At 32.4% G+C, this 70,116-nt stretch overlaps 4 protein-coding genes and 1 pseudogene across 5 annotated transcripts; 4 read left to right on the plus strand and 1 right to left on the minus strand.

The window, feature by feature from the left end:
- The first annotated feature begins 10,784 nt into the window (after nt 1-10,784).
- On the plus strand, nt 10,785-30,141 carry LOC132717574 (uncharacterized; annotated as a pseudogene).
- A 1,003-nt stretch (nt 30,142-31,144) lies between these two features.
- On the plus strand, nt 31,145-39,122 carry LOC132717575 (acetylcholine receptor subunit delta-like). Of its 2 annotated transcripts, none has more exons than XM_060701068.1 (4): nt 31,145-32,240; nt 33,321-33,491; nt 33,785-33,892; nt 36,415-39,122. In XM_060701068.1, exon 4 carries the CDS (start codon nt 37,343-37,345, stop codon nt 38,624-38,626), a length of 1,284 nt encoding a protein of 427 aa, XP_060557051.1. In that variant the 5' UTR covers nt 31,145-32,240; nt 33,321-33,491; nt 33,785-33,892; nt 36,415-37,342; the 3' UTR covers nt 38,627-39,122. The 2 variants fall into 2 exon arrangements, with proteins under 2 accessions (XP_060557051.1, XP_060557050.1); XM_060701067.1 differs by having other exon boundaries at nt 31,157-32,240; nt 33,325-33,491.
- LOC132717573 (fatty acid-binding protein, adipocyte-like) lies at nt 32,156-34,472 on the plus strand. The gene is made up of 4 exons (XM_060701065.1): nt 32,156-32,240; nt 33,325-33,491; nt 33,785-33,892; nt 34,449-34,472. The coding sequence occupies exons 1-4, from the start codon at nt 32,156-32,158 to the stop codon at nt 34,470-34,472; spliced, it is 384 nt and encodes a 127-aa protein (XP_060557048.1).
- A 13,099-nt stretch (nt 39,123-52,221) lies between the features above and the next one.
- On the plus strand, nt 52,222-53,582 carry LOC132717571 (acetylcholine receptor subunit alpha-like). The gene has a single exon (XM_060701063.1). It carries the CDS (start codon nt 52,335-52,337, stop codon nt 53,580-53,582), a length of 1,248 nt encoding a protein of 415 aa, XP_060557046.1. The 5' UTR covers nt 52,222-52,334.
- A 7,865-nt stretch (nt 53,583-61,447) lies between these two features.
- On the minus strand, nt 61,448-63,727 carry LOC132717572 (acetylcholine receptor subunit alpha-1-A-like). The gene has a single exon (XM_060701064.1). It carries the CDS (start codon nt 63,535-63,537, stop codon nt 62,212-62,214), a length of 1,326 nt encoding a protein of 441 aa, XP_060557047.1. The 5' UTR covers nt 63,538-63,727; the 3' UTR covers nt 61,448-62,211.
- Nucleotides 63,728-70,116: the final 6,389 nt, after the last annotated feature.

Raw genomic sequence — 70,116 nt, forward strand, 5'->3', positions numbered from 1 at the left:
TTTAATATGTTTCATTGAATACATGTCATATTTGATCATGTAAATGAAAGTCATACCAATTTGAACAAAGTTTATATCAAGAAATGTGCATGTAGTTCCGTATCACCTCATGCAGATATTTCAAGAAGTAATCCCTTTCACCTTTTTATGCCACCGCAGCATCTGCAATGCGGTGGCATATAGCGATTCACCTGTGTGTGTGTGTTTTTTTACGTGTGTTCTATAGATTATATAGTGAACTTTAAAATTTTCTTGAGAAAAACCACTTGTCCAATTTCAACCAAACTTGGCAGGATTGATCCTTGGGTGAAGGGCTTCCCATGCCATGGCAACCAAAAGGAATTATAAGAATAAATTTAAAAAAACTTCTTGTAAAGACCCAAAAGGCCTAGAGCTTAGATATTTTGCATAAGACATGTCTGGTAGACCTCTACCAATATTGTTCAAATTATAGCCCTGGGGTCAAAATCGGCCTATGAGGTTAGATATTTTGCATGAAACATTGTGTAGTGAACCTCTAGTAAGATTGTACAAATTATAGCCCTGGGGTCAAAATTGGCCCCACCCTGGGGGTCATTAATTTTCACTATGTACATATAGTAATAAATTAAAAAATCTTCTTGTCTGAAGGTAAAAGGCTTAGTGCTTTGATATTTGTTATATGATATCATCTATGGTACCTCTACTAAAGTTGTTTTAATTATGCCTCTAGTGCTAAAATTGCCCTGCCCCAGAGGCGATAGTTAAAAATTTGAAAAAACTTCTTCTCTGAATTGACAAAGGCTAGAGGTTAAATATTTGGCATGAGACTTTGCGAAGTGAACCTCTGCCAAGATTGTTCAAATTATAGCCCTGGGGTCAAAATTGGCTCTGCCACGGTTGTCATTGATTTTCATTATGTACATATAGTAAAAAAAATCAAAAATCTTTTTGTCTGAAGGTCCAAGGCATAGAGCTTTGATGTTTGCTATATAATATCATTTATAGGTCCTCTACTAAAGTTGTTCAAATTTTTCCCCTGGTGTAAAAATTGGCCCTGCCCGGGGGCATTGATTCTCATTATGTACACATAGTAAAAACAAAAACTAAAACAAATGTCTGAATTGGAGAAAGCTACAGCTTAGATATTTGACATGAAATGTTGTTTGGTGGACCTGTATCAAGATTGTTTTGAATTAAACCCTTGGGTCAAAATTTTGCCTTGCCTATGGCGACAGTGACCTACTTTCTTGTCCTTTGATGTACAGCAATGACCATGTGCACAGTTTTAGTTGTAAAATTGAACTTTGATATCAGGTGACCTAGATTTTGATGGTGTGACCTTCTTTCTTGTCCTTTGATGTACAGCTATGAAATTTGAACCATGTGCACAGATTAAGATGTATTGTGAACTCTGATATCAGCTGACCTAGATTTTGACAAAGTGTCTTACTTACTGTGTTGTCCTTTGATGTAGTCATGAAATTTAGGCTGTGTGAAATATGACCTTCACCACCAAATTCACTAGACTCAACTGCATTGATATATTCCTATTGACTCTGATCTTTTATTTGAATAACAATACATTTAACCACTAAACTGATAATAAGAATTAGATAGGTCAGGGATCTATGCATTATGACAATAGAAACAAAAAAATCTGTTCCTACACTACTATTTAATGTTGTATTAATGCGATGGCATAGCATTTTTCACAAATACAGTCTTGTTTCTGAACTACTGAGTATTATTTCTTTTGGCACTGACAGTCTGTTTCATACAGATTCAGTTTAAAAAAAGTTAAGCATTTTTTCTCCATTTACAGCTTAACTTGAGAATTTATTCAAAACTTTTGCAGAAAAAACAACACATGTTTATTCATATTACATGTATTCAGAAACTGCAGATATAATTATGTTGTCATGAAATTAATGCTCAAGTTTCCTATCATTTTAATATCTCACTTCATCTAAGTTCAATGAAAAAAAAAACATCTGAAACATTTTGTATTATTGCAGGAGAAGGCAGACATCACTGTAGAAGTTCCTGTAGGGAAAGTTGAGCATTATTTCCTGGTTACTATGGGAACCATGGTAACAACATTGATAGGATGTGCACTTCTTGTGTACCATGCATTAAATATTGATGTGAAGGATAGATGATAACATGCAGAGAGATTGATACCTGAAAAGTAAAGTGTTAAAAAGGTTGCTTATACTGATTACTATAGGGAACTGATTGATGTAGAGGACTGTCAGATTGAGAGAATGACACTTTGATGTGGATACTTTTTTGGCAGTATGATGTGAAATATTTGATCACCTTTTTATCTTAAAGGCTACAAGCTAAGATACATATGGGCCATTTACATCATTGTGAAGCTGGGAATGCTCTAGAATGTACAGTGAATAAACAGTTCTACCTCCTGTTTTTGCAAGAAAGTGACAAGTTGAAATAAAATATAGGCTTCCAAGAAAGGTACAGTGTACAGAAGTAGTAGGTGCTTGTTATTGCAAGATATGACACAAAAATTATACTGGCCTTTAAATGAACTCCACTTCTGTTTTTTACATGACAGGAATAGAAATATTGTGAAATTTGTGTAGAATTTGATGTAAGTCTGGATCAGTAACTAGTATGCAAATTTTAAATCATTCTATGGCCTGTTACACAAAATCATCATTTTTATTGCGCAAAATGATTAAAATATGATCAACATATTTCACTCAAAAGAATCACACCAAAAAAAAAAGATTTTCAATTTAATTCTGAGCATATTATTTTCCTTAGTAGATTATTCCATTTTAAGTGCTTCACTGATGTAAGAATTTCAAATTTTATGTTTTAAGGCTTTTTGGTCTCAGTGGAGCTCCTTTAACCTTTTCCCTTATATAAGCGTGTTTCGACGGTTTCCCCCCCCCCCCCCCCCAATTTACCATTGAGCATGCTGTTACAGAGGCTATGGTGTAGTCAACATTTGTGCCAAGTTTCATTAGTATTGAAGCATTTTTCATAGTTTCATAGCAGTTTGAACTTGTTACAGGAGGCTTTTCAATGAAAACGGCCATTTTTCGCAATATGCTCATGGGGTAAAAGGTTAAGATATGGTTCAGTTACTGGTATTTCCTTTATCCACTGTAATACATTGAGCTTGTATCTTGAATAATTTATGCTCATTTTACATGCAGATGCTCTTTTTTTAATATGATTCATGAAACTAAACATGAGATGGAACAATTATGTTTTGCATGTGGATAAATTGAAATTACAACAGTCATAGAAATGTCATAATTACATTTTAATTTGTGTTGGATGTCTATGATTTTGAATACGAGGGGTGTTCAAATAGGATTGCAACTGGGTCAGTTTTCAGAAGTGCTTAACAAGCAGTGCCAAAATAATGATCTCAATCCTTCAAAATACTCACCACCATGTTTGATATAATTCCTTCCAGCCAGGTGTTCTTGGACATAGGAAAAAGTCACAAGGGGTAAGATCTGGCAAATAAGAAGGGTGAGGAAGCTCAACAACTTTATCCTGTTTCAGATATTCTTGTACAATGGCTGCTTTGTGTGACAAAGCATAATGTCATGCAGCTACCTGACACCACGGAGACCAGTTGCTGGTCGACAGTTTTTGAAATATTTCTTTAAATTATGAAAATAAATTGCCTTTGTAAAACTTGGCATTTACAGATTTACCAGTTGGTTCGACAATTTGAATAGCAGGACCTTGATTGGTAAAGGAAATTCTATACATGACCTTTTTGACGCTCATGATGCGTTTTCTCTATGCAAGGTCATTGACTTCCTTTGAATGCCCATATTTTGTTGTGTATCTTTCCCTTGGGCTTATAAAAGTTAACCCATGTACGTCTCATCGCCAGTGATGATATTTGCGAAAAATCAATTGTTTTATTTAGAGAACTGTTTTAACAATTGCTTGGAGATTCTTATCAGAGCAAGGTTTTGCTCTTTTATAAGGACATGGGGTATCCATCTGGCATCTAACATTCTCATTTTTAAACCACGTCTGAGAATTGTATGAGCGGCTCCTACAGAGACACCAACTCATTTAGCTATATACCTAGTTGAAAATCTTTCATCAGTAGCAATCAAATCCTTTATTTTTTCAACTTTTTTTGGCAAAGTTGCAGTTTTCGGACGGTGTGAATTAGCTGCATCTTTTACTGAATCCACACCACTTTTAAATTTCTTACAGCACCATATGACAAATGAAAAAGAAAGTTCATTGTTCCCATAAACACAACATATTTCATTTAATATGTCTTTTGCCTGTATAGTAAGAATACAGCAGTTCTTGATATAGGACCGTATTTGATCAATGAAAGGAGACCATTTTCTCAACCATTTTAGCTTTAGTAAACACGAGTAGATAGTGTTAATCAAGCTGTTGTCAAAGCTAGACTGAACTGATTTACACTTGTATTGTATCAAATGAGAGCAAACAACCATCTATGCAATACATGTACATAGTTCGTGCAAAACATTGTTGTAGATATTGGCCTTTTTCATATTCATATTTGAACACCCCTCCTAATAATCTGATCTGTCATTTTGTTTATGAAATTATTGATTTACATATTTTGTGATTATGAATATAAATAATCAAAGTGATCTGGCATTGGACTTTGTTTCAGTATTTATTTGTTGAACTTACACATTGTACATTATATTTTTATACACATTACAATGATTACATACAATGTATATTTATTAGAGACTGGTTCCCTAGCAGCCATGATTTTTTGATAATATAAAATTATTTAAGCATTTTGTGTAGATTTTTAAAAATTTGATCAAAGTCCAAACTACAGGTTTTTGACAAGGAGATGTTTTCCAACAACTTAATTTTTTTAGGGGTAATTTGAAAGGGAACAAAACCAGAATCATTTCAAAGTTATGATCATGGCATTTACAAAGATAGTCTCCGTGGTCGAGGGGTTAGAGTCGATGACTTCTAATCCAGTTACCTCTCTGGCTTGGGTTCGATCCCCGGGAGATGCTTTGGTAGTTTAGCGCGGAGGAAGGTAGTCTAGTACTGGTGTAACTCTCCAGGAACGATGGTTAGGAAACTACCCGCCTATATGACTGAAACACTGTTGGGAAAAGGCGTAAAATGAAACAAACAAACAAAGATAGTCTATGTTTGGCTGTATTGTTTAGTTCCAGGAAGCAGACTGGATTATGATTAAAATAAGCTCCTGGAGCACATCTACAAGTACAGGATTACTTATTTCTTCGTTATAGAGCTTAAATAAAGTTTTTTACTCTTAATAAAAGTAAAAGCATTTGAGTTATATGTGAGAAAACACATTTAAGTTTAATTTTCTTTGGTTGTGTTTTCGACACACTTACACAACACAAGTCATATGTGGACTTTCCAGCTTTACTGGTGGAGAAAAATGTTGGATGCCACTTCTTGCATTTTTTCAGGCACATGAGTAGAACCATGAATGTCCATTAGCTAGCTGGATTATAGTGAGCTTCCTAACATTAAAGAATCTGAAGTCCCTGGCAGGATTTCAACTTACAATGGTAAGTGGCAAGTAGTTGGAACCCAACCTTAACCACTTGGCCAAGGATGCCCCCATACTTAAGTATTCTTGTGTGAAGAACTGAGGAGGTTTGCATGTAGCATTGCCTAGAGGACATCTACAAATATTTTTTAATAAAAAATGACACATCTAATATGACTTAATGACTTCTGCAATGGAGAATTTTGAATTTTTCTACTAATGTGTCTTAGGTGAGCCATCCCAGGTCATCATATTCCTCTTTTTTTACTGGCTTGAATTGTTTACTTTTAGCTCCTCTTTTTGTTAATGTCCATTTTCTCAGAAACTATAAAAGATATTCACCTCAAACTTGGTATACATGCTTATGAAAGGATGCCATTTCAAAGGGGCAGATAATCTTAAAATTATTTTCTGCAAAGTTGTGCCCCATTTGCAACTTTTTTTTTAGACCTGGTTAATCTTTTTCAGAAGGGTAGATAATCATTTAATTATTTTGCAAAATTATGCCCCTTTTTACATATTTTCTTTCTTCTCCAGAAACTTTAAACTTGGAATACTTTAGTTTGTTTTTCAATTGGAATGCATTTCTAAAGGGCAGGTAACTTTCTTTTTTTTATGCCCCTGGGCATATAGTGATTGAACCGTTCGTCCGTCTGTCTGTACGAGGTTAACCTAGAACGGCAAGTTGGATTTTTCTTAAGTTCTACCTGTACCAATGGCTTGTAAGTTTACACACTTACTAATCAATACAAAGTACATGATCTGGGCAAGTTTCATAACTCTGTCTTACATATTTACCAAGTTTTGCCCTTTTCAGCACTAAAATGGCAAGTTGGAAATATCTAAAGTTCTATCTATACTAATGGCTTTATAATTTCCACACTTACTTATCGATACAAAGTACATGATATTGCCAAGTTATATAACTGTGTCATCCATATTTCCCAGTTATTTCCCTTTTTCACTTTGAAAATAGGGCCTTGTCTGGTTAACTTAGATTTATCTTAAATTTCTCCTAATTGCTTAATTTCTTTAATGATATCTTTCATATTTAGTAGGTGGATACCTTTGATGGTCCTCTAATTTTTTGTGGAGTAAGCGGTCTCTAGGGTCAAGGTCACTGGTTTAAAAAATAAATATAAACATTTTTGCTCATACAGCCTTTATATTTTAGTTGATGTCTTAGTTTAATACAAACATGCCAAGGGAGGTCCTCCTTTGGGTGTAGTAAGGGGTCATTTGGGTCAAGGTCAATGTTACCAATGTCAAGGTCACCAATGTTAAAAATAGATTTTTACAGGTGTATTGACCTTATTCTAAAGACAGATGTTATTTATAATTGATAGAAACATAAACTTTGATGGAGTTAGTGGTCAGTTGGGTCAAGGTCACCAGTGCTAAAAATAGATTTTTACACTTTTGCTCATACAGCCTTTATTTATTGACAGATATATTTTATATTTGGTAGGAAGATAACTTGCATGGTATTCATCCTTTTGATTGGGGTAGGGATCAGTGGGTCAAGGTCACTTGTGCTAAAAATAGATTTTTACACTTTTGCCCATACAGCTTTTATTAATTGACAGATGTATTTCATATTTGGTAGGAAGATAACTTGCATGGTATTCTTCCTTTGGATGGAGTAAGGGGTCAGTTGGCTCAAGGTCATCAGTGCTAAAATAGATTTTTACACTTTTGCCCATACAGCCTTTATTTATTGAAAGATGTATTTCATATTTGGTAGGAAGATAACTTATATGGTATTCTTCTTTTGGATAGAGTTAGGGGTCAGTTTGGTTAAGGTCACCAGTGCTAAAAATAGATTTTTACACTTTTGCCCATACAGCCTTTATTTATTGACAGATGTGTTTCATATTTGGTAGGAAGATGACTTACATGGTATTCTTCTTTAGGATAGAGTCAGGGGTCAGTTTGGTTAAGGTCACCAGTGCTCAAAATAGATTTTTACACTTTTGCCCATACAGCCTTTATTTAATGACAGATGTATTTCATATTTGGTAGGAAGATAACTTGCATGAAGTTGAATATTTTTCAACTTCACAAGTCAGAGCAATGACTTGGCAACTTATATTTTACACAATTACAAAATGCCATGACTTTGTCAAGCTATATAACTTGTGTTTACAATTTTTTGGCAATTTTTCTGTCCGTAACTGAGTAAATGGGTAAACATTTTTTGAAATATTGCTACTGACAAGAATCTAAGAATCAATATCATTTGTGTTTAACAAACACGTTCTTGTTTTCCAAGTTAAGCACTCTTGACTGAATTTCTTGGATAACTCTTTTGTTTAACAGGGGGTCGAACATAAAGCAGTACAATACGTGAGCATATAGTCGCCGCTTTGTCCATCCGTCCATCCATCCGCTATTCTTGTCCGGGACATAACTTTGAAACAACAAGAGGTATCTCCATGAAACTTTGTAGGTAGATAGATCTCATTGAGAAGATGTGCAGTGCACAAGAACCGTAACTCTGCCTTGCCTAAATTTTGAATTATTCATATTGCCCTTTGTTTATTTTTACACTTTGAACTTTGTCCGGTAAATAACTCTAAAACTATGAGAGATATCAACATGAAACTTTGAAGGTAGATAGATCTCATTGACTAGATGTGCAGTGCTCAAAAACTGTAACCCTGCCTTGCCTTATTTTTGAATTATTGCCCTTTGTTTATTTTTACACTTTGAACTTTGTCCGGGACATAACTCTAAAACTATAAGAGATATAATAATCAACATGAAACTTTGTAGGTAGGTAGATCTCATTGAGTAGAAGTGCAGTGCTAAAGAACCATAACTCTGTCTTGCCTAATTTTGGAGTTATTGCCCTTTGTTCATTTTTACACTTTGAACTTTGTCCCGGACATTTCTCTAAATCTATAAGATGTATCAACATGAAACTTTGTAGGTAGATAGATCTCATTTTGTTGAAGTGCATTGATAAAGAACCATAATTCTGCCTTGCCTAATTTTGGAGTTTTTGCCCTTTGTCCATTTTTATACTTGAAATTTGTTAGGGACATAACTCTAAAACTATGAGAAATATCAACATAAAACTTTGTAGGTAGATAGATCTCATTGAGTAGATGTGCAGTGCTCGAAAACTGTAACTCTATCTTGCCTTATTTTTCAATTATTGCCCTTTGTTAATTTTTAAACATTGAACTTTGTCCAGGACATAAATCTAAATCTATAAGATGTATCAACATGAAACTTTGTAGGTAGATAGATCTCATTGTGTTGAAGTGCATTGATAAAGAACCATAACTCTGCCTTGCCTAATTTTGGAGTTTTTGCCTTTTGTCCATTTTTATACTTGAACTTTGTCCCGGACATTACTCTAAAACTATGAGCGATATCAACATGAAACTTTGTAGGTAGATAGATCTCATTGTGTAGAAGTGCAGTGCTAAAGAACCATAACTCTGTCTTGCCTTATTTTGGAGTTATTGCCCTTTGTTCATTTTTATACTTGAAATTTGATAGGGACATATCTCTAAAACTATGAGAGATATCAACATGAAACTTTGTAGGTAGATAGATCTCATTGACTAGATGTGCAGTGCTCGAAAACTGTAACTCTATCTTGCCTTATTTTTGAATTATTGCCCTTTGTTTATTTTTACACATTGAACTTTGTCCAGGACATAACTCTAAAACTATAAGAGATATCAACATGAAACTGTGTAGGTAGGTAGATCTCATTGAGTAGAAATGCAGTGCTAAAAAAACCATAACTCTGTCTTGCCTAATTTTGGAGTTATTGCCCTTTGTTCATTTTTACACTTTGAACTTTGTCCGGGACATTTCTCTAAATCTATAAGAGATATCAACATGAAACTTTGTAGGTAGATAGATCTCATTGTGTTAAAGTGCATTGTTAAAGAACCATAACTCTGCCTTGCCTTATTTTGGAGTTTTTGCCCTTTGTTCATTTTTATACTTGAACTTTGTCCGGGACATTACTCTAAAACTATAAGAGATATCAACATGAAACTTTGTAGGTATATAGATCTCATTGTGTAGAAGTGCAGTGCTAAAGAACCATAACTCTGTATTACCTTATTTTGGAGTTATTGCCCTTTGTTCATTTTTATACTTGAACTTTGTTAGGGACATAACTCTAAAACTATACGAGATATCAACATGGAACTTTGTAGGTAGATAGATCTCATTGGATAAAAGTGCAGTGCTAAAGACCCAAAACACAGCCTTGCCTAATTTTTGAGTTATTGCCCTTTGTTCATTTTTACACTTTGAACTTTACCCGGGACATAACTCTGAAACTATAAGAGATATCAACACAAAACTTTATAGGTAGATAGATCTCATTGAATAGAAAGTGCAGTGCAAAGAACCATAACTCTGTTTTGCCTAATTTTGGAGTTTTTGCCCTTTGTTCATTTTTTCATACTTTTCTGTGTCCAAAACCTACTCTGGGAGCATCACTAGATTTAACCAGTTCTTGTTGAGCAAGGTATTCACTTCTAACTTGAAATATTTGTTGACTTTCAAGGGCAGTTAAGTCTGATGGATAAGCACATTTGGAGAGTACTGCCCAATTTCTATGTTTTATTATACTATGCAACTCTGAGAGTGTGCAGCCAGCAGACAGGCCTTGTCCACAAATGTATTCATCATTGCCATTACATGTACCTGTCCATTATCATTGATGCTGATTATTGCAAATAAAAAAAAGTATAAAAATAGGTGATTATTTTTAAATCTACTTATCTATTATAAAACCTTGTGAATGTCAGTGCATGCAAATTTATACGAAATTTAAATAGTATTTGAAGATTATTTATATTACATTTAAAAGTTTCAGGTATAAATATTTTATTGTGATCTTGGTAACAGTATAGAGAATACTTGAGAAGCCTGAGTTTATTGTAACTCATAGCTTGGTATTCACAACTGTTCTGTCAATCAGTTGTATACTAGTATTGATATAATTGAACTTTCAATCACAACATATAGCCAGTTCGTTTATTTTTACCAGAGACAAATTTTTACTTTATAACATTTTAATGTCTCTGACTTTACATAGCTTGTTTTATAAAGAAACAATTTTTATCACTTTTAATATGGTTGATAAGGTAGTTAGGAAGAATTCTTTAGCCACACCGAGATTCTTATGCACTGTAAAAACAGATTGTGTGACATTTTATTTATAAATTATTAAGATATTTAGTGGTGTTCGTCGTCTGAGAAGATCAAATTGTTCGATTAACTAAATATTAATTTATACAGAATCAAGCAAGCTCAAGTATAAACAAACCCAAAATAAATAGTCAAGCATGAAAAAAGTTTCTTAACATTACATCAGTTGTATTCTGATTCATTTATGGAGACATGATATGGTATTGAAACATCAAATGTAAGACATCGTTCTAGTAAAAAACTGAGAGCTGTTAATTATCCGTTTTGTAATGGGGAAAGATTTAGTCTTGGAGAAATATGTAGAAAAGGTGAGTAAAAGTTGAGTTTATCTGTTTATTAGGCTACTTTATATCATTTGTCACAGATTAAAGAGACATTATGCTCATTTTGTCAATGTCAAGTTGCGTCAAAACAGGTACGTATATTAATATACGTACCTGGTCAAAATGACTATATATTTCAAAAGATTGGCTGTTATAATGGATATTAAAAACGTTTGATTAAAATATAAATCTGCCTAAAGTACTGCCCAGGCCATAATGAATCTTGTAAAAAAGGGATAATCTAGCATCTAGGCCTATATGTTTTGAGTTCCACTTTTTTGAAGATTAAGGGAGTGAAGCATGTCCATGACGCTACTGTACAGGTCTGACCATAATCTAGCTTGATCCAGAATGACAGACTATTCTCTAGCTCCCTTACCAAGTCCTCTCCCTGATGGTTCTCTCCCAAACCGTTTCCTCCCCTGACGGTTCTCTCCCAAATTTGAAATATGCAGACGGTTCTCTCCCAATTTTTATTTGTTAGTTATCATTTTAGTTTTGACTTAATCCAGGGTTTTTCAAATAGAATGGTTTGGAGACGGACCAATTTTACAAAAAAAGCTGTCTCGGGTTGAGTCACGTGATTGGGTTATCTACCGACCGTGATAAGATTATTAAAAGAATTTATCAGATATTAAGTAAAGTGCATTTTATGTTTATTTGATTCTGAAATGTGTTTGTGAATTTAACACCTTTTTCAGATATTTTAATCCTATTAACACCTTCATTGTGAGAGGTTAATATTATTGGACAGTGATTGATATACATACACCTGTAATTATGTGAAGGTCTAGTGATATTCAAGGTGGTAACAAGTATGTTATAGAAAATAAATAAGCAACAACTGGTGTGCAATCAAATTTCACATTTACTTTTATACAAAATTGATTAAAGAACATGTAGTCATTAACATGAAACAATATATATTACCAAATAACTAATAAAAATATTTGTTTATCAACACCTTTTAACAGTTATTTTAATCATTAGATTACACCTTGATTCTTGAATAATGAATTAATAAACACCTTAATTATCTCTGACAGCAAACTTATTGCACATGTGTATTGAACTCCTTTCTTCATTATACAGAAGTATGAAATTTAGCAATTAAAATTTATAAATCTTTTTTTTTCTTATGATTTTTTTCTTATTTTAATAAAAAAAAAAAAAAAAAAAAACTCACCCAATAATAAATATCGAATGATTATCCTAATCAAGTAAATTAAACACATTAAAAAGTAATTGTTAGATCTAATAAAAAAATCAGATTAATATACATAATTATATGCTAAAAATATTTTTTTTATCTAATTTATATCAATTTATCATAAACATACCCATGCATGTATTAAACATCTAAATACTTCAATAAAATATTTTTTTCTCGAATTTACATCAATTAATATTATAATTTATCTAAATTAATAATAAACTTATCCATTTATTAAACATCTAAATACTTCAATAATAATGTATTAATACAAAATAAGTATGGGGAGGAACTGCTTATTTGCAAATATGCAGACGGTTCTCTCCCAAAATAGGGAGAAAACCGTCAGGGAGGAAACGTCGGGAGAGGAACTGGTAAGGGAGAGAATAGTCTGACTACCCTTGATCCATTAGGCGGCTCTTCTTTGGACATTTGATCCAGTTGTATTTTGGTGTGAGAAGACAATACTTTGGAACATGATATTTAAGCTGGGTAGGCAACAAACTTAATGGATAATGGGATTTAACCTTTATGTTTCTGTGAAGGAATCTTAAGGTTTGGTTTGCCTTTTTAGCTCGACTATTCGATAAGAATAAGTAGAGCTATTGCAGTCACCCGAGCGTCGGCGTCGGCGTAACCACTTATGTTAAAGTTTTTGTAATAGTTCAAATATTTTCAAAGTCCATTGACATATGGCTTTGAAACTTTGCACACTTGTTCACCATCATGACCCCAACCTGTAGACAGGAGGAGGTAACTCTATCAAGCATTTTGACAGAATTATGCCCCTTTTTAGCTCGACTATTCGATAAGAATAAGTAGAGCTATTGCAGTCACCCGAGCGTCGGCGTCGGCGTCGGCGTAACCACTTATGTTAAAGTTTTTGTAATAGTTCAAATATTTTCAAAGTCCATTGACATATGGCTTTGAAACTTTGCACACTTGTTCACCATCATGACCCCAACCTGTAGACAGGAGGAGGTAACTCTATCAAGCATTTTGACAGAATTATGCCCCTTTTTCGACTTAGAATTTATGTTAAAGTTTTTGTAATAATTCAAATATTTTCAAAGTCCATTGACATATGGCTTTGAAACTTTGCACACTTGTTCACCATCATGACCCCAACCTGTAGACAGGAGGAGGTAACTCTATCAAGCATTTTGACAGAATTATGCCCCTTTTTTCGACTTAGAATTTACGTTAAAGTTTTTGTAATAGTTCAAATATTTTCAAAGTCCATTGACATATGGCTTTGAAACTTTGCACACTTGTTCACCATCATGACCCCAACCTGTAGACAGGAGGAGGTAACTCTATCAAGTATTTTGACAGAATTATGCCCCTTTTTCGACTTAGAATTTACGTTAAAGTTTTTGTAATAGTTCAAATATTTTCAAAGTCCATTGACATATGGCTTTGAAACTTTGCACACTTGTTCACCATCATGACCCCAACCTGTAGACAGGAGGAGGTAACTCTATCAAGCATTTTGACAGAATTTATGCCCCTTTTTCGACTTAGAATTTACGTTAAAGTTTTTGTAATAGTTCAAATATTTTCAAAGTCCATAGACATATGGCTTTGAAACTTTGCACACTTGTTCAACATCATGACCCCAACCTGTAGACAGGAGGAGGTAACTCTATCAAGCATTTTGACAGAATTATGCCCCTTTTTCGACTTAGAATTTACGTTAAAGTTTTTGTAATAGTTCAAATATTTTCAAAGTCCATTAGACATATGGCTTTGAAACTTTGCACACTTGTTCAACATCATGACCCCAACCTGTAGACAGCAGGAGGTAACTCTATTAAGCATTTTGACAGAATTATGCCCCTTTTTTCGACTTAGAATTTACGTTAAAGTTTTTGTAATAGTTCAAATATTTTCAAAGTCCATTGACATATGGCTTTGAAACTTTGCACGCTTGTTCAACATCATGACCCCAACCTGTAAACAGGAGGAGGTAACTCTATCAAGCATTTTGACAGAATTATGCCCCTTTTTCGACTTAGAATTTACGTTAAAGTTTTTGTAATAGTTCAAATATTTTCAAAGTCCATTGACATATGGCTTTGAAACTTTGCACACTTGTTCACCATCATGACCCCAACCTGTAAACAGGAGGAGGTAACTGTATCAGGCATTTTTTTTACTATCAAGCACTAAGAATAGTCGAGCATGCTGTCCTACCGACAGCTCTTGTTCGACTTAGAATTTACGTTAAAGTTTTTGTAATAGTTCAAATATTTTCAAAGTCCATTGACATATGGCTTTGAAACTTTGCACACTTGTTCACCATCATGACCCCAACCTGTAGACAGGAGGAGGTAACTCTATCAAAGCATTTTGACAGAATTATGCCCCTTTTTCGACTTAGAATTTACGTTAAAGTTTTTGTAATAGTTCAAATATTTACAAAGTCCATTGACATATGCTTTTGAAACTTTGCACACTTGTTCACCATCATTGCCCCAACCTGTAAACAGGAGGAGGTAACTGTATCAAGCATTTTTTTTACAATCAAGCACTTAGAATAGTCGAGCGTTGCTGTCCTACCGACAGCTCTTGTTGGATGTCCTGTTTATGTGGCCAACTCAAGTAAGGTTTTCTGATATATCCACATCTGTGCATTTAGCTGAGGTAACCGATTCTAATTGGACTTCATGAAGGTACATGTAGTATTATGTTGGAATAGGATGTTTGCTTTTTGTGACATGGATTACTTGACACTTGGAGGGGGTGGCCTTGGAGGGGTTTAATTCCATATCCCACTTCAAATAGCACTTTTCTAACAGATTTAGATCATTTTGGAGGGTGACTGATTGGTTTGCAGATGTCAGAGCAATGTATATTGCAGTATTGTCTACAAACAAGTGGACTGGGAATTTATGTTTAGTGGGAGGTCATTTCTATAATTGAGAAACAAGAGGGGTCCTAGAATTGAGCCTTGGGTGATGCCTAAGGATGCTGGGATCAGTTTTGAGCGGTTACACAACTTACCGAAATCGGCCAGATTACCGGAATCAACCGTAATCGGCGGTGAATTACCGGAATCAACCCGGTGAGTGGTGTAACCCAGTTTTGAGCTGCTGCCATTTAATAATGATTAAGCATTAACTGACTGCAGACTATTGCCTAAAAAATCTTTTTAACTATCTTAAAGCTTAAGCTTTGATTCCATAGTTATGTATTTTCAGCAGTAGTTTCTTGTGACTGACCTTGTCAAAGCCTGACTGAAATGCAAAAGAATCAGATGTACCTTAATTGCTTTTTCTCATAGTCATGACCATGTTATATATCAACATAAGTTGTGTAACATGACATATTTTCTCTGAAACCATGTTGGAGGTGGTAAAGATGGTAAACATCCTTAATATGGTTGTTAAAATGTTTGATAATGGAAGAGGAAACTATGTGTTCCATAACCTTACACAAAACACATGTTAAGGAAATTGGCCTATTATTGGCAGAGATTAACCTATCACCTTTCTTGATGATTGAGGCTAAAAAGGCAGATTTCCAGTGGTGTAGCCCAGGCCTACAAGTTTATAAAAATATTGACATTTTCAAAAGTCCCAAAAATACAATAAAAACAGGCGGGGGTGGGGTTGGTAGTGGGTTCAAGTCGTATGGTCAAATCAAGTGTGTTTTTGGTTTATGCATGATAACCAACCCCAGTAAAGTTTGCATCTAATCAAATTCATCGTTTAAAATTATTGTTTTGATAATTTCCTTGAAAATTCTTTGGAATGCGCATTTTGCTCTTTTGAATCTGAACTTGTTTTTGGCTTCAGAGGGGGCTAAGCCCCAAGTCCCCCTTTAATGGGCCTACAAGTTGAAAAAGCTGACTGGGCCCCTGATTTCGATTGTGATGGCAGTAACCCTTCATCAGTGGACTTTTGGGAAATAAACTCTGGGATTGGAGATAGTTTTTAGGTTTTTGGGAAGTGTGTTAAGAATTACTGGTTTTATGTTATCCAGACCACAGGCATTATGAGTGTTTAGGTTTATTGAGAAGTTTCTCAATCCCATTTGCTCCTATTCAAATTTTCGGCATAGAAGGGACAAGTTGACCATGCTTAAAGTTCATTTTACACAAGGATGTAGGGATAGGAAAAATTGACTGAAATTGCTTACTTAAAACAGTAGCCTTTGTTGAGACATCATCATGGTGAAATTTATTTTCTTACCTCAGTGGGTTGGGGGGGGGGGGGGGGGCAGATGTTTCTTATTTTGAATGTTTATTTTGAATGTTTAATTAAGAAGTACAGAGTTTTTAGTGGCAGGTTTGTATCATGAATTTTGAAAAAAATCTTCACCTTGTTAATTCCTTCTATAAGATTATAAATAATCAATTATAGATTTATTCCCTGCCATTTGTTACAGGTGTTTATAGAGGAGAGAGACAGAGATGATAAGTTCCTGACATCAGAGGATATTGAGAAGATTTTAGATAAAAGTAATGGCGCAGAGGGTGATTTTCGCAGAGGCATTGTGGGATATCCTAGTCATCCACTGTATAAGCAGATTGCAGTCATGTTACAGAGTTGGATGGAAACAGAGTGGGTTAACTTCTCTTTCAACTTTGCCAATTTTCATTAGAAATTTAAAATGTGCTCTTTGATTTTTGCACCATGTTATTTCCTTTTGGCCATATAGTATTTCACTGTTAATTTATCTTGCAAAGTTTACTAAGTTAACTATGGTGGCATAGGATATATTTTTACAAAAATTCTGTACAATTTTACAAATTTGTACATGTTGAACAAAGAATTAGTGAATACCGGTATTTAAGCTACTCTCCCACACAAAACAGGTCTAAAAACATAAACATATTTGTTTACAGTTATTAAATAAGCATATAAGTAAAATTTGCAGTTTTCACGAGATAACTGTGACCTAATGGTTATTATGTCTCAATTGACACAGATATTAACAATTTATTTGTTTATAATTTAAGTCAATTTTTAACAAAATAAAATGTGGCAACTGTTTAGAATTAAAGCATCATAAACATAAACAGCTTTTGATTATTATATCTTAATATATAATTGCTATTTTCAGTATAATTAACTAACTAATATTTATATGATTTATAGGTATCATAATTATTTTTTGTAGGCACTGTCCAATATTAGATCTGCCAAAATATGATCTTCTTGATGAGCAGAAATATGTGGAGTCAAGGTATGTGAACATTTTATAAATTTATATGTCTTCTTGAATTGAAATGATTGCACTAAATATAATAATGCCCCCATTGGAAGAAGTAGGGGCATATTGCTTTGCACATGTCTGTTGGTTTGTCTGTACATCAGGTAGTCAATACATGGACCAAATTGTTTTCTTTCATTAACTTAAGAAAGCCTGGGCCTAGGAACTTTGAACTTGGTATTGAGATTATTCATGACCAGTAGATGAATAACCCATAAGCCGGCAATCCAAAGCCCCTTTGCCCTCAAATGGCATTGGTCTTAGCAAGTAGATGATCCCTATTCATTTAGGGTCAAAGGTCACATTCACTCTATGTAAAAACGGTTTCCGATCAATAACTCAACAACCCATGGGCCTCTGGCGCTCAAACTTACAGGCCAGTAGATGACCTCTAGATTTTGGGAGCAGGGGATCAAAGGTCAAGGTCACATTGACCTTGTTTTGTATCATATTGTACTAGAAATGACTATGGTTGTGAGGATTGTTAATTGTCCTCCTTGGCATAATGAGGGAGCAAATTTCCTAGAACCACTTTCAAGAGATGTCGTAAACACATTTTTATCAAATTGATGATTTAACCCCTAACCTTTTATGGTTGGTAATTGAACATGCAACCTTTAAAATTAAAGCATTTTCTCTATACAATGTAATTATAAAATCCAAGCCAAAAAAGTTAAAAAAAGGGTTTTTAAAAAGCCCAAATGACTTTCAAAAACATTTTTGTTTAAATTTTTTAAATTTGAAAACCCCGAAAAAGAGACATTTTTTTAAAAAAGCAAATTTGGGTTCATTTTTCCCGAGCAGCCCGTGACTTTTTTTTTTAATTTTCCCCAATGTTTTCAGGGGAAAGAAGACCTTTTACTCTTTGTGGGTGGATGAAGAAATAGTGTTTCGAGTGAGGGAAGTGCTTGTTGTAAGTGACATTATATTTAATACTCATGTTGGTGTCTCATATTAAGTATATTGGTACTGCTGGGACTTACTCTGTTACAAACAAAAGTGCATTTGTTGTTGAATTATAAGTACAGTGATAATAACTATTTTGAAAATCCACTAGTGTATCAGAAAGTTGTTTAAGGTATTAAAATCACTTGTTAGTGTTTTGCCACCAATTATAATTTCAATCATATTTAGTTCAGGCAGAGTAAGGGTTAAGATTAACAATTAAGATATCAGTAATTGTGGTCTGATTCTTTATATGTTATCAGAGATTTAGAAAATATGTCCCATGCTGTTTTTTGTTTCACTTTTTCTGTACAAGATACACAACATATAAGTCTAAAGATGGACAACATTACTGTGTATTTACTACTTATCTGATGGTAACCTTCTTGTATCCTCTGGACAGACTACAGGAATTTATTTTTGTCTCCATATAATTATGCTTTTAAGAATGTAAATTGCTACTTAATGATATTGTTTAAATGTGTTATTATGTTAGTATCTACACATTCTAGATGGTATATACTATACATTTAATTAGATTCCAGTATTTGTCCTTTAATTAACAGTTTAAATCTTAGAATATGTTTCAGTGCTCATTCAGTAACATTAGATAGCTATTTTAAATTCATTTTTGGTATTAAGGTTGACATGTACATTATACAGAAGAAATACAGCACAAGAAACATGATTTAGTAATTTAATTAGATATAACAAACAATATCAACAACAGACAAATTAGTAATAGAATGATAAAGGTTTACAGGTCCTTGTTCTATATAGGATAATAATATATTATTACACTGTTTTACAGCTCCTTGGAAAGAGAGGTATCCTAGATTTGTTGGGTATCAGAAAAACGGTAGGAACAAAAGATTTAATACCACCAGCAAGGAGTAAACTTATTGCAAGTTTCTCAGAGCTTCATTCGTAAGTACTTGCAGAAAATATTTGATATTTCTTTAGTTGTGATCTTCAAAGAAATTCAATGTATTAGGAAATGCATAAGAAAGGCAGGGTTTTATGAGAGAAAATCTTTTGCTGACACTTTTGAAATTTTTTCATAAGGATTCTGATTCTCAAAAATGGTAATCAGATAGAAAAAAATCTTTAAAAAATACTTAAAACAGTAGTGCTAGAAAATCATTATATATTAAACGCTCATCATGCAACACTTCCTTACACTTTGATAAAAGGAAAGTAATGACTTATCAACTAAGTAAACATTTTTGATTTACCTCCCCTGATATTTTCTTCTGTATCATTTGTGATAAATACATGTATTAGATTGACATTCATGTGATAATAAACATAAATTTGATTATTTCAGACCTAAAGCAGAGTTATGTGTTGGTGCCCGAGCTCTTGCTAAACATTTCCATAGAGATCATTCTGATTCTTGGTGGGGAAACTGTACTGGAAGTTAGTATATAACTCTTCTACCTAGATATTAAAACTTCATGAGCTACCGGAATGGACACAGTTGCCCTCTAATGCATACATATTAATATCACACACTTTGCATTTTTCTACCAGTTAAAGTCGTAGGAAAGGTCACCTTTAGGTTATATATTACACCCTAAAATCAATCACTGGAAAATGTTTGTCTCTTAAAAGTCCATTCTCATTTCTTTTGGATTTCTCTTGTAGTTCAACACATGCAGCTTATATTTCCAACAGTTGTTATAATTCCATAAGGAAATTGTCATTTTATCCCAGTAGCATTGTCTTGTGCTCCTTTAGTTTCTGGTGAGTCTTGATTCTTATGACTTCTTTCTTTCTCTACATCATTATGTGTTTTAAGATAATGTTCATTCTGAACTGTATAGTTAGTAAAGTACCTGTTGACCTGTAGAGTGTCTATAGCCAGTTTGTTGATAGCATATTGTGTAGATGGTTTGTATGAGATAGGACTATCTATGTACATTGTTGTGAACACTATAACTTCCAGACTTACAGCTAGTATACTTAGTGTAAATATTAACAGTGAAGGAATTATCACTGACTTATGTTGTTTCCTTGTTGATATGTCCAGCATTGTAGAGAATTTGCTAACCCTATGTTGAATTCTTCATCTGTTCTTATTGACCTTTGGCCTGATATAAAAAAAAAAAATGAAATATATTATATAGTTGTTGTGTACAATGATGTAACATTGTAACAGATCTCATAAAAATAAAATATGATATGTAAATTCTCATATAAACTATTTTATCTATAATTAATTCAACTGTGATTTGAGAGATCTTTGATTTTATTTTGAAGCCTGGTTGGTGAAAGCGGAGGGAGGCTGGGATAGAGTGTTTCTTTTCTAATGCTTAACATATTTAGTTAGCCTAGGATAGGGAACAACTAGTTTAAGACAACTCAAAGGGATTTTAGATTGTTAAGCATTTTAAAATTTGAATACAGATTATGCCTGGTACATATATGTTTTATACTGCTTTTAATAGTTTTAGGTTTTACAATAGTAGAAGAGTATATGCCATTAATGATACAGTGTAGAAGTGCTTAATTGCACAGTGTATATAATATTGAAAACTTATGTCTGAATTCAATTGAGCAATTCTTACAATTTACGATAAATTTAAAGTTAAAAAAATACAGAAAAAAGCACTATCCACAAAATGTTTTACATTTGAAGACTTATTTGTGTACATGAATATACAAAGGTTATGAATTTTGAATACTTACTTGCTAATATTTTGAGTATGATATCCTGAAGGGTATCTTTAGTTTTAATAATCAGTTAACTGTAATTTACCTTTAAATTTATCCTCGGGGTTTAATTAATATGACATGAGTAATGTATAATCAAATATTAGCTGTCAATAACATTGGTCAGTTTAATCTTCCTCCTCTTGACAGTCCAGTGTAGTGGACATTATGCTGTCTTTATTATATAGGTAGTGAGAAAAATGGTGTCATATATTGGTCTGGTAGTGAAAATATTAATGTTGAATTTTATTAATATTGTATTGGGTATAATTTTATCATCTATTGGGCTGTTTTTGAATATGATATTTATTGTCTTCAATTGGACAGATAGTGGGAATAATATTATCATATACTGTGCTGTTACTGGACATGATTTTGCCTGCTATTGGACTGGTAGTGGGCAAAATGTTGTTTTCTATTATGCTGGTAGTTGACTTAATGTTGTTTACTAGTTGGACTGGTAGATTGGAAGTTGTGCTACAAATATTGATTTTGTTGTAAACTGGTATATACAGAAGATATTGTTTTTCACCCGACTGTCTTTTTATATGTCTGTAACATAACATAACATAACATAATCTTTATTTCTCTCAATACATGTATACATGCAAATATGAGGAATTTACAATAAATGATATAATCATACGAGGCTCATAAAAGGTGACAAACAAAATATGCAAATCAATAATTACAAAATTAGAACTAATAACACAAGTATTTTCAGTGAATAGTTAAGTTCTTATTTTTTTGAATAATACATTTAACAAATTTACACAATTTGAGAAATTCAGATTTGTTTTTAGTACACATAAGATTTTCTAGTTTAAAAATGTTTGGTCGTTGATAATATACTTTTTTCAAAAATTGTTTTCTTTCTTCGTTGAATTGACAACATTCAAGTAAATAATGAAATTCGTCGCCAATTTTATTTTGACAATTAGAACAAAATCTTTGGTTAATCGGAGTACTGGACCAATTTCCCGTTTCTATAGGAAATCGATGATTTCTTGTTCGAAATTTAATAAAAAAGTACAGTAATGAACTATCTAAATTTGCCAAGTACGATTCAAATCCAAAAGTTGTCTTAATTATTCTATAAAACAAACTGTTACCCGAATTTTCAATTTTAGAATACCACTCATTTAAAAAAAGATCTTTTAACTTTTGTTTAACAGAAAGTTTGAGCCACTCAGAGTTTGTAAATGTGTTGTCGAACCACACTTGTGATAGACCACATTTGATTAAAATAGTTTTGACATTAAAAAAACATGGAAATTTCTTTTTAAGCAAATTTTCACTTAAACCAGCTGTTGAGTGTAGTAAGTTATTATAGACAAGAATTGACAATTTATTATTAACGTTAACACCGTTTTTATTACATAATTTTGACCAGAATGATATTATCCTTTCTTCGATGTCATTAGCTAGAGGCATACAACCGGTTTCTCCATAAACAAAATAATTTGCTGTTGACTTTTTTAATTTAAGAATAATTTTTAAAAACCTTAGTTGAACTCGCTCAATAATGTCGAGATTACCATATCCCCAAATTTCTACACCGTACAGTAAAATCGGCTTAATTGTTTTATTAAATAATTCAATTTGTAAATCTATTGGAAGATTGAGACGATTAGAATTTTTTACTAAACTATACATGGCTCTTGTAGCTTGGCTTGCAATATGTTTTTTACATTTTAGAAAAGAACCTGTTTTACTAAAATAAATTCCAAGATATTTGTATTCATTTACTACCTCGATAGGTTCGTTTTTAAAAGTAAAATTATACATTTGTTGTCTACCTTTAGAAAAAACTACGATTTTTGTCTTTGACGTTTTAACGTTAAGTTTCCAATTATCACAGTACTGTTCATATATATTTAATGCTTTTTGTAAATCATCTGCTGTTTCTGATATTATTACCGTATCGTCAGCATAGAGTAATATAAATAATTTTAAAAGACAGAAAAGCTCATTTGTATTACTTCCATTTACCAATGTTACTCCATGTACGTTACTATCATTTAAAAAATACGATTCTAGATCGTTTAAAAATAATGAAAATAGCAATGGCGATAAATTTTCTCCTTGACGTACACCTATATTACAAGGAAAAAAATTAGAAAAACAAGAATTTACCTTAACACATGACTTAATGTTACTGTACAAATTTTTAATGACCTGAAAACATTTTCCATTAATATTTGAGTTTATCAGTTTTTCCCATAAACCATTTCTCCAAACTGTGTCAAATGCTTGTTTAAGATCAATAAAGGAGCAAAAAAGCTTTTTTCCATTGTTATTAAGATAATGAATAATATGTTGCAAAACAAATAAATGATCTGAAGTAGAAAATCCTTTCCTAAAACCTGCCTGTACATTGTTAATTATTTCATTAGATTCAACATAATCAGTTATTCTTTTATTTAAAATACATGTAAAAACTTTACCTAAACAACTTAACAAAGTTATAGGCCTATAATTTCCAGGGTCAGATTTGTCCCCTTTGTTTTTATATATTGGGTTGATTATACCAATAGTCCATAATTCAGGAATTATACCGGTATTTAATATTAGGTTAAAAAGTTTAACATATATTGTTTTCATTAATGGAAATGTATGAGTGTATTAAATTTGTCTGTGCTTCTGATGGACATAAAAAATCTGAAAACAAGTCCAGTATAGTATTAAATATTGGACAGAGTCATTGTTTTCTTATGTTAAAGTTTGATAGGTGTCTTCTTACATAATATTTTAAACACCAGTGTAGAGATAATTAGGTAAATAATCACCCATCATCTCATTTGCAAGTAATACTATTACCTTATTTATATACACAATTAATGTCCATTTATATATTTTTTTTAATTTTGCCAAGGTGTGACTTATTTATTTTTGCATTTTTCAGTTTTCAAAAAAAGAAAGAAAAAGAATATATGCAGACTCTAAAGCAAAATTTTTTGTTTGTTTATTTCAGCTGAGAAGCAAAAGAATGAACATGCCTTGAAGATTGTTAACAAAATTTTAGATGAGGCAACATGGATAAATATACACTGGTTACCTGTAAGTTCAACTTGTTCATATAGTATATTATTGGGGAGGCTATGCCGACCCAATGTTAATAACTGTTCGTCAAATCTTACTGCCGCGGTAATCAGGTCAAAAAATAGTACCTTGATCTTTTCTAAGCTGACTCATCACTCATCACAGACATTTACAATATGAAAATATTTTCATTCTTTAATTTCATATCTGCAATTTGTAAAGATAATAATTCTCTGAAAAATTCTTGATTTTTGTTTAAATCACTACTCCGTGACGTCATACTGCCGCGGTAATCAGGTCAAAAAATAGTACCTTGATCTTTTCTAAGCTGACTCATCACTCATCACAGACATTTACAATATGAAAATATTTTCATTCTTTAATTTCATATCTGCAATTTGTAAAGATAATAATTCTCTGAAAAATTCTTGATTTTTGTTTAAATCACTACTCCGTGACGTCATACTGCCGCGGTAATCAGGTTTAGGCATACGTACGTCTGTAATAAATAGTTCTGGTATGAAAACCCTTCAAAATAATAACTTTATCAATATTTTTTTAACAAAAAGCATAAATGAAAATTTATAAGTAAATGCTTTAATTCAGTGGCAAATATTCTTAATTATTTTTGATAACAATTTTCCAATTACTACGCAGCGACCAACTGTTTATGACGGGTCATTAACTAGAACGTTGCAACTACGTATTCTCAATATCATGCATGTTCTTTTGTTGTTATAAACTATTAATAGTCCTTAATATTTTTTAAAGACAAATAATTGTAAACTGTCGCTTACATCAGAGACATGGATCATGCTTGCGTGATAACTAAGGAAAACTAACTTATTTGTACACCCCAGGAGGCTGTACGCGGAAAACGCTCATAAACCGCTAAATCATATAGCTGTTTAGTAAATATTTTGCATACATTTAACTAAAAATTCACTGATGGTGATGAACATATAGTTTAAAAACATTATATTCTTTAACCATTATCGCCGAAAAAAACTATTTAACTACAAAACCCCTAAGGACCTCCGACAATATTCCAGCACAATATTACATTTTACATTAGCAAAATAAAAAAAGCAATACTTATATTTTCATCTTACATAATTCATTAATCAAACTTTTAACATAAAAGTATCTTTGGTAATTGACAGATCCCTACTCTGATCTTTTATTTGTATAGGAATAAATTTAAACATGTGCTCTTTTGTTTAGGAATATTTTGTAGTGAAAGTCTTACATATTCACTAATCTCATAATTAGAATTAGACAGGTCAGGAATTTATACAAACAGTTGTTTAGTTAACTATGCTCATTTTAATCCCAATAGAAACATTCAAATATTTGTGGTAAAAAACATGACCAAAGTACCTAGTAGTCGTTTACCCGGTGGTGATCCCATTAAACTGATTATAGATTCGAATTGATTAGAAAACACAAATAGAAACATGTGTTTCCGTACAACAAAATCGGAAGTAAAGTGAACAGTTAATTGACAGAAATATGTGGTCAAATATGTTTTAACAAGGAAATAATTATTTCAGAGAAAGACGCAAAGATCAGTATGACCCCGTATTGTGTAATTAGAAAGTTTATTCAGTTCTAGGGCATACATCATAATTTGATAGTCCATTTGTAATAAAATTCAAATTTTCAATACAGATTATGAGATACATAAAAATATTAAAGAATAAGAAGCTTTAATTAAAAAACAAAAACAAAAAAAAAAAACCAAAAAAAAAAACCGCATACATATACAAATTACTTACAGTCGAGCATCGGGAAGTCATTAACATATCTTACGAAACTTTAATTTGAAACCGATATTTGCTCGCGCTGAAGTGATAAATGTTTATTTTAAAAATTAAAAAAAAATACTTTTATGGTTGTGTTCTAAAAATAATGGGCGGCATAAGAGGAATTTCTTATTCATTTTGATACTTAATTTGTGTTGGTTTTTGATCCAATTATCCTATTATTCATTTTACAACACTTGAAAAATTACTACAGAAAATGTGTTGTTGTTTTGTTTTCAACAAAAGTGTGTGTGTTTTAAGTTTATTTATACTCGGCGCCGGAATAACCATATGTCCGAGATTATAGCATCTGGGACGTCTTTTTCAAGCAGATTCTTCCTGGAAGCCCATTCTTCGTTCTTTGGTGGTAAAGGAGACGACAATACCGTCAAGGCATCAACTTTCTGACTGACGACAACAAAAACGGCATCTATTAGCGCCAAACCTCCAGAGTAAGTCACGACAGGTCAACCAATCACCTCTGGTACTTATGATGACTTGACTATGACCTTCCGTGTGCCTTCTCCGCGACGTGCACGCCTCTGGAGGGATTTGGAGAAGTTTCAACAAAAACTTCCAAAACACGCCATTTATAACACCATTCATAGCACTGACGGCTTCGATGTTCTCATCTATTTGCGGGAAATGGTCGACAGGGAAAACCCTACGTAATAACCGCACACCCTGTTAACAACAGATTTTCCGCAGTATATATTTCAAGCTAGTGAGGTTTAAAAATACACGTAGAATCTATCGATTAACTACCATAAGTTGGTTGAGTGTTGAGTGTTGGCGGTAAAAAAAGAAGATATAACTTCCTGATCAATTTTCACTTAGGTTGATTCAGTTTTGAATAAGCTTTGCAGAGATGTATTTTTTCAAGAAATATTTAGCTTTAATATTATCCGACGCCGTCAGTAATGAAATGGGATTAATTTTTCTGAAACGTGATTTTATTCGAGATTTGCTTCTGAAGAAGACAACCTTCTGTCCGTAGAGCATGAATGTTAATACTCATCACAAGACAGTATCTTATTGATCTCAATTATGGTACATCTAAACGTGTATAAATTTTCATGTTTCAATAAAAATGTTGCATCACTTGCAGTTGTTATTATCATTCAATAATATTAAAATGACATAAAATATTTATGATGAACAGTCCTAGAATATTTTGATAAGGAACCGTCAGTTGTAAAATGTTATTGTTATCTGATAATGAACAGTCGTCATACTTGCTGGTATGTCATTTATTATTGACAGTTTAGGTTTTTCAAAATTTGCATGATTAACAGTCCGAATGTAGACCTTAATTAAATGTTCTGGAATATTAACAAAATGAATAGTCAACCTCATCAACCATATATATGAATGGTTGAACACAACAGTAAGGATAAATAGCGCAATGTGCATATCTTTTTATTTTGGTAGCATATTTTAAGCAAAAAGAAAAGAAACTATAAGTCTGAAACATTCTCTCATAGCCTCCCCTTCAGTACATTCAGTGCTTTGATTTTATATAATACAAACAAAATGAGATTCTATTTCATGCCTCTGAAGGAAAGCTTTTAGATTTTGAATTGTCTGTCTCTCTGTCTAAGGGGTGGTTAAGGGAGGCTTAGTTACCTTCCTTTAGTTGTCTTGTTTAGTTGATTCTATTGAAAGTGATGTAGATATTACATGAACAGTTTTCTCATATATGATACTTTGCCCTCAATTAAATATACATGATGTATCTGGCAATATAAACAAATGTATGAGCATAAAACAAAGGTCCTCTTTCTGTGACAATGATTGAAGAATTGTGACCATATCTAATAATGGATCTTAGGTGAGCAATCTATAGCCATCAGGCTCTCGTGTTTGACCTGAGGTTAACCTTTTCTGAGAGTTCATTTTTCAAAAACTATCTTAGGTGTTTACTTCAAACTTGAAATGATTAATAACAATGAAATTGGAATGTATTTTAGAAAAGCAGGTAGTCTTGATATTCAGTTTTGCCCCTTTTTAAAATGGAAAATCTTGATGTTTTATTTAAGGTACATTTCTTCAAAAATACCTTAGATTTTTACTTTAAACTTTGAATTCTTAATTACTTTCAGAATGCTTTTCTTATTTTCTTATAGGCAGATAACCCTTAAGTTGCTTTAGTGTTTTTGACTTTGAATATTATGTTTTTCTCAAAATCTGTCAAAGATATTAACTTCAAATTTGAAATTCTTGTTCACTATAGAGAGCATGTACTATAAATCTGCCAAGTACTTTTGCCAAATTATGCCTCATGTCTCCTTAACTTTAATTATGCTATACAATATGAAAGAAATAGGAGTGTGCTGTACAAAGATAGGTCTTGTTATGGACTTGTATTCATACACCACTTAATCACCTCGACTGTTGCCCTGTCCATTGCATTCCTACCCACATGAGCTTAATAATTGTACAAGTTAATGCTATCATACATTTCAGTAAAACATATTGGTATTTCTTACTGTACATGATTCATTTCTATGAATATAGCTGTTACATGATAGGAATAGATATTTTTGTGTTATACATGTATATTTTGTTTTTTTTAGCAAGATATATTTGTGATAGAGGCTAGAGCAGCTGAGGGTTATGGTGCAAGGTGGACAGCAGATGGAACACAGTTTCGAGGGTTTCTAGAACCACAGATGGTAGATGGTCATGAAGTTGGCTGGAGACATTAACATATTCTAGAAAATAAAGAAACAATACTCATACTATTCCACATTATTCTGTGGTATACTTTCCCTGGTGGAAGGTTGTATTTAAGCACAGTGTAAAGACTGAACACAAGGTTTTATTACAATATATGTTTACATACCACTTTTAATATATTTGGTCCAGCCAGAATCATCATAAAATCATATTATTGCAAGTTATAGATTTTATAGAAATTGAGGTCATATGAGCTCTTTGATAGCAAGACTGTAAATGTTTGATAGAGGATATTACTGTATTATGTGACTATGATTGCTCACTCATTATAAAAGACCTCTTTAACACAAATTATTTTATAACAAAATAGTCGAGAAACATTTAGTAGAAAAACATTTTTATAGGATATGAACTGCTAATGGTAATAACACTTGTTTACAATTTATAATTTACGAATAATTTATGTGTGACTAATTTATGAAATGATATATAAATGCCCTATACAAATGTACATGATATTCACTGTTTTTATAAGCATTGGTGTACATAATTTTTATGCCACAGCATCTGTGGTGCGTTGGCATATAGCCATTCACCTGTGTATGTGCGTTATATAGATAATAAAGTGAACTTAAAAAATCTCCTGTGAAAAACCACTAGTCCAAATTCAACAAAACTTGGCAGGATTGTTTCCAGGGTGAAGGGCTTCCAATATTTTTCAAAGAATTTGATTCCCTGCAGAAATCTAGTTGCCATGGCAAACAATAGATATTCTTCTAAATATCCACAAGGCCTAGAGCATAGAAATTTTGCATAAGGCATTGTTAAGGAGACCTTTACCAATATTGTTCAAGTTATAGCCCTTGGGTCAAAATTGGCCCCTCCCTGGAGGTCATAGGTTTTCCTTCTATGGTTATAGTAAAAAACCTTAAAAAATCTTCTCCTTTGAATTGACAAAGGCTAGAGTTAGGTATTTAGCATGAAACATTGTGTTGTGGACTTCTTCCAAGATTGTTCAAATTACAGCCCTAGGGTCAAAATTGGCCAGCCCGAGGTTCATGGGTTTTCCTTATATGTATATACATTGTATAGTAAAAACTTTAAAATCTTCTCTTCTGAATTGACAAAGACTAAAGCTTAGATATTTTGCATGAAACATTGTGTTGTGGACCTCTACCAAGATTGATAAAAAAAGCCTTTGGGTCAAATTTGTCTCGCCTGGGGTGGGGGGTCAAAGGTTTTCCTTATATGTATATTGTAAAAAAATCTTCTTGTCTGAAGGTACAAGGCTTAGAGCTCAGATTTTTGGTATATACATGTCATATCATCAATATGTCCTCTACCAAAGAAACACAAAAAAATATCTTCTTTTTCATCACTACCATTTAGTGTTGTATTAATGTCGTGCATTAAAGCATTTTTCACAAATACAATCATGTTATATGTTAGTGTATGTCACTTTGAGTGCAATAAAGTTATATTTTCAGTGTTAAACTGCTTTGTTCTGATATACTAATTACCTGATGAATTAATTACTGTATAGTGCCCCCACAGTAGAAGGGTATTTAGATTTGCCCTTGTCCATCCATGTGTGCGTCTATGCGTTCCAATCTTGTGGCACATGTAGCTGTAAAAATGCTTGTGCTATTACAAGAATGTTGATCGGCATGTGAAGTTGAGCTGTTTGGTTTCATGTGGTGATAAATTCAGTATTGTCAGAGTTATTGCTCTTGACTTAGTAAAAAAAATTCAATTTTCTATATCACACGTAGCTCAAAAAGTATTTAACATAGTCATTAAACTTAACAGGGATGTTGGTCGTCATGTGGTATTTAGATTTGTCCTTTTCCATCAGTGTGTGTGTCTGTGCGTTCCCATCTTATGCCACATGTAACTCTAAAATGCTTGTGCTAGAGTCATTTAAAACATTACAGGAATGTTGATCGGCATGTGAAGTTGCGCTGTTGGGTTTCATGTGGTGATGAATTAAGTTTTGTCAGAGTTATTGCCCTTGACTTGGTAAAAAAAATCAATTTTCTATATCACACGTAGCTCAAAAAGTATTTAACATAGTCATTAAACTTAACAGGGATGTTGGTCGGCGCGTGTAGTTTTGCATTTGGGGGTTTGCTTGTGGGTGTATCCAGTATTTAGAGTTATTGCCATTGACTTGGTAAAAATTTGTAATTTTCAACTTGTGTGGCATGTAGCCCAAAAAGTATTTGACCTAGAGTCATAATCTTTATGGAAATGTTAGTCAGCATGTGTAGTTGTTCACATAGGGTTTGCTTGTGGATTGATTTATTGCCGTATTTGTAGAGTTATTGCCCTTGACTTAGTTAAAATTTGCAAACTTAACAGGAATGTTGGTCAGCATGTGCAGCTGCACACCTGGGGGTTTGCTTGTGCATTTTCTAGTTCTTGTAGAGAAATTGCCCTTAACTTAGAAAAACAAAAGTTTCAAAATGTTGTGTTTGAGCTAGAATCAAGAAACTTTAAGAATATTGATCAGCTTGTGTAGCTGAGCATATAGGGTTTTGTGTGGATTTATTCAGTTTTGTTAAAAGTTATTGCCCTTGACATAAATTTGCAACTTTCACGTATAGCTCAAAAGTATTTGACCTGAAGTCCTGAAACTTCACAAGAACGCCGGTCAGCATGTGTAGTAATTCACTTGTAGGCTTGCTTGTGAAATATTGCAGTATTTGTAGAGTTATTGCCCTTGAATTAGTAAAAGATGTGCAATTTTCAACTTGCGTCTTGCGTAACTAATAAAGTAGTTGACCTAGAGGAATGGAATTTTACAAGACTGTTGGTCAGCATGTTTTGTTGTGCATCTTGGGCTTTGCTTGCTTTTACTTTCTTTTAAGCATACTTAAGGAAATAAAATTGACATTTAACAATTTAATAATTTAGGGTTCTATTTTCAAATTATTTTAGAACCACTAGAAAACAGCAGCAAAGACGGTGTCTACTGTGTCCTTTTAAAAAAAACATGTTCCACACCATCTTATCATGAGTCGACATAACGAACATATGTCAAAACAGCAATTCATTAGTTCATTGACAGACTCGGGCTTTTATTTGTTTTTAGATATGAATAAGTTTGATCATTTAACATGGATTTATTATTGCTGTTGATGCGTGAGTGTTGGGTAAAGACCAGTTGCACATACAGAGAACATATATGTCGGAGCTTTGTACATGTATGATATATCACATTTTATTCTAAATAGTAACCTTCTTAAAGACCTTACATTTTAACTGTTTAATAAGACGAATCAGTTCGCGTGCTCTTAAAATATGATTAAAGATTACATTTAAACGTGCATGGTAATTTATTGCAGATATGTGACACAAAACTATTCAGCTTATCTGTAACGGTTAATATCTAGAACACGGGTACGTGCTTAATCATAATGCGATGTCAAAGTGTTACCTAATTTTTTTACCTCAACATGTTAACCAATTAAATATTAAAAGTTTAACAGGGAGTTTGAATCTCGACATGGCAGAGGAAATATCGCGGGAACTTGGTGGTACCTGGGTACTAGAGCGGAGCGAAAATGTCACAGAATATCTGACAGAGCTGGGTAAGTTGCTTCAAATTGTATCCAAGTTGTATCTTCTTTTTTAAGATACCCACCTTAGACCAATAGCCAAGTTCAAATCAATCAATCTAATGATAATTAAAACATTTACAGTCCATGTTTAATTTTTCACGTTTGTGTAATTCACTAATAAATTTTATGTACTTCTAATTTTTAAAAAGTTCAAATGTATCTTTAACCCATTTAAAAAAACGAACGGCTACTAAGTTATGTGGAACGTAGATATTAATTATTTATTCGTAAAACCGACAATGTTGTTACTATTTACCAGGGATGTAAAATAAACGTTACAAAATTTGCAGAGACTTTTATAAGTTCCATGCTATTTAGAACGCTGTCTTTGAGCTTATTGCATTAAAAACGTAAATGCATACTTCATTTAACTATGTTTAACATTCCTTTAAGTTTAGTTAACGTATTATCACAAAGGGGTATCGTGTATCGACTGGAGAAAAAGAGAATCTTGGTATAATTAAAGTTCTGTCACGAGGAGTGTGCAATCAACTAATCTAAGTACATTTAAATGTATCCTTAATAGGTTCCAGTCGAAATTTTATTCGGTCCCATCGAAGTATGGACTACATAAAATTAATTTCAATTGAAACATATGAAGAATACATCAGCCATTGTTGTTTTCGTTGTGGATACATATCTAAAGCTACATATTCTTCTACTGGTTGACCATACGCTGCCTTTCTTAGATTGACACGTACGTGTCTAAATGAAGTTCCCATGATCACCACCGTGAATTTATTTGCGAATGTTTGAAACAATCTGTTTATATTAAAATGAATTCTGCTTTAGCCGGTGCTATGGAGCATAGACGGTAATATATGTATTGCATTCACAGAATAGACTCGATCAATCCGAGTCTGTAATGTTCATTTTCAAATTTGCTGCTTTGGAGTTCTTTAAAATGTTTGGTTTATATAAGTGCGATATTATAAATTACATAATGCAGGGGCAGTCAATGTGGAAGTTTATCTAAATATCTTGTTATGATCTAAGACTAGCTTATAATTAAAGCTTCTTTTGTCTTGAATTGATGTGTCCTTCCTTTAGACAGGAGTTGGACCCTGTGAACGCAAATCGTTCTCGGACGAAACCGCTTCACAAACAATTAGCGTCACTGATGACGTTATACACCTTGAGATGAAGTACGGCAAAAGACAGATTAAGATGGATTTTAAATTAGACGAAGAGTTTGTCATCAACGCTGGAAAACCAAGCAAAGTAAGTAATTTGTCACACAATTCCACATAGTGTGGTCACATATCTAAGTTCATGTTATATCATGTAATACTTTTTATCATTATTATAACGATAAAAATGTGACACAGATATTATATTTGAACAAAACCAGAGACATTCAGTAATGCAAAACCAAACCATATTTACCTCATCCAATTTTATGTAATTACGAATCAGTCAGTTGTCTTTTCTAGAAAACACAAATAACAAGAGAAGAAACATAAACAAAACATCAATAGATAAATCCGAAAATTTGATATATATTCATATTTCAGGCAATTGCTTCCTGGATGAACGGTGCTATGGTGATCAACACTTGTCGTGTAGAATGTGGTAGACAGCAACAAATAGAAAGAAAACGAAAAGGCGACAAGTTAATTCAGGTATACACATTTGTCATCTTATTATTGCTTATACAATATATTATCTTGAATATCAGACTGGCGTTTCCGTTAGTTTTACCCATTCCGGAAATTTCATCTGGCATGGGGGATTCCAGATGAGTCGCGTGCTGTACAATGGCACGATGAAGATGACGTCATTTTACCGTTATGAATGATTTTGTAATTCATACGCTGTTGAATGAAAGTAGTTACGGTTGTAATGATATAAATTTTCATTGAAAGTAAAGATAAAGAATTTAAAATATAATGGAATATGGTAGAATATGCAAGAAAAAAAATCTGACATATGTTTGCGGTTCGGATCGGAATATCCGTCCCTCGGTCACCAGCCCATTGGGCGGTAACTCGGCAAGCCTCGTTACCGCCCAATGGGCGGGTCACCTCGGGACGGATATTTCGATCCGAACCGCAAAATATGACAGATATTATTAATCTATTAGTAACGCGCATTTTCAATATCGAAACGGTAGACGCTCAGAATAAAAGTAACGTTACCATTTTTACATACATAAACATGTTAAAACTTTCTTTTCAGAGATCTAAATTAACACTAAATTAGCACCTATTTCAATTTGGGACGCTTATGCAAATATAACGATAATTATGTCGCAAATGTTTCCATTCAATAACCAGAGAACCATTTGATCCATAGCCTTCATCCGCTCAATAATATGAGACCAATTAGACCAATAACCTTCAATACTCACATGATGATACCCTTATTGAGAAAAACATCCCTGTTTCTTTGGCACCGATATTTGAAACTCAAAGACACAGTGGCCATGACTTCATTTTTTTATAGAATGATAATTTTTATTGAGTACACGACCCCTAATGTTTTAAAAGCGCTTATGCTTTAAGGTCAATGTCACAATCGTCTTTATTTTGAAAACTGTACCGCTCAATAACAAGAGAACCATTTGATCTAATGATAATCTAAAAGACCACAGTTGTTTTGGTTGCCGATTCTCTAAGGTCAAAGACACAGTGACCTTGAATGTGAAAAACCGTTTCTGATTAATAACTAGATAACTTAAGAATCATTTTACCCATAGCCTTTAACTCCATAGGATGACCTCCTTCACTGAGTAGAAGCACCTATTGTTTCGGGCGCTAGTACGTGAAGGTCAAGGTGAGAGTGACATTGAATGTGAAATGTGTCAGCTTAGTAAACAATTCAACCAAATTCTTCTCACTTCACAAGATAAAAACACTCTTTGTGTGTTAGACCTCTTTTGCTTTGGTCTCAGGTTAAGGTCATAATGACATTAAATGCCAAAACTATAAAAGGTCTCTTGATTTTCTGCGCTGATGCGTATAGGTCAAGGTCACAGTGACCTTGAATGTGAAATCTATTTCTGCTCCAAAAAAAAGTAGAGGGCCATTTGATCCATAACCGTAATTGAAATGATTATCACCCGCAATATTTTTGGGCACTGATGCGTAAAGATTAAGGTCATGTGCAATGACCGTAAACTTATACTATTCCTTCTCATTGACTAGAGAACCAGTTGACTCCATGCATTATATATCTTATGTATATGTGGGACAACAATATACGACAATGTTTACTGCTTTATAAGTAAAACACATGTATAATGTTATATCTATTCTAGAATATAGATGTGAATATAAAAAAATTCATAGTTTTGACATATACTGGGGGCAGTTTATTGACAGCTAAATGACTCAATATCTATCATGTGAGTAACGGTATAAGGAATTTTCTTTGATTGGTTACAAAACTACCTTTCAAAGTAATGAAGTTATAAATAGGAAACAGATTTTATGTTTTCTCTGGCTAGATCACAGTGAAATTATCTTCATTCTTTTCCATCTTTTGTGTATAATTGACCAATTCTTAGTTGCAATATATTAAAAAAAAAGACTAAAGAGATATATTTATTTGGAAACTATGTGAATATGATAATATTTAACGTCTGTTAGAAACGACTATGATTATTATACACACTTTTCGGGAAAAAAAATGTGTTTTCTCATTCATGGAGATTTACCACTTCATAACAATTTTCTCTTTGACTTTTATAATGATACACATTAAAAGTTGGTGGAAGAAGACACATTTTGACATTTTTTTTACTTTAATTTGCATTCATTAGGTTATGCCTGCAATTCTGAAGATGTAAACTATTATAAATCATTGGGGGATTAGACTTTTATGTATCATACAAAAATAATGATTGTGATGGCTCTTAGTAGTTGAAACAGTCTTCTGTTGAAATGTTCTAAAACACGTTCCTTACAAAATTGTTTAACGTGCTGATTTTGAAGTGTATATGTATATAGTTGTGCGTCTTTGCAAATAAGTATGTCACTGATTTATTGAACAAGCATGGGCACATTCCTTCGGAAACATGACTCTTGTCGATATTTGAAGCTAGAAATTAATAGCTAACTGCTAAGTCGTTTTACGCTTTAATGTGCAGAATAGCAATTTAATAACAGTTATCTAAAGTGAGTTTCTTTCTGTTTTTTTGTAGACGATGACGTCAAATGGCGTATCTTGTAGACGGATCATGCGGCGTCTCTCAGCAGATATAACATAAAAAAGATAAACATGATATGTCAAAATGTTTATCATAACTTATGTGTTATATATTAACATCATCCCATTCAGAAGTATCTCTATTTTCATTTCATTTTAAATGGTTTGTTACGAGTTTACATTAGTGTGCCTTCGTTTGAAAGAGAAAAAAACGTTGCCGCAAATCAGTTGATATGAGTTTACATAACTGATTTTTCTCTCACAATGAATATTTTAATTATGATAAAACGATCATGCAGAAATGAACCATGTTTATAACTTTCTTTTCTGAAAAATAAAAGCGGCCAGTAAAGCGTGGCTTTAAGCGGATTCCCTGATGAAGATTTCCAAGAAGCAGAATTATTTACGGAAACTATGGATAAAGGCAACTTGTGCTGAAATCTGTCTTTAATTGCTCCCCATTTACCTTATCATACCTGTTAAATGCATTATATACATGTCCCCGATTAGTCACTTAGTTATTATAACAAATTTTATTATACCCACACATATTGCAGTGGTATAAATAAATTATGAATAAATACTGATTTTTTGTAGTCGGGCTAAAACAGACCGCTGAATCGCTATCAATAAAGTTATCAAAATTTTTATCTTTATAACCACCATTGCCAGACTCGTTTTTTTTGTAAACGAAATATACCCGAGGCACTACTTATGAACTCAATAATGATTTGTCCATAGTTTTACAAATAAAAGAATTGATAGAAATGTCGATTCATACAGTAGTTCAGGTACAAATCGATATATTTAATTACGGGCTTTGTCAGTCATTCAAACTAAATGAGATGAGAAATAACTGGAATATGATTTCTGCTTGACTGAAAATCAAATACATATCTATAACAGCCTGTAAATTACACTTAATGGTAAAGATGGAGTTCTGGAAATTATTCTTAGTGACCTGTTTTTTGTTGATTGTTAACTCAGGAGAAATAAATGGAGTTCAGAATAAAAGTTCAGAGTACCTGTTGTATGAACACATTTTTGTAGACCAAGGATATAACAGAAATATTCGACCTGTTGTAAACTCATCAAAACCTATATTTGTCAACGTCTCATTAAATCTACTTAATATTATCAACTTTGATGAAGTAGCTGAAAAGTTGACCATAGCTGGCGAGCTGAAGATTTCCTGGATTGACGAATATCTCACATGGGATACAGATGTATACGCTGGAGTAGATAGTCTCAACATTCTTCAGAACAATGTATGGAAACCTGACATTGGTTTGGATAATTCCGTCACTAGACATAGTGACATGGGAACGCCGGCAATGTATGTCCTTGTGCGAAATAACGGAGAAGTGTTTTGGAATCCAATGGAGGTGTTTGTGTCAACATGTCCAGCGAATGTTATAAAATATCCTATGGACGAACAAACATGTTGTCTTAATTTTGAAGCGTGGAATTTTAACAGAAAATCTGTTCAGATAGGTAAAGGATCTGATAGAATTGAGGTAGATCACGGATATGATGGCCTCCCACAATGGTTCATCACAGAAACATCTGCCAGAGAAATGATGGAGGCTGATGATTATTACGTTACTTTCTGTATATCGTTAAAACGTCAGTCATTGTATGTGATGCTGAACATTATTCTTCCTATAGCCATGTTATCACTGCTGAACAGTTGTGTTTTCCTTTTACCAGCTGCAAGTGGAGAAAAAGCAAGTTTTTCGGTAACTGTATTTTTGTCTTTGAGTGTTTTCCTTACAATAATCAGCGCTCAATTACCGAAAACTTCAAATAAAGTGTCTGCGTGTAATTTGTATGTATTTTCCCAAGTTCTAATCAGTACTTTTGTTACTATAACTGTTTTGTTAGAAGTTCGGTTTTACCACAGAAGTGAAAATAGAGTAGTCCCAAAATGGCTCCAGAAAATCATCATCTATAGTAGACGGGAAAAGAAGAATAAGCCGACCGAAGACGCAGTTGTCGAAGTAAACACAACAAAGAATGGTGTTATTCAAGATACAATTACACCCGAAACAAATCAAAAGAAGTTTAATGGAACATGGGACATTCAAATGGACCCCGTGACATGGGATGGAGTAGCTAATTGGTTGGACCCTGTTATGTTTATATTCTACACGAGCTTAAATTTGGTATTCAGCATGTGTTTGTTGATATGGGCTTCTTCCGTATAACGTTTTCATTTTTCTTTTTTTTTCCATGGAAACAAGAATGTAATAATAATTTGGATTTTGAAGAATTGCTTGATTTCCATATCATTTTGCTATATAAGACGGAAACATGTAAATCATATCGTTTTTTTTGTTTGTTTTTGTTTATATATTTATTATTTATTTTGTATTTGTTTTCAAGGCAAATGTTAGCACTGTTTTGCATAAATCACCAATATATATCCTTGATAACACAGCGTATTCTGGCTAATCATGTTTTCTCTGATGCATCACGAAACTGAACAAAGCTAGAGGTTTGAATATTGAAGAAACATACGTTTGGTAAACGTTTTAGTTTTGCTTCTTGATTACACCAAACAGCATGATGTTTATGTAGTTAGATGTAGATCTGTAGTACTTTGGAGTAAGTACAAAACTAAATAAATGATGCGTTAGAACGAATTTCATTGGTTTTCATAAGTTTATTCTTGGTCTTTTTCATTTTCCTGCGCTTTTTAACTCGAACAGCAACAACAACAACAACAACATATTTATTTGATAATTAGGCCACCGGCCCATAATATACTAAGCAACATGGATAAACATTTTACGTCCCTCTAATTAATATCGTCAACTTTACAAAGAATATGGTGTATATAAATACATATATTACGTATTGTTGTATCACAACTCGAGTTCATTAATGAGTAGAAATCATTTAAATTTGTTCTTCCATCATACCAATTTAGTAAGTATAGTTGGCGTACTTCATTATATTTATAGCAATGGAAAAAAGCATGAAATTCACAATCTATAATTGAGATATTTCTATTATTTAAACAATATGTACAAAAGCGTTGTTCTCTTGGTATATTTAAATGTCTGCCGATTTCTATTTTAAGTTTGTGGTTAGAACACCTAAACTTAGAAAAAGATTTTTTATAAATAAATAGTAAGTCCAATATTAAGTATCTTTCTACATTTAAAAGTGATTTAAAATTTCTATAATGAAAGCATCGACTAGAAGTATTAATATCATTATGCCAATTTTGATTGTAGCAATCAACCAGTCTCTGTTTAAACAAATGGATAAACATGTCAGGATTACCTATTTCTTGCGAAATCCAGGCAAACCAAAACCATACTCAAATAATAAATTTTATCTTAGTAGCCCAATTATATCTCCCACTATCATCATGATTTTTCAACATAAGATAACATTGTCGCGGATATCTCGATTGTTGCATAGTCAATAACTTGCACCAATATTTTATACAGTTAGTCATATAAAATATACATAATGGTAACCTGCCACATTCTCCTAGTGCCATTGCGTTATTTGTAGTTCTATTAACATTAAGGTACCTTTTACAAAAATCATTATGAACAGTTTCAATAGTATTTACATAACAATAACCCCATACTTGTGAGGCATAACATAATATTGGTTTCACCAAAGCATCAAATAATTTAAAGTATTCTTTGACTGGAAAATATCCAAATGGCTTTTGATACTGTTTGATGGCTAGAATAGATTTCTTGGCTTGAATAGACAATTTATTGTGGGTTGATGACCAAGATATAGTAGGTGTAAGATAAACACCCATATATTTATAAATTGATACTTCATTAACAGGAGATCCACGATAGAGCCAAGATTCATAATTTCTAAGACCACCTCCATTACGGAATACCATAATCTCTGTTTTATTTAAATTCAATTCCATACCCGTATCTTGATAAAATACGTCTATTATATTAATTTGTTGCTGTAATTTGACAGCGGTTTCTGCGCAATTAGCAATGTCGTCCGCAAACATAAGACAGTTAATGTCATGTATGTCGTTAGTTATAAAAATCCCTGTTCCACACGAGAGACGTAGTAACTCTGCTAATTCATTAATAAAAAGTATGAATATAGTTGTGCTGCTTACGTCTCCCTGTTTTGTTCCAACATTACATGGGAAATAATCAGTAGATAAATAACAGCAATTGTTATCATTTAAATTTGGTCTATTTTTAGCATGATTACAGTCCAGTTTAACACACGATAATAGATCGGTATACATAGTCTTGAGCACGCGTAAAAATTGCCGCGGAGACCTCTACGATGTAATATTTCAAAAAGCTTCGCGTGATTTAATTTGTCGAATGCTTTCTTAAAATCAACATAAATACAATAGAATCTACCACCTTTTCTTGTTAAATATATCTTCGGATTATTACTAACATTAATGAGTTTTTGTCTTTGGTCGCGCTGAAAAAGTAGCTGTTTTCTACGACAATACGCCTTAAACTTATTACGTTTTACCTTATATACTCTTTAATCATGTATTAAGTTTGATGTTCTAAACCTACGTAGCGCGTTATATTTCTCGCGTTTATATAAATCGCAGTTTCCACCCCACCATTCGGGCTGTGACTGTTTGTATCTAAAGGATCTTATTCGCATATTAGATCCTGCCTCTTTATAAACGGCTGTCAATATAGACAATGCGCTGTCAATATTAGTCGTTATCTCAGACAAAATTCTACCTTGTTTCTGACGTAACAGACTACCAAACTGACTTAAAAAATTAGCTCTATGGACTTCATTCCAACGAAAATTTTCGTGTTCAATTGTACACGTTACATCATTATCATAAGAAACGGCATTAATTACCAAGTCCTTGTATGGTAAAGACAGAGAACATGATATAGGGAGATGATCAGATACATCATTTGCGTAGCATGTATACTTGCCTAATGTGTCATTTGGATATCTCCCGTTTAAAATGTGAATATCATACAAACAACATACAAATGTAAATTAAGCAAAGATTTTCCAAAATTATTACAAACGCCATCTTTATTGTTACGAGGTAAACAAAATGTACTACCGTTGTAATCAGAGTCACCAAATATATACGTTAAAGTATCATCATAAATAAAATCAGGTAAATTTTTTGTTCTAGCATTTGTATCTCCAGCAAAAAGAATATATGAATTAGGAAAGTTTAATTTTATCATTTCAATATCACCCTGAATTTTAATAATTCCATCATTTTCTTCTAAATTATCATAAACAGAAGATCCCTCCGCTGAAACATACGCAAAATAAAAAACAACATCTTCTACTGTAAACAACTGAGAAGACTTCTGTCATGTCATAAAAAATACGTTCAATCAAATGTAAACATTTTAAACTAGAGTTTATAAATACACTAACCCCTCCACTATTTCTAATGTGAGCATTATTATATGGTCTTACATATAACCGGGCAGTATTCTACAATAATGCACTAAAAACTCATAAATATATCCTAATCAAAAAAGTAATTTGGCTATGGTATCCACAACTTATGCTCGTATCCTCAATTGAATTATAATAATGCACATGTTTTGTACTATTTCATTAAATAAAATTGTTCAATTTAAATGGCTTGTAAAGTATAACGATCATAATTATAACCGTATTTCAAACACATGACAGTAGTGTTTGTGATGGTTTTATGTAAGTTTACATCTAGAAAGGGATAATCCTGCTAAAGGATTGCAGACAATGTTGCAGATACTGATAGAGATTGTCATAAAATGTGCAACATCTCTCATGTTTATTAAAACCGGCTTATATTATATTTAATCCCCAGCACTGTAAAAAAATCAAAATCAACGTCCCCGATGGACCAGAAAAATGTAACTCCTGTAAACTCCTGTAATGTTTCAGCAAAATATGAAAAATGTCTCTGTCAATATTAATAATGCCCCTCCCATTTTGAGGAAGTAAATAGTTTTGCAGCGTTCTTTCTTCCTTCCTGTCCCAGCTCAACGGTCGAGGTCACCATGGTCATTATTGAGAAGACTTCATTCATTCAAATAATTCGGACCACTGAGAATTTTAGAAAGTAATAGTTGATGTAATCTTGTAAGACCTTTTTTATAGTAACCATGCATTTGTTGAAAGTAAAAGGTCATGTTCCTTTACTGGGCAAAACTTTAGGGGTATTTGTCTCATTCCAACTACTCACTGTTTTATGTACTAAGCAAGACGATTATCATGCTTGCTGCACCGACAATCTTCTCTTATATCAGTGTGCAATAATAATGCTGATAATTATGTTTGATGGCTTTTACATTTTACAGCTCATCTAAAAAATGTTTTTGAAAGATGGCAACAGCAAACACTTCAGAGAAATCTTATTTACCTGAAAAAACTTTCTGATACTAATATTATTATGCAAGTTTAGTTAAGAACATGATGTAGTTCCATAAAGAGTGCATCAAAAAATGTAAACTGTGCACTTTATTTGACCGCCTAAAAATTACTCTAAACAAAATATGTTTGTAAAATATGTATGCCCCCTATCGTCAGCCAATTAGTCATGTGATCAAGTTATTATGCATGACCTCTGACCCAGTAAACAAACAATTAATAAGGGTTATCAGTTATCTAGTATCTACTGGTCATGACTAGTCACAAGGTAATAATTATTGTGACCCCATAGGTTGTGTGCAGCAATTTAAGTTATTACAAATCTTACCAAATAATATATGCATAATTTTTATGAATCATGTAGGCCTCATTAATGACAGCCAAGTTGTTATATTACATAAGACCTTCAAATGTGTATACCAAAAGCATTTTTAGTTTAATATAAAATATCAACTTGAGTTGTTGAGTTATTGGTCAGAAACCGTCATTAAGTACAAGGTCAATATGACATTGACCCCTTGACCCCAAAATCAATAGGAGTCATCTACTGGTCATGACCAATCATCATACCAAGTTTGAAGTTCCTAGGCCTAAGGGTTCTTTAGTTATTGATCGGAAACCGTTTTTACCTACAAGGTCAATGTGACCTTGACCTTGGACACCTTGACCCCAAAATCAAAAGGGGTCATCTGCTGGCCATGACCAATCATCATACCAAGTTTGAAGTTTCTAGGCCTAAGCGTTCTTCAGTTATTGATTGGAAACCGTTTTTACCTACAAGGTCAATGTGACCTTGACCTTTGACAACTTGACCCAAAAATCAATAGGAGTCATCTGCTGGTCATGACCAATCATCATACCAAGTTTGAAGTTTCTAGGCCTAAGCGTTTTTGTATTTTCTGATCGTAAGATCAGTAAATACATACCTAACATCCACGGTCTAACACAAAATGTCCTCAACAGTCCTAACAACGCAAAGTAGTTCTCACTCAAAACTGCTTAAAAACCAGCAATTTAAAAGAAAGAATAATTTTTAATGTAGGCATTTAACGAATTACAGTGCATTACAAGTTTTGATTAGTCAATAGAAATATGAGGTTACAATCACAAATTTCGCGGATGAATATCTTTTTTACCCAATGAAAAATGTTCGGCTATTTCCGTAAAGCTTCGGATTATCATGAATATCATTTTAATAAATGAAAATGCTATTTTTAGCTATGTCGATTACTGAATACTCCAGAGCATAGTACACACATAAATCTGACTGTCGAGTAGTGGAATATATACATGTCGGACTGTTTTGGCGAGAAGATTTTCGCTAAATTATTTTCATCAGTGTTAAACAACAGGTTTATCGTGAACAAAATACCTCGAAATTAATAAGGATTGCAAACACGAAATGGAAATTCTCAATTTAGAATTACATAATGTATTCGTTTTTATTCAAGGTATATATGTATTACTTCGCCGTGGTGCAGAGGTAAGCGGTCTCGTTGAGGGTGTGAGAGGCCTATGGTTCAAATCCTAGTCTAAGCAATTCTATTTTTTTTCATGCAAAATTCCATATGTATCAATCTCAAACTGTTATAGAAGAAAATCAAAACGCTGTCGCTGCGTAAGATGAATTATAGTATATAAAAATAAACTTATACAGGAAAGTACATACAGATAGTCAGTATGATTTAGATTGCAAAGATCAGAAAATACCATAGAGCTGCAGCCCTTTGATTAGTTAATTGATCGGAAATCGTTTTTTATCTACAAGGTCAATGTGACCTTGAACTTGGACCCCTTGACCCCAAAATCAATAGGGGTCATCTACTGGCCATGACCAATCACCATACCAAGTGTGAAGTTCTTAGGCCTTAGGGTTCTTAAGTTATTGATCGGAAACCGTTTTTACCTACGAGGGCAATGTGACCTTGACCTTTGACCTCTTAACCACAAAATCTATAGGGGTCATCTGCTGGTCATGACCAATCACCATACCAAGTTTGAAGTTCCTAGGCCTAAGGGCTCTTTAGTTATTGATTGGAAACCGCTTTTACCTAAGAGGTCAATATGACCTTGACCTTTGACCCCAAAATCAATAGGGGTCATCTACTGATCATGACCAATCACCATATCAAGTTTGAAGTCCCTAGGCCTAAGGGTTCTTTAGTTATTGATCGGAAACCGTTTTTACCTACAAGGTCAATGTGACCTTGACCTTTGACCCTTAACCCCAAAATCAATAGGGGTCATCTACTAATCATGACCAATAACCATACCAAGTTTGAAGTCCCTAGGCCTAAGGGTTCTTTAGTTATTGATCGGAAACCGTTTTTACCTACAAGGTCAATGTGACCTTGACCTTTGACCCTTAACCCCAAAATCAATAGGGGTCATCTACTAATCATGACCAATAACCATACCAAGTTTGAAGTTCCTAGGCTTAAGGGTTCTTTAGTTATTGATCGGAAACCGTTTTTGCCTACAAGGTCAATGTGACCTTGACCTTTAACCCCTTGACCCCAAAATCAATAGGAGTCATCTACTGGTCATGACCAATCATCATACCAAGTTTGAAGTTCCTAAGTGTTCTTTAGTTATCACTCGGAAACCATTTGGTCTACGGACCGACGGACCGGACGGACCGACGGACCGACAAGTGCAAAGCAATATACCCCCTCTTCTTCGAATTAGGGGCATAAATATTACTCTTATGAGCAGCAAATACTTAAAAAGAATAGTAAATATGTTAAATGTTTCTCAATTTTCAGACATTTGATTGCAGACATTTTCTTGTTAAAAGATAGCCAAAAACGTTTTTATCTTTAATGTATGGTTATAAATAAAGTTAAACTAGAAATAATTTTCATCTTAAATGGTTGGCACTTACAAAATAGGGCGAAGATCACTCCAATTTGGAACAAAATCACTCAATAAATATCATTCAATGACTAATTATTTTTCAAATTTGCTACGCAAATAATGCAATGAAATGAAATAAATAAATCATTAAGGTTTAGTTAGTTGTAATTTGAATGGTACTTAAATCTATTTTAGGTATTATTGATGCAGTAAACAAATTTAATATTTCTAATGAGAGGATAGTTTTCAACATAATATTATCTTATTTCATTTATTTTTACTGTAGAAAAAACAAGTTATCTTGTAAGGCTGGTTTAATCGTTAACATTTTCATGGTTTGTCTGCTTTGAACGTTTTGTCACTTTCTGATTTCCTTTCTTTTATAACTGAAACAATATCTTTGAAAATATCTCAAAGTCTGACTTTTTGCATGTGGTATGAAACGAGAGCTTCAATGTTCATTGAATTCAGACTTTTCAGTGTATGTCAATGTTCATACACTGCTGTAAGATAGAGAATCTTATTTTTTCAAACATTCATTGTTACCCAGAGACACGCTGCTTGTTTGAGATACTCGGCAGTAAAAAATATTTATGATTAAAGATATCAATGTTACCACTCGAGCGATATTTTGGAATTTGTTTTCTCTAGTTAATACTGGCAATAAAGTGAATATTTGATTACCCATAAACTCCCTAACGTAAACGTGGCGGCGGTAAAACATTGATGTATCAATTAATTGCAAAATCTCTGTAACGTTAATTGAAACTCTTAATTAGTTTGTTGTAGAATTAGTCAATTCATCTATTGATATGAATACTAACAGTAGTACATTTAGTGCTAAAACGAATGATTTTTGTCTTTATGAAATTTCCGGAAAAGGACAATAACTACGTTATAACCGATACATATTTGAAAAAAAAACAACACTATTTTGCACATTCGGATGAATTAAGTCGATTCACCCAATGGATAGCTTTAAAGACCGACAACACTCTAGAGTTCATAATTCTGAAAGGGGAAAGCAGAGAAAATATCAATAATACGCACAATTGCAGACACGCTTTATTTGAGTCTGTTCATGAGGTATAACGAGATTTTGCAACATATTTCACACCCCTAGCACCGATGTAGCGAAGTAAAGTGACTATAGAATTTTGACCACAGTTGTATATTTTTAGAGTAAAGAATTGTTACGAACGACTAAATCGTCATTAAAATTTTTGCCTAACTCTGTAAAGCAGTTAAAGTACAATAATATATTTAAAAGCAAAATACAATGAAATAACAATATATACACAATTGACGCGGAATACGAAATTATAAAAAATACATAAATAAGATATACAATCAATATCTTAGTTTTAATATTATTTCTCACCACAGCGTCTGTATCAAGATATTATCTAATATAAATTATTTCAATATAAATTGTAATAAAGTAAATGTAGATCAATAGCAAATGAATAAACTAAATGTCTGACTGGTAAGAGATACTGTAAAAGAGTGAGCGGGACAGGAAACGCAAACAGTGCGCAGAAGTAAAGAATATACTTTCTACTTGATAACAAATTACGTTCAAAATCGCGGTTCGAATGTTTGAACAAAATTCGCCCTTTTGTGGTGGAAACTATAGTACCGGGACAGAGGAAATAGGGGGCTGCTACAATTCAATTTCTAATTTGTTTTAAAATAAGAGAACTAACCAACCTAAATACACCTTTAATGAGCATCTTCATAGGAAGATACATCAAGTTTTTTCATCTTTTGGCACGGTTTATTTCTTATGAGTGTATGTCAGAATCAATGTAACATGCAGGTTGAACCGCATTGCATAAATTAGAAAAAGCTGAATATAATAAATATTAATGGGTCACCGGTAATTACTTCGCCTAAGCGAATAGTACATTAACATTTAATGATGATTCTTTTAACCTTATATTGAGTATATTGTTACGCTTTAGTAGTTGAGATGCACCTTAATTGTTATATCTGCTTAATATGGTAGTTCTACGCTAGTAGTTGTTGGTTATGGAGTTTGGTTGTTTGGCCCAATCTTAATTAACCAGAATATATGAAGATAGTTAGGATAGTTTTCTATGGCCTGTAGTTTACTGACGGACTATGTACTATTTATATCAAAACTTGTCTAGAATTTTGGGCCTTAATAATTATTTGAGTATTTTAAATGAGAAGAAAAATAAGTCTATTTAAATTTAAAAGTTTTGAAAATTTGACTTAAATTTAAGTTTATATATAGATCCATTATTCCAACAGAGAATAGATAATAGAAAGAGCATTTCTGATTTTTACTAGGGGCGTAGCCCCTTGCCGAGTGTATTGATGTTCTTTCTCTTTTGTATCATAGTCAAAATAAAAACATGTTCTCTGTTGTCAAAATATGAAACCCCAGGAAAAAGTAACCGAACAGAATTCTGTGTTTTAACTTTAGGTCTCCATAAAAGGCCCTTTTCTGGTTTATGTATACCGTCTCTCTAAATGTAGAGAGGAGGAGGCGCGGAAGCCGCCTTTCATTCATATCTCTGAAAAATAAAACATGTCTCCTTTTTCAGGTTAAACTGGTTCTAAGTTTGCAACTTACTTACCAAGGGAAATTCATTGCCGATTGCTTGAGTTTCACAATGCTCAAATACAGTATACGAAACTATTTGCCCATATATGTGAAAAAAATCTGCAGCTAAAATTACATGAAATATAATGACAAAGACTATTGATTGTATTTGCATTAAACATCGTAAAAATATTTATAGCAACAAGAATGAAAAAAAAATCCAATACACATCCCATATACAAATGGTGGACACTATTACAAAAGCAATTTTAAGTTCTCTATTTATCTTCCACTGACAATGATAAATGAATTGAATGTTCCGAGCCATCCGAGTATTTTGAATATAAAAGTATAAACTACAACAAAAGTCTGTACCGGGTTACAGTTTATGTTAGCATTGTAGATTTAGTTTCAGTTTTTTTATTAAACCAAGACATGTAATTTGTATCTGGTTATAACAAACAAATGGACAGAAAATAACAGTCAAAATCAACTAATATCACATTAAAAGAATACAATTATGACTAGCCAAGAAAACAAAAATAGGAGATTGATTCATTATATCTACTACTTTCAATACAAATTTAGTAAAGATTGAATTCAATGCTATTTTACATTAATTGTAACAAATGGGAGAGGACGGAGAATGAGAAGTATTATCTAAATTTTAACATATTTTTTACAAAATAAATATAGTTGAGTAGGATTTTTTTATCACAATTATTCATTAATTTGTCAAGTTTAAAAATATTGGGATGGAAGAAGAGATTTATGACTAATGTCATTAATGTACGTAGTGAAATTCAACACCAATAATTTGATGTGGACATGTCTGTATTTTGCAATGTGTAATGAGTGATTCATTGTTCAAATTTACATAAATATTTGCCTATGTCAAATCTCAAATGGAAGTAATTCTAGATATTTTTTCCAAACAATGAGTATTTCATATGTACAATACGTACACTAAGCATATAGAAGCTGTATCAAAAGTAATATGCCACTCTTATAAAAAATATTCCAAGAGAACAAAGACAACAATGTTTTACACAGAAGTTTACATATCTTATTTTCCTTAGCATTAATAATTTTACTCCAGAAACACAACGCTCTTGCATTCAATTGCTAGACTAATGGAATTATGCCCAATTCACTATAAACCATAGAATTACGCTTAGAAACATTCTTTTATTTGGGAACGATACGCCGCTTTTCATGGAATGGCACTACTGTGTCACATTGAAGGTTCCATGATAACCGCCGTATGAACACATCTGCGGATGTTTCTAAGCCCTATACACACCATATTTGTGTTAAATGTTGAATTCTGCTTAAGCCGGTGCTAGGGGGCGTGGACGGTAACTTGCACTTTCCAGTACCGTCAATGAACAGGCTCAATCAAACCGAGCCTGCAACATTTTCAATTTTGTTGTGTTGGACTTTCCTTAGGGATTCTGTTTTTCTCTATTTCAGAAAGTTTTAAATACAAAATAAACTTACAAAAATACAATTTGAAAATTTGAACTTTATCATCTTTTTTAACCATGACACTGCATGAATATACATGTGTTTCATCGTTAAATTTTGTAGATATTCAAATAAAACATGAAAATGTCACTACATAGATCAAATTATTTTGTATCCTGTAGCAGAAAATTCATACGTAATAGGCCGAAATACATTTAAACGGCCTATAAAAATGCGGATGTAATAAAGAATACTAGCATGCCTTTACTATATGCATTCTTTGTCCGTTAAAGATATCAGTCTAGAAATTTATGAAATTCTGTTACAATGAAACATATGCTCCGCAGGGTCTCAATCCACAATTACATAATAAGTGCCCAGTTCCCGACAATCTGTCCACCTAACCGGCTTTCGATGATGTCAAACCAAATTGCATGGTACCAATTTCTCTGCAAGAGAAAAATTCCCACATGGTTTATAATTCAGCGGTGAGAGACAAATAATTATTACCGGTATACACAATGTCCAATGGTAATAGGAAAACTCGACCCTTATATTAAAAAATGTTATGTTTTATTAATTTGATTAAAATCAGCTCCTAAATACCGGTATGTTTTTTTATAGTCAGATTGATTTAACACACGATTTAAAGCAAGAATTGTAGCCATCATTTACATTAAATAATAGAGATAATTCGAAATCAATATAAGCTTCTGCCCCAAAGCTGCCCTATATTTTACCTTTAGTGAACTTTGAAATAACTGTGTGAAAAGCACGAGGGGTGTTCAAATATGAATGCAATTGGGTCAATTTTCAGAATGCTTAGCAAACATTGCCAAATTAACCATCTTGATCAATCCTTCAACATACTCAACACCATGTGATATACACTGTTTTAGTCTTTTAACCCATTTTTTAAAATGCATTTTCATAAATCTTTCCGAGATATAGTACTGGTCAGACACTGGAAAATAGCCGAAACGAGATTTTTTTTCGCGTTTGATATTTTTTTCGAGCAATGTAATTTTTTGAGCCTCAGAAAAAGGAAAAAGTCACAAGAAGATCTAGCGAATAAGGAGTGTGAAGAAGCTCGACAACCTTTTCCTGTTTCAGATATTCTCGTAAATTGCCGCTTTGTGTGACGAAGCATTGTCTTGCAACAACCTGACACCACGGAGACCAGTTGCTGGTCGACGATTTTTGAAATATTTCTTTGATTTATGAAGGACCTTTCCTTTGTGCTGGGTATATAGTACCCCAGGTGCAAAACTAAATATGCTGAGCAACCTTCCCATAAGGTTTAATGAATCTATGTCAAAACCTTTTTGTGTAATATGCGACACTAGTTGAAAATTGCAAACATTTTCTCAGTTAAGGGCAATAACTCTAAAACTACTAAATAAATCCAGACGAAAATACCCAGGTGCACAACTACACATGCTGATCAATATTCCTGTAAAGTTTCATGACTCTAGGTCAAATCCTTTTTGAGTTACATGCGACACAAGTTAAAAATTGCAAAATTTGACTAAGTCAAGGGCAATAACTCTAAAAATACCAAAAATATCCAGACGAAAATACCCAGGTGCACAACTACACATGCTGATCAATATTCCTGTAAAGTTTCATGACTCTAGGTCAAATCCTTTTTGAGTTACATGCGACGCAAGTTAAAAATTGCAAAATTTGACTAAGTCAAGGGCAATAACTCTAAAAATACCAAAAATATCCAGACGAAAATACCCAGGTGCATAACTACACATGCTGATCAACATTCCTGTAAAGGTTCATGACTCTAGGACAAATACATTTCGAGTTACGTGCAAAAGTTGAAAATTTGCAAAATTTTACTTGGTCAAGGGCAATAACTCTAAAAAATACTAAAAATATCCAGATGAAAATACCCAGGTGCACAACTTCACATGCTGATCAACATTCCTGTAAAGTTTCATGACTCTAGATCAAATACTATTTGAGTTACGTGCGACACAAAAGACAACGGACGGACGATGGACGGACAAGGGTAAATCAAAATACCCGCCACTAAAGTGGGGGCACAAAAATTAAAAAAATAAATATGACTTTCATCTGTATACCAAGAATACATCGACTGTATTTGGAAAGTGAAAAGAGTCATTTTCCCATTCATTTTGGCTTCCGTAGACAGCATTGATAGATAGCATTAAGCTAGACTGAAATGATTTACACAGGTATTGTACCACTCGAGAGCTTACAAAACAATTTTTGCGATACATGTACATGTGCATATTGCAAAACGTGGTTATACGCGAGATATTGGCCTATATTTGAACAACCCTCGTAGAATTGATGAAGAACTGAACTTCTATTGCTTCCAATCAAATCGTACTTTTATCTTGCTTCTCCCCTGATAATAGTCTAATAGCTATAAAAATATTTGATTGTCAACAAGCTGGTGATCATTACATATCAACCAATCATAAAAGTTGTTTTGAATTGAAATGACATAAACACTGTATGTATGGCTGAATCTCAATAGGATTATTAATTCGTTTAGATATGCCTTCAGTGATAGCATGAATGAGTCCTGGAATATTTTAATTGTTAAATAAATGTTTAACTTTAACAAATCTTGCAATAGTAATTTTATGTGGTCACATTTCTAAATGATGATGCAAAATTTAACAATTATCCTGTATGTTTCGTTTATGGTAACAGTTGTCAGCGGATACAAAAACAAAAGTGCTGGATATATGCTGTATAAGTATCTTATGGTTGATCAGGAATACAGCCCAAATGTTCGACCTGCAGTCAATAACAGTAATCCAACAACAGTTAACGTCGGTCTAAAACTTGTTAGCATGGTAAACTTTGACGAAGTGTCCGAAACGCTGACAATTACTGCAAAACTAAAGCTTGTTTGGACTGATGACTATTTAACGTGGGATCCAAAAGATTACAACGGTTTACAGAGTATCAGCATTCCTCAATACAACATATGGAAGCCAGATGTTGCCTTGGAAAACTCTGTTGAGAGTTATCATGACCTTGGAGGGAAAAATATGTACGTTGCAGTAAGATATGATGGACGTGTTCAGTGGAAACCTATAAATGTATTTCGGTCAAGTTGTTCTGCCGATGTCACCAAATATCCTGTAGATGTCCAAACATGCTGTCTTGATTTTGAAGCATGGAGCCATTCCAAAGGATCAGTAAGAATAACAAACAGTTCTGATCATGTGTTTCTACATGCCGAATATGACGGCCATCCACAATGGCAAATAACCCAATCATCAGCAGAAACAAGGTTTATTGGAGATAACTATTATGTTATATTTTGCCTTTTGCTTAAACGTCAGTCACAATATCTTTTGCTTAATATCATACTGCCGATATCACTTTTGTCATTATTAAACAGTTGCGTGTTTTTCTTGCCAGCTTCTTGTGGAGAGAAAGCAAGTTTCTCGGTAACTGTATTCCTCTCATTAAGCGTCTTTCTTACAATTGTCAGTGAACAATTACCACATACATCGGACAACGTCTCCATATTTAATTTATACGTTTTCATTCAGCTAATTATTAGCACGATCGTTACTATGACAGCGTTGATTCAAATCCGTCTGTTTCATAGAGACGACACACGAAAAGTTCCTGACTGGCTCAGAAAATTCTTAAAATCTATCGGTTTGCTTGGAAAACAAACGTCAGATCGTACAAGAAAAGACGCCGAAGAAAGTGAAACAAACAATATTGATCAAACGTCGAAAGTAACGAAGGAAAACTTCCCAGAAAATGACCAAAATGTTACTTGGAAGCGTATTGCTGAATGCATGGATCCATTGTTGTTTGTTGGATATTCTTGCCTTAACATTGTTTGCACTTTAGTTCTTGCTTTTTGCATTGTTAATGCTTGAAAGAAGAGTCGTTATGAATTTATGGATATTTTAAGATATTTATTTTCTGTTCATGTATCTTTATCCTAATTATAGGGAATTGTTGTTGATGTACTCACTTTAGATATTGTGATTTAAGATTATTACGGAGACAATTATTTTATGTCTGTAATTTTTTGAATGTAAGAATCTATCGCGACAGCAATTTCTATAGAATACAAGTTATCGATTAATTATATTATATGTACACATATATAAAATTATGTGGTTTTCGTCGACGGATGGTTATGGTCGTTAATTTCAATTAACTTGCTTTCCACCACTATGAGTTCCAATCCGATTTTAGACTTTTGATTCTTTTTGCGAGTAATAACATACGGAAATTATGCACGAGATGATTAAGGTCTTCATCCAGCAATAAATCTGAAAAAATACATTTACAATGTCGATGTGACTCAATTAAAAATACGCTGATAAAATAAAAACAAAAGCATCGCATATCTGGAATACATTTCAATGATATCTATTTTAAATATTCTAAATATATTGTGTATTTAACCATTTACAAACTCCAAAGCAATACAATAAATTAATCAAATGAATTAAATTAAAGAAATGATATTTCCAAATAAAATGAGTTTTGAGTAGAATTTAATCTAAATTAAAAAAAAAAATTCACATACGCTTAAAGTAATATACCAACTGTACACACATTTCTTAAAAATCTGCCCAGAGAAACAGAAACATGCTAGAATGTCGTTTCACGGTGAATTCTTAAATTGTTTAACGTGTTCTCTCGCAGCATTTTCCCCAGCAACAAGTTATGCACTATTAGAATGTGTTTTATTCACAAACTTTAGCAAAATTCAGATGTAGAAAACCCCACATTAGTATTCTGTTAAGTTGTTATACTGTTATCATGATGGAAGAACGCACTTGTGTCCATTGCAAAAAATTGGCTAAATTGAAATTAAACTCATTTGTTTCAATTGTAAAAATGTTCAATTGAAATAGTACACACTTGTTACCACTGTAAAAATTAGATAGAATAAAGATAAAACAATGCGCACTTGTTATCATTGTCGAAATGTTGTTAAAGGTGATATAATTATACATTATATAATTGTGTACGATTATGATTTTATTTTCTTTGTAAATGGTACTCTTTTGAAAAAGTACATGTACTTTTTAAGAAACAATTTATATTTTCAAAATAGTACTTTTAGTACTTTAACTAATTATAGTAAATAAGTGTATATTTTCAGTTTGTTTGCTAGAACATGTATACATGTATATTGTGTATTTTGTGTATTCTTTCATCAGTATATGTTTCAAAGTAAATTTGTAAATCAATTCTTTTATTTTATATATGTTACTATTTAAAGATGTAGAGTGAGACTTTCTTAAACTTATCTTATTTCACAAACTTTATGAATTTCATTTAAAATTGCATACAAAAGATGCTACATAATTATGTCTGAACATGAGAGGTATAGCTTAAATATCAGATTTGGTAACACAAACTTGAAGTCTAATCTATTGAGCACCAGGATTGGACCAATTTTATCCACCCCGAGGATGCCTTGAAAATATTGGTATAGATCCATTAGAAAATTCGTCAAAGGAAATTTCTTGGCCAAGTGGCTGTTTTCTTGAAAAGTATTCAATAACTTTTTACTATTTTATCCCTTTATACGCGTGTGTCCATAAGATGGGACAAATTTTATACTTTGGGTCATGATCGGTACAGAAGCACTTGGTAATGCTTTATGCAAAACTTTGTCGTCTCTTCGTGTTTTCGCTTTTGGATTTTCGAGGCAACAAAGCGAAAATACGTCAGAAGTAGTGCGAAAATACGACACATAAAATATGTCGTATATTCGCATTCCATCTGTTGTATTTTCGGTATTTCGCGTTCAAAAACAAAAATGCAAATACACAAATTAAGAGACGTCGTCTCTTTGCATTTTTGCTTTTTCGCATAGTTACATTTTCGTATTGTTGCATTTTCGCTTTTTCGCATTGTTACATTTTCGCATTGTTACATTTGTTTGTCATTGTATTTCTTTATGTTGAATTGCCCAATATGTTGGCTGCTTTTTAAACTTGTCATTTGACGTTTTATCTTTCATATGCAGTCTTCATAAACTGATTTTCCATTTACATGCATTTGTTTAGCTCCGTACATTGTTTTTTCTCATTAAAGCAAACCCTTTCTATTTCTAAGGGACCGTGATTCATTGAATGGCACGAAAGTGTCGCATTAAAGGTTCCACGATAACCGCCAAAGGAACACATCTGCGGCTTTGATTTTACCGGTTTCATATTTAAAGCAGCATTAAATGAATTTCATAAAAAAAGAAATAGATACATTTCGTTTATCAAATGTGTTTCATATCGACTTCCGTTCTTACTTTGGTGCCCAGACAACCAAAATGAGTTTTATAAGCCTAAAATTCTGCATCATCATTGTGGCGAAATTGGAATTACAATTTCTATTTGCATGAGAAACTCCGCCTTTGGGTCATCTTTACATTAATGGAAAATCAACAAACATTTTAAAGAAGCAGTCCGAATTTAACGGCATATATCCGCATTAATTTAATTACGGAACTTTTCATACAAAATCGATCTTTTTATGAGATGATTACTTTTTTGTGAACGGCAGAGTTAATCCACCGTGAAACAAAAACGGTAAAAGTTTGATCATATTTACGATAACAATTGATTTAAAATTCGTAAACGAACTTTAGTGCTAACGCAGGGTCATAACTAATGAACAATATTGAATTAGATTTACAAGAATACTGTTAAAAATGTTAACGAAACTGCAGACTGCTCGGTTTATAAGCCGACCCAGTGCGATTTTGTAAAGTAGTCCGGTAGACATACCTCCGACTCATTTTGATTTATTATTTACTACATGATACTTTCCTACAAAGAAAAGGTTATATCCTTCACTGTTTGGATTTGTTTATATATCTCAGTGGCAGGGAATGAATAAATTCTTTCATAACATTTTTTTCTGATAGACAGTTTGTGACAGCTTCTTGTTAAACTTATATATATTAATTTGTTACAATTGGTTGAATATGTAATATTTAAGAAATACAAATTAACTTGAATCACACCGGTAACGGTGTATTTTACGAATATTTTTTAAAAGGATCACTCCATAGGTTATAAAGCTCTATATGACAGGATTTAAGATCATTTATAAGTCAAAGTTGGGATGGTAGGCTACAGGATACCCAAATTTTGACCCCTCAATATTATAGCAGTTTTACTACACGTGTGACAGGCCCCAAAAATTGTTACGCTTAAAGTATGATATAGTCTTATATATGTTAAAAAGACTCTATCATCACATTATGGATAATCAAGTTATTATTATTAGCTAATTTGGAAACTGATATTGCTTTTATCATGTTTAAAAGAAAGTTGAATTCTGCTTAACCGTTTTTGGTTTTTTTTTTTTATTTTATTATTGCAAAATGATGTTCTTTCTGTACCATTCGAATCTTTTTTACACCATTACCAAAGAGATGTCTCTATTATAGACATTGTTTGTATATGTGTAGTGCCCAATCTAGATACCATAACATTTATTGAAATGACGCTATGTCTAGTATGCGACTAATCTGACACCCCATGCCAGATCAAATTTTCCGCATGGGACTGAAACTAACGGAAACGACAGTCACCGTCACAACGTCGACAGCATCCAGTCACACGGGACCACTTGAAAGGCACCCATCAAGGCACAAAAAGCCATAAATGCCGCTATGCAGCATGTTAATTGGACTTGCTTTGCATTTATTTACAAGAAACGTAATGTCAGTTACTATTGCAAACACAAAGTCATATATTTTCAAACTTGGCCCCATTTTATACACTTATACCGTCTCTACTAATTGCAACCAGGATCCGGATCAAGAACCGACTTGAGCGGTATTAAATTTTGTCAGCACAAATCATCTCAAAGGACCAGAAAAAACATATCACCACTGAGATGAAGTACGAGGCAATTTTTAAAGCTGTCTCACAACACTTACCACCTTTTGTTGTGACTGTATTAATTCAACTCTAAATAAATATATAAAAACTTGTTTCTTTTGCATTGCGCCAAAAAAACTCTTCACCAAATTACCCTGAATCATTCAAATAATAAAAGTCTGTAATCATTACAGTGAAAGATTATTCTTTAATCAGTCAGCTAGTTGTGATATAAAATTGTTGATATTTAATAAATGAAACAATCACAAGTATCTTAAAATTGAGTGTATTTATGGTACAGAGCTTTAGGGTTTTCCCTTTTTATGTCTATACTTTGTTATTAAGATCGGTTTGATTGCAAATTGCTAACTTTTGTGTACATGTAAAGAAGCAAGTTTATAATGAAAATGTTATGTATATTTAACTCAAAATGCATATATAACTGTTACCATTTTATACATACTCTTTGAGATATTGATTTGTTTACAGAGAGAGTTTCTAAAAAAAGCATTTCAAGCTTCCTACTCAATCCGTACATTTTATTATTTGTCAATAATCATGTAAATGAAATGTTTATAAATAAAATATTGTTTAAACTAAAATTGCGGAAGCTATTAATTAAGATATTGTTTACTAGAAGATTCCTCGTTCTACTTTATGAATAATGAATGATGATTTTGTACTAGTTAGTTTGTTTCAATGTATTCATATTAGTAGAGACAAATGAGAAGAGATAGGAGAGAGAGTTCAGTCCATTGTTGAGTTAATGTATACTTGATAACATCTCCCGGTCAATGATTCTACCAATTGGGACTAATCGTATTCAATAAAATCATATTGATTTCGTTACTACCAGTAACATGTTATATAGCTGACTTATTAAGTATATTGTTACGAAAACTTCTCTTTTGTGAAAAGCTTTGTTTATTCACTTTTTTCGCTTAAAAGTAAACCATTTCTCTATGCTGGTATAATGAACAAGTCAAGTCCAAGTGAAAGCAGGATTATATTTATTGCAGTAAATCAAAATAATGCATCATTTTATTCTCTATCAACAGTCAAAACCAAAGTAAAATCCTTAACAACTTCAACAAATACATTTCTGCAATTAATAACCAACTCAACTCAAAACCCCAACTCACTTCAAAACTCCTCAAAAACCCCTCAAAACTAACCCAGCTAGAAAAGTTCCCAGCTTATATACCCTTCTGTTTGCGCAGCTAGGGTGGTGTGCAAAAGTAGACTGTTGCGCGACCCACTTGCGCTAACCAGTTTTGCACAACTCATTGCGCGACCTGAATGTTGCGCGACCTATTTAAAGTGCTGACAATGCCTTAACAATGTTTAAAATAGCCTGCAACTAGTTCAGGTATACAGACTGTTGTACAATACAAACATAAGTACAAAAATACAGAATAGTTATATAAATTTACATGTTTAAACACTCCATAGGATAATAATTATCTGTCCAATAATGCATCTTAATAGTGCAAAATATACTTGCAGTAATAAAGATATATGTACTATATATGGCTTATAAGACCAATACACTTACTACTGATTGACATTTCTATAAACTTATAATACTGACTGATAATTCATTAAACAACAGAAATATAATCTCTCCAGCTTTACAACATACAGCTCAACATTTGAACCAAGTAACCTGTACATAGATAAAGCTGTGAGTAAGGAATCCCATTCATAAAAGCTGATATGACCAAATTATGCTTTGTTAACAACAATTGAGATGCTGAAGGGCTAAAAATAACTTAAACCTTGTACTTTTAGACTGCGCGACCTCTTATTGCGCGACCTCTCCATATTTGGAACTAGCATGCCTGGGAAAGCTGATTCTGCGCGACATTTCCTATTGCGCGACCTTAAGTGTCGCGCGACCTTTGTCTGCGCGACCTTTCCAAATTTGAAATGAGGTATGCTCATAATCTAAAAATAACTGAGCTGTGCCAATATTCTGGACTGTTAATGACTCAATTGTTTTACAACAAAAATGAGTAAAAGTTAACATAAACATTTTAACCAGCTTAGAAATATTGTCCAGATTTACCATCCTAAAAGAATACTCTTCTAGTAAAAGATTAGTTTCAAATTTCATAACACTATCTATCAAAACTCGTGGCGACCAATGCATTGTCTTTTGATATTTCTCTTTTTTAATATGAAACTTTTTTTTACTTTAAATTAAATGAGTTTGAGACAGTGAGGAAATATGTAAATGTACTTGAATGATCTTATAAGGAGTTTTGTAATAAATTATTGAATCTAGAGAACACTACTATACAATATTTTATTGCGTCAATAGCAACCAACCCAAAACAAAACATTTGTTACAATTTATTTGTTCACAATTGTATAGAACAGTAAAAAAGTACAATATAAAAGGTACAAAAAATGGCCAAATGTCAACATACCATGAAAAATTAAAACAATAAAACATAGAAATCAGGCCCGTATGAAACGGAATAGGTGGGGCCAGGGGGCTCAGCATCTCAGTAATTCCACAAGAATATCAGAACTTAAAATCAGTCAGTGGCGACTAAAGCAATCCTTAGTATTTATCACACGCTAAATTGATGAATTTTTACTTTTGTTAAAATCAAAATTAGACACAATGCCATGTTATATACTCTGAAGTAAAGAAATATTTCGAATACCTAAAATTGATGGTCAATGTAGACAAAGATTTCAAGAGCTCTGTGGATTTCTTGTAAAATTATTACTTGTCACATAATGTAAAAGGGGCTAGCTAGCTGTTAAAATGGCAATATTAAGGTATAAGATGTATAATTAACACTTTTTAAAGGGCATTACAAATTTTATATTTATAAACTGTACTACATCTGGAAATAAAGGCAAAAATCCACAAAAGTTTACCATATTGTTTGAAAAATATTACAAATTGAAATATATTTTATAGCTTGTATTAGTTTTATACAACAACGACAAAGAATATGTTATCATTATATGGAGAAAAGTTTTGCAAGTTTCATATATCTTTTAGTTGAAAAGTATTAATAAAGAGCCATGTTTTTTAATAACTACAAATAAAACCAATGACAAGTGTCTATGAAAAGAAGAAACAAAAAGAAAAATAAATGAAGAAAAAATTGTTTCGTCTTGGGTTTGAACATACGTCCTATCAAAACTATGTGTCCTCACTGAAAATGATTACTCTTTAGAAAAGAAATTCTGCATTAGGCATGCTATACTTTAATTGCAGTCTACAATTCAGCCTTTGTAAGGGCCAACGACCTTAATAAATATACATATTATCTCAAATTATGGCAAAATAAGGCTTTTACTGGTCAGCAAATCATTGTTTTATTTATAGATTATTTCATTTAGGTTATAATAAAAATCATCATAAACATCTGTTACGGCATTAAAATTCATTACACAGCAATCAATATTAATAATATTATATTCATTTTCCAAGGAAAAAATAATATTGAACACCATGGAATGGCTTAAAGTCCTAAACGTTTTGGGAACGTTCATTTTTAAACTTAATGCGTAGTCGTTCTTTTCGCGGAGGAGATCCCAACCCGCCCCTCCATTTGGATTGGTTATAATTATTTAAAATAATTTAAATAAAACTCAAGCACTATTGGCCTCAATATTATGTTTGGACCATGCATGAACAACATCCTTTCGTCTATGAAAAGGATTAGGGCTTTTATAAGCTTCTATATGACATAGAGAGATATTACAAATTATTGTTTTCCTTTAATCGGAAAGAATAACCCCATCCTCCCTTGCAAAATATCTGATTTTTTTTGCTGAGAAAAAAACTTTCATATAAAATATATATCATTATGTACTTTTAAATGTTTTTAAGTATTACATGCATATCCAATTTGGGCCTAAGGTATTGCAAAAAGTACATAATTAACTATCAAATTTGTACATAGAAAAACAAAATACTTAACCCTATAAAGAATAAAATTTCACCTCCCATTTTTACTTCACAAGAGTTAAAAAAATTATTATATTCATGTGACAAAAAATTTCTGTTTGGCATAACAGTCAAGTCGGATAAAGGATAAAATAAGGTAAACTGAAAAATAAAAGTGCATTATCATGTCTTCCGACTTATTTTCATAATAACCAGATATAAAACTTCTTAAGCTTTTATATGGACGATTTCAACAACTATTAATTTGACTTCTTTACTTGCTAATATATATTTCCACATTTATTGCAACAATTATCTCAATGCCAGGTCCGTGATCGTAAGGGAGAATTCTTAAACAATCGTCTTTTCCATGCCTTTTTATAGCAATCTTGGCCACAAAGCTATACATGTATCTTTTGTGTTTCTATTAAAAGCTATTTTATATGATTTTCTAATATTTACCTTAAACTAACTCGGAATTGTCTATGAATTTCAACTACATTTCTATGTAGGACAATGCTCTTTTTGCCCTACCCATATTGCGCATGCACGAGAAAATACTACTTCCGGTCATTTTTTTCATAGCAACGGACCGCGTCGTAAAAAGGTCAATAATCATTATCACGTTAAGTAAAACATGCTCAATGTATAACTGTTAAATGCTTCAAATATTCACTGTTATAGATTGATTGTTCTTTCCCCTTTTATTCTGCATTATATTTTTATTTCTGAAACAATTCAATGTGACTCGTGTTCCTCTGGCAATTCCTCTTTACGAGCTGCCAGTATTAGGACAGTCATAGTCATACTTATTGTAATCATCAAAAATACCACCAGGAAAATATTATCAAATGCCTGTACAACATCTGGCCACGTTATCAGGCTTTTCAATGTTTCTTTGTCATACTTTTTATCATCACGTATAGTATCATCCAAAGGAATAACATCAATGATATTCTTCTTCTGTTGTTTTTGTGCTGCTTTATTTGGAATTGTATCAGTGCTACCTTTGTCAATGCGTCGTCCCTTTGAGGTAAACAAGATGACCAGTTTAAGCAGCAGAGGTGGAATTGGCATGTTCGAGTCTCGATGATACAGTCGTATTTGTATGATGGTCAGAAAAGCGATGATTACACTGAGCAGCGTGCAGATACATACATATATATTAAGGATCGATACATTGTCGGTGTTTTCGGGTAGATTGCTGCTTACAATAGTTAGAAAAACGGCAAGTGAAAGAAACACAGTGATCACAAAACTAGCCTTTTCTCCCGACTGGACAGGAAGTATGAATACACATAGGTTCATAAATGACAAAAGCACGATCGGTAAAAAAATATTCAAGATGAAATATGTTGGATTCCGTCTCAAAGTTAGTGAACATAATATGTGAATTTCTGCACCATTTTCACTTTGGGTCTCAATGTCTGTGTCCTCTACATACCAGCCGGAGGTTATCCCATAACCGTGAAAGTCAATGTGGTCTTCAACTGAATGTATTTCTATTTCTTGATTTGTATACCCCTGGGTTTCAAAAACCATTGAGCATTTTTGTGTGTCAAACGGGAATTTCCGAACATCTGCTGCACAAGTTGACTTGAACACTTCTACTGGATTCCATTCAACGACACCCTCATGACTCACTATTAAATTTACAGACGGGGAGCCCATATCTGGTTGTTTAGATACAGAATTTTCAAGAAACAAGTACGGTTTCCAGACTTTTGATTGAAGAACATGGATATGAGTGATATTTCCAAAATTAAGCGGATCCCAGACCAAATATTCATCTTTCCAAACAATTGTTAACTTGGAAGTAAGAATAATTGTTTGCTTAACTTCATTGAAATCAACCACCGCTATAACGGCAACGCTAACGTTTACATGTGTTGGTGTGCCCCAATCCTTCACTGGCCTCACTTCGTTGTTGTATGTACCATTGAGAAACAGGTAATTCCAAATTTCATGTCCACTACTGGCACCATAACATCCATGACAATTTGCTAGCAGTAAGAACACCACAAAGGTCACAAGAAAATATCCTTCTTTAGGTTTGTTTTTCATGTCGTCTAAATCAAATAGCTTTGTAAATAGTCAAAGCAAATTTATTACTGGTTCAATTTTGGTATTTGATTTCAACTGTTCTCGCTACCTCAATGTACCTAATTTATAGATTATATTGGTGCAAACAGTAAAAAAATAATAACGATTTTGGTTGTTATTAGGCTAGATAAAAGCGTTCTGTTGATATGTTTTCGTCTGATGACTTGACAAATAGTCGTGGTTTATACGTAAGCACTACTTTTTCATTTCGAAATAATTCTATATAAAGCTTAAAAAATATCCTGGCAGTAAGTCCTTATTTATGGTAAAATATATGCAGTCGCAATGACAGGTCCATAATTAAATTATTCCTCTGTATTAACATTCAAGTTATAACAAACGATGAAATAAACATAATGATAATTGTCTACAGTTTACGTGAAACGGGAAAATTTTCCAATAAGCAGCTTGCTAAATGTTTCAACTAGCTATAATCATAGGGAACATTTTGTTAAAATATGATAAACAAGATCAACAAGAAAAGGTGGCGTTCAATGAACGCAATCCCCAAAGAAAGAACAAGGAACATGATGTTAAAGAACAAGGAACATGATGTTAAAGAACAAGGAGCACGATGTTAAATAATAAGGAAAATTATGTTAAAGACATCCTGCAACGTCAATGATGCAAGACTTGCAATTTAACATTTGCAGTATAATTGGTGTTATTTTAAATACACTGTCACCATTTTTTTACATGAAATATTTCTCCTAATTACTATATATAATAATACATGTAAAATATTACCTATTCTGATTTTACAAGGTAATAAAGAATTTTGTTTGTGAGTTCTATCAAAATATTCGGTTTATCGCACATGTTCATTGATATAGTTGATAACAGCATTCATATTTTCACCTTATTTCTATAAATATCTGGAAAAAAAAGATCCCTCGGAAGTCTAACTGAACATTTTATGTGTTACTTTTGTTATACATGTGCATGTACTAACTGAGGAAAAACGTTACATGAAATATCGCTTTTTATTTCACTTAAAAAAATTTCAGCTTGTGATTAAATTAAATTCCACCCTGACACATGCTAGAAAAAATACAAATAAACAGTATTAACTGCTAGGTTAAATAAGTATACAAACAAGAATACAGATTTAAGTGGTGTTGTATTTAAAAATGTTCCAAGGATATATAAAAAATCCATTTTCATAAGTAACTTAATCGTGTTGTGCGTCCTTTCATATCACGTTGAGTAAAGGATCTTTGAGATACGGTATCATTATACTGAATTCCGAGAATAAAGACACAAATATTTTTCATTCATTTAATTCTAAAAATGATTGATTATCATCATATGTGTTCACTAATTATGTTTATTTAACCCCTCAACATCAATGGTCGCTCGTTTATAATTGTCATTAAATTGGCCGTTGAAACATTTTGTAAAACACATTTGTTCGGAGAATACAATATTTATAAATACAATATTTATAAAGAAATTAACAGTGTCACAAAACAAATAAGGCTAATGATTAAGAATTTAAATAATTTGTTAAATGATATAAATGATATAAATGATAATGATCCAAAATGTTATCTAGGACATTAACAGCAGCAGTAATTCCCGCATTAAACTGGAACGCAGACGTACATTAACAGATAAAATTACGCGAGCACGTGCCGTTGTTTGAAAGGAGCCCTCGACCCTCTATCAGATTTCAATACGTTGAATTCTGTAAAAATATTATAAAAGCATTGTCTGACAACTGTTAAATGTCAACCTGTACTTCATTTCCGTGCTGCTATATTTTTCCATTGATTACAGTATGTTAAGTGTGAAAGATCGACTACAGTTTAAGGCGGCGCAAGGGGCGTGAGAGATGCTGCATTATTTCTCACAAACAAAATCGTTCAATATTTAAATAACCTTGCCCTCTGAAAGCTTGTTTTATCAAAAATTAGAGAATGCTTTGGTATACATGTGGAGTTTTGTCATGACTATTACCCGTACTGATTTGAAGTCAGTATATCAAAGGTCAATGTCACTATGGTACTGACCTCTAAAAGTTTTATGGTGTCCTAAGACTTACTGAGTAGGTTGGTCATGACCAGCAGACGCTATTTAATTATAAAGTATATCATATTATAAAGTATATATACGTCACTGTGACACATTCTGTAAAATCCTTATGTAATCAATAACTTTACAAGTAATATTAAAATCTAAATGTGTGAAACTATGTAGGATCAATGTCACTGGCCTGTAGAAAACACATATTGATTATGAGGTAATTAGGTCAAGGTCACAGTAGCGCGTGAAATACTTGAATATCAAGAGTAAATGTTATCTTTATTATTATAACATTTGGCTTTCACAAAATATTCAAAAATATGTTAATATGCCACTGTAACAGAACATAAGGTGGGTCCATAATTGTTAAGTGGGCACATTTCATGTTTTATAACAGATTGCAAACATAATACTTATTAGATGTTTACTTGCAATAACATGTTACAAACCAGAATTGTATGAAATGAAAGTTTGAAAAATAAAGGTTCGAACAAGAATACGTAGTTTCGTTTATGTCAGGTGAGCAGTATGTAAGAACACATGAATTTGTTATTTCTCAAACTGTCAGCGGGCATAATAAACATATGTTGGAAAGGGTTTATTGTGCTGTTGATTATTGTAATTATTTATGATGATATAACTCTCAAAAGTCAACAATATTTCAATATTCGGAAAATTGATGTCAGTTGCATTTTGCAATGAAATAATTTAATTGGAATAAACAATGCATGGTATTGAAATTTCCCTAGAGATACTGTATAATCTTTATAATAAAGTGTTTTAACATATGAATATTAAACACATGTTGTATTACTTTGATGATGCTAATAGAAAAAGCAATATGTAGCAACTATGCTCTATGGATTCCACAACGATCATTTTAAGATAATGCCAATAATTTAATTGCATTTTATGCCGTTTAAAAGTATATCACTATTTAAAGATATTTTAAGAAGGGATTTCTATAACAAAAGGAATAACTGTTAATGTTATTGAAAATCGAGGTATATTTTAAAATGCCGTAACCGGGATGACGAAGACAAAACCTGAAATTCTTCGGAACACTCGCCGATTATTCCGAAATAGGGCTTGTAGATGTTTTCCGTTAAATATATAGTCAAGAATGCGCAGATTTAATTTATTTGACACAGCAGAATATCCTGAATCATGGGGGTTAGGTTATATTGTGCCTATATTTAAAGGTGGGGATCAGAAGGAAGCGAAGAATTATCGAGGTATTACACTAAATAACATCTTGTCAAAAATCTACTCGCAAATACTCCTAAATAGATTAACCGCATGGAGTGAAAAGTATGAAAAATTATCAAATTGTCAATTTGGTTTTCAAAAGGGAAAAAGTACGGTAGACTGTATATTTATTTTACATTCTATCATATCAAAAGTATTAAATAGCGGTAAAAAACTTTATACAATATTTATTGATTACGAAAAATGTTTCGATAAGATTAACCGATCTATACTATGGCAAAAATTGATAAATCAAAACATAAGTACAAAAATGATTAATGCTATAAAAATCTATGTATTCTGTTGTTCGCTCTGCATTGAAACATAATGGAAAAATCCATTCCAGTTTCATCAACTCACATCAAGGGGTCAAACAGGGAGACCCGAGTTCTTCTCATATGTTCATGATGTTCGTGAATGACATAATGGAACATATAAATACGGACATTGACGGTATATTTTCATTTAACGAACTTAAATTTTTCTTAATATTATATGCTGATGACCAAGTATTATTTACTACCACACCTGAATCTTTACAGTATTTATTATACGATGTAGAAAATTATTGCAATACAATTTGTTTAAAAATAAACACAAGTAAAACGAAAGTCATGATTTTTGAAAAAGGGAGACCGACAAATCACGATTTCTATCTTTATGGCGAAAAACTAGAGGTTGTTTCACCCTTTAAATACTTGGGTGTTTATTTTTTTAAAAACGGTAATTGGTATAGAACGCAAAAATGTATTGCAGAACATGCGTCAAAAGCTTTATATCGTTTATTTTCTGTGTTTAATCAATTCGAATTTAAGGTTTCTGAAAAATGTAAATTATTTGATACAATGATTTCATCTATATTAAACTACTGCTCGGAAATATGGGGTGGAAACGAAGGTAAAGATATTGAGCTGATTCACACTAAATTCTGTCGAAAAATACTTGTCGTAAATAATTCTACAAACTTAATCGGACTATATGGTGAACTCGGTAGATTTCCAATGAAAATAGTAAGAAAGGTTAATATGATTAGGTATTGGTGTAGAATACAAAACTTGAATGGCAATTCTGCTGTTAAACACATATATAACATGATAGTTAGTGATTTAGATAGAAATATTACATATAAACGGTTCTAATTGGGCATTTCAAATAAAAACAATGTTAGATAATTTAGGGATGTCAGATATATGGCGAAATCAAGGAAATCAGGAATATATATTAAATGCTATTAAACAAAGAATTTTTGATCAATACACCAGTTTTTGGTACAGTGAAATTAATAACTCACAGAGACTTCTAACTTATAGTAGATTTAAACATTCATTTGAACTTGAATCATATCTTGATAATTATTCGATAGACAAAAAAATTCAAAATAGCACTAACTAGGTTTCGTCTGTCATCACATAACCTAGAAATTGAACGAGGAAGGTATAATAATGTAATAAGAAGTGCAAGAATATGTCAATTTTGTAATCTAAATGTGGTTGAAAACGAATATCACTTCCTATTAAACTTGTCCATTATACTCAAATATTAGAAAGAAATATCTGCGACGTAATTATTATACATGGCCATCTTTAAATAAATTTGATCATTTGATGATGACAAAAAATAAAAAAAGAAATAGCAAATCTCTCGAAATACTTATACTTTGCAAATAAACTTCGAAAAGAACTTGAATAACTAATTATCAGCTTTCATCTAGTTTTTCTTGAAAAAAAAAATTATTTCATATATTTTATTTTTCCTTTTTTACATTTTGTACTTAATAATTTATTCCAATTCTGACTAAACAAAACAGTTTCTCTCTTAAATTACTGTTCTTGTTTATTTGTGACTTTTCTCTTGTCTTATGGTAGTGTTTATATTTCATGTGTAACTACTACAGATGTTAATATGTAGGCTAGAAGTGATGTTAGATATTGCTTTATGCTGAATAAATGTTGTTGTTGTTGTTGTTGTAATTTCAACACTTTTCTTTATTCATCATGGAATAATATCAATGTGATACAACAATGCGATTCTCTGAAATTAACAAAATAAACAAACTAAATACTGATTACAACGCATTTAAATAAAATACAATAGATTGTCTAAAATAATAATGTTTATAAAAATCATAAATATATGATATTACCTTTACAATTATAGACTTAAATCTATGCAAATAATAATGTTATTTTATATTTCCACAAATAAGTCCGTTTATAATTTAATTCACGGCGAATATTGCAAAGTTCATCATCATTTAAAAAATATTGAATTTACTATTGAGATTCATACATAATAAATAACTTGCTTACCGATTATGATCTACTTTCCATTGGAAAACATCAATAAACAAAATACATCAACAATTTTAAGCACTTCCGCCCAAGGCAAAACAACATATCAAAGTAACGGTTAATGACGTCACCGTAAAACAATTTAATGACGTCTTTTTGCGGGTAACAAAATAAGACGTTACGTTTGGCGGAAATAGTGAAGCTATGTTAAATTGAAAGAGTCAAACAATGTCTTTAATAGTAAATACTATCGGAAAAATCAAACTATGAAAATTATGTAATTATGATAAAATAAATTTACAATTAAGAACTATAATTCTTACAAGATTTCAAGATTTCAAGATTTTATTCCAAATACATGTGGGTATTATACCCATGAGCACACAGCATATATACAAACATACATACATACATAAACATAATATCAAGGTCATTAAACATATACAACATATATTTAACATTTACTGTATATTTGAGTCATAAGTTTGCTTTAATATGAACAGAATAACATATTACAGCAAGGTTTAAATGAAGCACAGGTTTTTGCATAATGATATCAATTAAGTAACATTACATTTACCTTCCTAGGTACTATAATTTACGAATATTCAAAGTTTGTTCTTAATTCAAACATTTTAAAGATAAACATTGATAATTTTCTTTATAACATTTTCATTTTGAGATGTTAACAATTCAATAAATTTTTGGTATATTTTGGTTTTTTTCCAATAATATTTATTCTATGAGCTGTTTTCTCAGAACATTGTATTGTGGACATTCTAATAATACATGAAATTCATCTTCTAGTTTTAAGCAAATATTACATTTTCTTTCATTATAAGGAATTGCTTCAGGTTTATGCCATCTACCAGTTTCTACTTTTAATTCTATGCGAAGAAGTCCTGAAACGTGATAAAGATTTCCTAAATTTTTCAATATTAACCATTGACAAATATGACTTAAAACCAAAATCACA

This window comes from Ruditapes philippinarum, unplaced genomic scaffold (assembly GCF_026571515.1).
Source record: "Ruditapes philippinarum isolate M1 unplaced genomic scaffold, ASM2657151v2 ctg6523_1_1_1_1, whole genome shotgun sequence".
In the NCBI taxonomy this organism is placed as follows: domain Eukaryota; kingdom Metazoa; phylum Mollusca; class Bivalvia; order Venerida; family Veneridae; genus Ruditapes; species Ruditapes philippinarum.

Excerpts from the sequence above, each read along its gene's own strand:
- LOC132717573 (XM_060701065.1), top strand. The coding sequence starts at position 32,156 with ATGGCAGAGGAAATATCGCGGGAACTTGGTGGTACCTGGGTACTAGAG. Across the intron at positions 32,241-33,324 it reads AGAATATCTGACAGAGCTGG|GAGTTGGACCCTGTGAACGC; the intron begins GTAAGTTGCTTC and ends TCCTTTAGACAG. Across the intron at positions 33,492-33,784 it reads ACGCTGGAAAACCAAGCAAA|GCAATTGCTTCCTGGATGAA; the intron begins GTAAGTAATTTG and ends TTCATATTTCAG.
- LOC132717575 (XM_060701068.1), top strand. The coding sequence starts at position 37,343 with ATGGTAAAGATGGAGTTCTGGAAATTATTCTTAGTGACCTGTTTTTTG.
- LOC132717571 (XM_060701063.1), top strand. The coding sequence starts at position 52,335 with ATGATGATGCAAAATTTAACAATTATCCTGTATGTTTCGTTTATGGTA.
- LOC132717572 (XM_060701064.1), bottom strand. The coding sequence starts at position 63,537 with ATGAAAAACAAACCTAAAGAAGGATATTTTCTTGTGACCTTTGTGGTG.